At 52.9% G+C, this 69384-nt stretch overlaps 2 protein-coding genes and 1 pseudogene across 8 annotated transcripts in view; 2 read left to right on the forward strand and 1 right to left on the reverse strand.

The window, feature by feature from the left end:
* Window positions 1–878: 878 nt before the first annotated feature.
* On the forward strand, window positions 879–20802 carry LOC308337926 (katanin-interacting protein-like). 4 transcript variants are annotated; one of them, XM_080831472.1, is made up of 7 exons: window positions 900–1132; window positions 1233–1433; window positions 10370–10547; window positions 14968–15133; window positions 17863–18020; window positions 19334–19398; window positions 20663–20802. In XM_080831472.1, the coding sequence occupies exons 1-6, from the start codon at window positions 1114–1116 to the stop codon at window positions 19392–19394; spliced, it is 783 nt and encodes a 260-aa protein (XP_080687598.1). In that variant the 5' UTR covers window positions 900–1113; the 3' UTR covers window positions 19395–19398; window positions 20663–20802. The 4 variants fall into 4 exon arrangements, with proteins under 4 accessions (XP_080687601.1, XP_080687600.1, XP_080687598.1 ...); XM_080831473.1 differs by having other exon boundaries at window positions 19334–19421; window positions 20663–20773; XM_080831475.1 differs by lacking the exon at window positions 1233–1433 and having other exon boundaries at window positions 879–1132; window positions 19334–19421; window positions 20663–20773.
* A 574-nt stretch (window positions 20803–21376) lies between these two features.
* LOC308337924 (katanin-interacting protein-like) lies at window positions 21377–58143 on the forward strand. Of its 3 annotated transcripts, none has more exons than XM_080831469.1 (15): window positions 21377–21467; window positions 24421–25288; window positions 31345–32070; window positions 32869–33074; window positions 35398–35476; window positions 41272–41449; window positions 45770–45935; window positions 48678–48835; window positions 50148–50212; window positions 51489–51599; window positions 53315–53454; window positions 55078–55179; window positions 55644–55804; window positions 55891–55979; window positions 56545–58143. In XM_080831469.1, the coding sequence occupies exons 1-15, from the start codon at window positions 21444–21446 to the stop codon at window positions 56598–56600; spliced, it is 3129 nt and encodes a 1042-aa protein (XP_080687595.1). In that variant the 5' UTR covers window positions 21377–21443; the 3' UTR covers window positions 56601–58143. The 3 variants fall into 3 exon arrangements, with proteins under 3 accessions (XP_080687595.1, XP_080687597.1, XP_080687596.1); XM_080831471.1 differs by lacking the exon at window positions 21377–21467 and adding an exon at window positions 22809–22941; XM_080831470.1 differs by lacking the exon at window positions 21377–21467 and adding an exon at window positions 22930–23262.
* An 11121-nt stretch (window positions 58144–69264) lies between these two features.
* LOC308337927 (homeodomain-interacting protein kinase 3-like) overlaps window positions 69265–69384 on the reverse strand; it is a 3659-nt pseudogene continuing 3539 nt past the window's right edge. The window contains exon 1 of the transcript in view: window positions 69265–69384. This exon is cut by the window's right edge and continues 3539 nt beyond it. The product of the transcript in view is annotated as a homeodomain-interacting protein kinase 3-like (transcript).

The raw sequence follows: 69384 nt of genomic DNA on the forward strand, positions 1-69384 counted from the left end.
CTTGATTGGCCTGACCTCAGGTGCACAATGGGGATCCTGACAATCCGCAGTGGGATGGAACCTACTCAAGAGGGAGAAACCGAACTTCTCCCCCGTCAACACGACACGTACTCCCTTCACGCCGGTCTTCCACCAAGACCTTAGCCCCAAGAAGACTGACACCCCGTCTGCCTGGTTCGGGCCGCGTCCCCAGTCCCGCTATCCCCAGGCCCGGCGCACAGCACAGGCGAGATAATTAGCTGCTCCATAAAAGAAGCCCCGCTCCGGGCTCTTCACAGCTGCGAAAGAAGGGGCGCACGAGGTGACGGCTACCTTTTGGCGAACGAGCGTGTTCCTGACACACAGGCCCGCCTCCCACCCAGGCCCCGGCTCCCAGAGGACGCCGGCCCCTGACCCCGAGCCCCGCAGGTACCTCTGAGCAAAGAAGCATCTTCACAAGCGCCGCGCACTCCCTCGTCGTCTGTATCGAGGAGAAAAGCAGGAAGCGAAAGAGGGCGTCCTCAGGCCACTGTCCTTGCACGCGGCGGTTCCGGGATGCTGTGCTCCGCGGAGAGACGGAAGCGGGGTCCACAGATACCGAGCGGAGCCGCCAGCTTCGGAGACGCATGTGAGAAGGGCTGGCTCCGCCGGCTCAGGGACGCCGCTCCCGTCAGCTACGCTAACAACCTTCCCGCTCATTGGCGCGTCTTCCCAGCTGCTGATTGGACAATTCCCCTCCCGCCGGAGCGAGCTTCCGTGTTGTGTGGGTGGGAACAAAAGAATTATCCAGTGACCCGAGAGGCCGGCCGAGCAGGTTAAAAAAAAAAAAAAACCCGGGCCAATAAGCGTCTGGATCGACGCGCCAATGAGGAAGAAGGTTTCTGGTGTCTGACGTGAGTGACGTCATTGAGCCGCGCCAGCTGAGAGCGGTGGAACCCAGCCCATTTCTCCTGTCTTTTCGGCGTTTGGCTGGTTCCCTCCGCTTCTGTGGATCTCCGCTTCCATGTCCCCGGTGGACACAGCATCCCCGAACCTCCACGCCCATGGCCACTAGCGTGAGGACGCCCGCTTTCCCCTCATGTTCTTCCGCTTCGACGGACACAGACGACGAGGGAGTGCGCGGCCGTTGTGAAGATGCTTCTGTGTGCAAGAGGTGCCTTCGGGGCGCGGGGTCAGGGGCCGGTGTCCCCGCGGGGTTGGGGCCTCGGTGGGAGGCGGGCCTGTGTGTCAGGAACACGGTCGTTCGCCAAAAGGTAGCCGTCACCTCGTGCGCCCCTCGTTTCCAACCTGTGAAGAGCCCGGAGCGGGGGCTGCATTTATGGAGCTGTTAATCATCTACCTGTGCTGTGCGCCGGGCCTGGGGAAAGCGGGACTGGGGATGCGGCCCGAACCAGGCAGACGGGGTGTCGGCCCTCTTGGGGCTAAGGTCTTGGTGGAAGACCGACGTGAATCGAGTAAGTGTCGTGTTGACTGGGGGGGGGGGCGGGGGAGTTCGGGTTCTCCCTCTTGAGTAGATTACATCCCACTGTGGGTTGTCAGGATCCCCATTGTGCACCTGACATCAGGCCAATCATGGCCGGGGGGGTCGGAGGGAGGGCGGGCCCAGGACCGGGTAATATTGGTGCACAGAGCCAGTACTTTCCAGAGCTCTTGGATGAAAGTCCCCGGAGTCTACATTCTCAGGGGTGTAGTGGGGGCAGCGTTGTGAGCACAGATGTGTGTCACATATTGGCAAGCACGAGGCTGGAGTGTAGTTCGTTCAGCGGAAATTGTTGAGAGTGTACTTTGTGGTGGGCCCTTCCTTTTGGGTGGGTGGTGAGTATTCAGTGATTGGGAACACATGGTAATTAGGACTGAGGTGTCTGAGGTACTCACCCCCTGTTCGGACAAGACAGGAAGCAAATAATTATCCGTGAAATTCGTCGTTACCTTTTTGCCTTGAGTGCTGAGGACAGCCGTGCATTAGAGTTTGTAATTTAGGGAATGATGTTTAACCGGAGAACAGAGGGCTAAGAACAAAACACAGAGGGGCGGGGGAGGGGGGGCGGTGCTGGTTTCAGTTAGAGCAGGGAAGGAGTGTGCACTGTTAAAGGAATTGAGGGAATGTTCTTGGAATTGGGACCAGGTGGGGATTGTAGGGTTGGGAAAAGCAAGGTTTGGTGTTAAGACTTGCAGGTTTTGTAGGTGCTTGGAGACTAAGGATAGTGATTTAAACCGTGGAGTCCAAGCTGATCCTAGCGCTGCCACTTAGGAGCTGTGTTACTAAAGCACTCTTCATCTCAGTTTCCTGATCTGAGAAATGGGGATGATAATAATCCCACTTCCTAGATGACTGTAAAGATGAAATGACATTTAACGTTAATAAAACACTCGGAGCCATGTCTGTCATGTAATAGGTGTTAGTGGTGTTTGATTCAATAAATAGGTAAATACAGAAGTTTTGAAGACTTGGGGACAGTCTGTGGTGATATATGTGAATTGGTGCTGTTAGAAACTAAGTTCATGTTTGTTCAAGTTTGTATATGATAGGCCAGGCTTGAGAAGAGGGCTCAGAGCAGTCTGGCTAGAGTTTGGTCAAGGAAAGAGTCTTTGTCAGTGTAAAGTAATTTCCTCCTTTGTATGTAGTGTGCATATACCATGATTTGTTCATCTGTTCATCTGATGATTAGACATTAAGTTCTATCCAAGTTTTTGGTCATTGTGAATAGGCTACAGTAAACATTCTTACAGAAGTTTTAAATTTCTCTTGAAATTGTTAGTGGGGCAGGGTGCCTGGGTGGCTCAGTGAGTTAAGTCTCTGCCTTCGGCTCGGGTCATGATCTCAGGGTCCTGGGATCAAGCCCCGCATGGGGAAATCTGTCCTCAGCAGGGAGTTCCCCCCCCCCCCCGCCGCCTTCCTCTCTGCCTACTTGTGATCTCTCTCTCTCTCTCTCTCAAATAAATAAATAAAAATCTTTTAAAAAGAAACAGAAATTGTTAGTGGGATTGCTTAGTCACGGGGTGGGGATATATCGAAGTACTAGCCTAGTTTCCAAAGTGGTTGATCAGTTTACACTTCCCACCAGCAATATAGTGACACTGCAGTTGCTCAGCGTCCTCGTTACCATTCTGTGTTGTCAGTGAGGGTGAAATAGTGTGGTCATGAATGATCTTAGGTGCCTTTTCATGTGTTTATTGGGCATTCCCACACCTCTTGTGAACTGTTCATGTCTTTTGTCCATTTTTGTTGTTAATGTTTTTGGTTTTGACTTATTAGAGTTTGTTATATATTCTGGATAGGAATTCTTTGTCAGGTAGATGCATTGTAAATATATATGGATAGGAAAATGAAAATTTGAAATATTTTACGGTAGCATCTAAGACATCAACTGGTTGGGGTGACTGGGTGGCTCAGTTGTTGAAGCATCTGAGTTTTGATTTCATCTCGGGCATGGAACTCAAGGTCATAAGTTCAAGCCCTTTTTTGGGCTCCATGCTGGGTGTGGAGTCTACATACGAAACAAACAACAAAAAATAAGGAAACTAGCTAGGAATGAATCTCATGGAAGACAAGAAACACCTTTATACAGAAAAGTAGGAAACATTGTTGAGAGGAATTCACGAAGACTGAAATAATTGGGAGATATGCTTTGTTCATGCATCAGAAGATTTGATGTTGTCGAGATTTCTGTTTTTCACAGCTTGATTCTTGCAAACAGTGCAATCCCAGTCAAAATCCTGGCCTTTTGTTTTTTTCCTTAGAAGAAATGAAGAAGTTGATTCTGAAATGTGTATGGAAAGGCAAAGGGTCTGGAATAGCCAAAAAATTCTTCAAAAAAGAACATAGTTGAAGAACTTACACTGCTTATTCTTGCTGAATTTTAAGACTGATAGTAAAGTCACAGTAGTCAATGTCTTTGGCATAAAGTTAGGTCAGTTTAACAGAATAGAGTCCAAAAAGAGAGCAAGCACAAGTATTGTCAATTGACTTTTGCCCAGAGTGTTAAGTCAGTTAAGTGGGGGAAAGGGAAGTCTTTTTAATGAATAATTCTGCATGATATTCAGGCGGAAACAATACGGACCTTGACCCCTACTTGATTCTGAGCACACATCTTAATTTGGGATGGATTATAAACCTAACTATAAAAAGTAAAACCAGGGCAGCTGGGTGACCCAGACTCCTAAGAGTCCAACTCTTGATTTTGGGCTCAGGTCGTGATATCAGGGTCATGAGATCAAGGCCAGTGTCATGCCCTGTGTCGGGCTCCATGCTCAGCAGGGTGTCTGCTTGAGATTCTTTCCCTGTACCCCTCCCCCTGTGTGCGCTCTCTCCCCCTCTCAAATAAATATTTAATAAGAAAAAAAGCTAGAACCAGAAGGCATTTGTATGAAAACATGGGAGAATATCTTGACAACCTTGAGGTAGGTCAATCTTTCATATACAGAACACCAGCAGCACTAATTACAACAGAAAAATAGATACACTAAGAAAATTAACAGGCAAGACGGACTGGGAGAATATATTCAGAATACATGTTCTTAAATGTTTAATTTTTTCTGAAATATGTTAGCATTATTCATATCCATGGCACCCCATTATTCTATCCTATGCCAACTTTTTTTTTTTTTTTATTGTTTGTTTAAGTCAGATAGGCACACTGTACCACGGGAAGTCTCTGATTGGCTTCTCCTTATTCACTCTGTCGTAAATGTTGATTCTTTTTCAGTTAAGGTCTTGCCCAGACTATTCAGGGACTCCTTGCAACAGAGAAAGTCGATCTTAGATCCTTTCAATCCTTCTGAAGTCGTTGGCTGTTAGATGAAGCTGGAAGACAATACCAGTAGCTTCCTTTGAGAGGAGATGATAGCTTATGGGTCTTAGTTAATTGAGGCCCACTGTTGTTTTCTGGTTTTTAAAATATTGTATTTATTTATTTATTTAAGAGAGTGAGAGCGAGGGGAGGGGAGGGCAGAGGGAGAGGAGGAAGCAGACTCTGCGCTGAGTGTGGAGCCTGAATGCGGGGCTCTGTCTCACGACCCTGAGATCATGACCTGAGCTGAATCAAGAGTCACACTTAAATGCCTGAGCCAGCCAGGCGCCCCTGTTTTTCATGGGGTTTGTTTTGTTTTGTTTTGTTTTCCTTATGTGATTAAACACGTAACGCCTTGCAGATGTGCTGAGGAAAGCAACAGAGCTCATAAGGGAAACAGACTCAAAGTCTGCAGGTGCAAGGTCTGCTGCCCTTAAGACTTTGCTTCCTGCCTCCCATTTATAACCAAGAATAAAACCAATGGGAAATAGAAACCAAAAAATGAGACTAGTCCATGCAAAAGAACAAAGATAAAATTAAAAATGAGAGGTAGAGCAATATCTTAAAGGCCAGTATGCAGCATGCAGTTAAAATTCCCAACTCGAAAACTGATGCTGAGACTATTGGATTGATTTTTGTACTTGCAGGTATAAATATTGTAGGTACATGTGTATGTACATACATTGCTTATAAATACACATGTACGCACATGCATACACACAGACATCATTTCATCAACTGAAGTGTTGGGGGGAGGGTCACAGTCCAAGTGGGTAAATAGGTTTGAAAGGCAATAGAATTAAGTTTCATCCAAGGTTGCACAGCTTGAGGAAACGACCTTGACCTCTGTCTGTAAAGCGGTGCCTTCTACATAGGGGGCTTCTGAGGGTGGTACGTGTTCCTATTTGTCCAGCATGTGGAATAATGCCTGCGTTGTAGCCAGCACTCATGAGTGCTGATTAGAAGTGAAATGAAGGAGCCCCCGCCTCGACCCTCACTGGCTGGGAGAGCGAGGAGGGCCCCTTCTCCTTCCCTCAGAGGAAGAAATACCGGTGGAGGGCAGGTCACAGGCTTCCTGGCAAGTTCCCACTGTTGCAGGTGACAGTCCTGCCAATAGGGGAGCGTCAGGCAGCGCTGCTTGAGTGGACAGGTGGCTGGAGCGGATCCGTGCTTCCCACGGGAGGAATGTGAGATGACTTTAGGTGGCACCCAGATAGATGTTGTACGTTTTAGAAGGTATTTATTACAGGGTGTGTTACAAGAAAATAGTACGTAGAGAGTGAGTTGACTTAAAGGAATGTTAAATGGAGCGGGTGGTTTGTGAACGTCATGAACATTTTAAAAGCAATAGTTGATTCAAATAAGACTGAGAAAGGTCTTTAGATCTGAGATTTTTGGCTCTTTGGGAGTTATTTATTTATTTATTTAAACTTCTTGAGAGAGAGAGAGAACCTGTGAGAGGTCATAGGGAGGGGAGGGGGGAGAGAAGGCATGGAGCAGGCTCCATGCCCAGTGTGGAGCCAGATGTGGGACTCAATGTCAAGACTCTGCAATCACAACCAGGAGTTGGTGGGCCAACGGTCTGTGCCACCCAGGTACCCCTAATTCATTCTTCTTGTGTCCTACAGTCACTGGCACATTGTGTTAGAGTTGTCATTATCTTTGCATGTGCATGTGGTCAGTCTTTCTTGTGGTATGGCTGGACCACTGCACCTGCAGCCCCTGGCTGGTTCAGTCCACGTACCACTTATGGGCCATTTGAAGAAGGAGCACAAATCCTGATTGCTATTCGAGAACCATCCATTGATACCTTCTGATGAGATCCAGAAAGACTCAGGAGCACAGCCTACATCTGGTGGCTCCGGATCGAGGAAAGAAATCTCAGAGGCGATGATAGCCATGTCTTGAGAAAGGCAGCCTTGCCAGTGCCCTTGGCAGCATGAAGGTCGATGTTGTGTGGAAAGGGAAGGCTTAACCAACTCTTACCAATCATGTTGAAAGGGAAAGACTTAAACCAACTGAAAGGGAGGATTTAACCAGCTCTTACCAATCATCTGAAGCCTTTCATTCTTTCCAAATAAGTCTAAAACAGCTTGTTCATAAGCAGAAAGCTAAAATTCTAAGCAATAAGAAAAACATTAACAAACTAGTAGGGTTTCTTTTTTCAGTCTTACAACTGATGTCTTAGAATGAAATGTGTCTTAGAATGAAATGTAGCACATGGGTAGTGTAGAAAAATTTTTAAACAAATTAAAACACACACACACACACACACACACACACACACGAGATATCTCTGAGGCTTCTCCTGTTCCTCTGCTGTTCTTCAGCCTCCCTGCCTACCTTCTGCTACTGGAACATTCCAAGGCACTTCCTGCCCAGAGCATTTCTATCTGCTACTCGTCCCGTCCAGAGTGCCTTCTGCACAGCTTTCTCCAATTCTGTGGGACTCCACGCAGCCCCCCCCTTTTCAGAGAGGCCTGCCCTTTGACCTTGTCTGATGCAGGTCCTTCATCCCCCATGCTGTTGTCCTTCATCCGGCAGAAGCTCTTACTTTGTCTCTGTCTCTTCCCAGGTTCCCTGCTGTATCCCCAATGCCTGGTACTTTGCAGACACTCAAGAAGTATTGTTTGTCTGGATCAGTAGTGTTAGCTGAGGGCGAATACAGAAGCTGCTCCGTGTCATCCAGGAGAGGGCAGTAGGAAGTCCAGGGAGGAGCTCCTAGAGGAAGGCAGCTTGGTCAGCTTTTCAGCAGGTAGAGCTGCTCAGCGGTGGAGCGAGTGCTTTCTTTGTAGGGCGTGCTCAGGCGGCGGCTTGGTGTTGTTGAAGGGTTCTTGCCCTGGATGTCAGGGTTTGACCAGGTCATTGGAAGGCCCCTTCCTTCCTAACATCCATGTTTGAGGACTATTCTCACTGGTCTGTGGGTCTTTCTCAACTGCAGATATGGCTCTTACCACTAGAGGGCACTAGGTGATGCCTTTGAGGACAGTGCTCTTGAAACCACCAACAGAGAGAAAACAATTTTTTCTCTTTTAATTATTGAAGTATGGTTGACCTGTACAACATTATGTCAGTTTCAGGTGTGCAGCATAGTGATTTGACACATCTCTATGTTACTCAGCACTCACTACGATTACAAATAGTCACCGTCTGTCACAGTACAGTGTTAATACAATATTACTGATGATATTCCTAACATACTTTTCATCTTTGTGAGTTATTTATATAAGCGGAAATATGTACCTCTTATTCCCCATCACCAGTTTCGCTCCCCCCACTTTCCCTCTAGCAATCTCCAGTTTTCTTTGGGTGTTGAAGAGTCTATTTTGTTTGGTTTGGTTGGAGAACAGACTTTTCATGGCACTTATGCCGCGAACACACATTTCAACGACAGCTTCACAAAACAGTCTTTAACTCTTAATGCGTACTGATACTTTCTGTTTACCTCTTGTCGTCTGCGTTTTCTAAGCCGGGGATTCGCAGACTATTTCATTGATTTTATGACCAACCCACACCTGAGCAGCTTCCGCACACCGCTATTTAATCCACGATGGGCTCATAATTCCCTGGCTTGACGTGGCCTCTCCCGGGCCTGCGCACGGGCCTGGTCTGCTGGCAGATGGGCTGGCGACCGAATGACCTCAGGTGTCTTCTCTCCCACACCCAGTGTTCGGGAGGCTGTCTGCCGGGGTGGTGGGGAGACCAGGCGCGCCTGGCTCCTTCATGCGGTGGGACCCCCAAGTGTGGTGATGTGCACCCGCGTGCTTTCCATCCTCTGCCCTCGCCACCTCTGCTGCTCTCCCATTCGCCAAAGCATGTCACGTGGTCCAGACTGAGGGCGTCTTCTCAGTGGCCTCAGTGAGGGCGTGGACATATGGACTCCGCTTCTGGATGGGAGAAGTGACAGAGTCACGTTGCAAAGAATTTGTGGTCGTTTTGCATGCCGTTGTTGTGGTGAGAAGCTAGGATGTGGCCCAGTACCATGCTGGTCCCACATCTTTCCCTCCTGCCCCCGGGATGCGCTCCATGCCGCCTCAGCACCATGGAGAGCAGAAGGATCAGAGGCTGAGTTACAAAACCCCTATGTTGGAAATGACAGGCATATAGCAGAGGAAGCCGAGCTCCAGGAAGACTGGGTGGCTTGGCCTCCTTGGGCTTTTGCCTCCGCTCCTGAGCTCAAGGAGGTGGGGCCACGTGACTTCCAGGTGGCCTTCTGTGAAAGTTGCCAAGGATGCGAATCTTCTGAACACAACCCCCCAGGAGGGTGCTGAAAGAGGCTCCAGATTCTCCCAGGGTGGAGAGTTCAGTGGGCTTGGTCCTGCTCTGATGGGACACCAGTAAGGAAAGGCAAGTTCTAGCCAAGTATTGGACAGGCCCTGACCAAGGGCTTCATTTGTTTTCAGCTCTCTTGGCAAATAGATGACTCGCCTGGACCGTATTGCCTCAGGACCACAGAGGGTCACTCTAGATGGACTCGGATGGAACAGGGGTGAGGCAAGGGCAAAAAGATGGGGTTATCATCGTAAAACACTTCCTTACTCTGAATCCCGGGAAGTCTCGCAGTAGTGCCCAGTGTATAAAATGTCCATTTCTGACGTCCTGTATCGACGTAGCTGCCTGCGTGCAGTTACTTATTTAAACATTCCGTCTGGACTGAGCTCCTGCTGTGCGTCAGGCACTGTGCCAGGCTTTGGGGACACAGAGGTCTAGCAGATCAGATGGAGTTTCTGCCCTCAGGGAGTTCACCTCTGGCGGTGCAAACGGATATTTACCAAATGGTCACAAGATCACGCTGGTGACCAGGGCATGGAAGTTGATGGCAGGCTGTGGACGGAGGTTTGCTGTGGTCAGAGAAGTCAGAAGGGCTTTCCTAAGGAGGTGAGTTGGGATCTGAAGGGTGAGCACAACAAGGCCATGTGAGTTCCGGAGGGAATAACATGGGCAAAGGCCCTGTGACAGGAGAGAGGGATGGAAATAGGAATGACTGAAAGACTGTCTGGGTGGAGCCGTGTCCCCTGGTGTAAGAGGAGGTTAGACAAGTAGGTAGAAGCCGGATGGACAAGGCCTGCTGGCCAAGCAGCACGGGGAGCCACGCTAGGGTGTTAAGCAGCGGCTTGGGGCAATGTGATAGATGCGGGAGAAAGGATCCAGTGCCATGTGCAGGTTCATTTTTTTTTTTTTAAAGGCTGTATTTATCTGAGATAAACAGAGGGAAAAAGAATGAGCAGGGAGAGTGGCAGAGGGAGAAGGAGAAGCTGACTCCCCACTGAGCAGGGAGCCCAATGCAGGGCTCGATCCCAGGACCCTGAGATCATGACCTGAGATGAAAACTGGCGCTTCATGGACTAAGACACCCAGGCAACCCCCACACCCATGGGCAGGTTTAAACAACATTGGCCCATTCGTCCTGCAGACATTTCCAGAACATCAGCAGTGTCCAGAGCCCAGGGGTCACTAAGAGAAAAGGTAGAGAGCCCGCCCCAAAGGCACTTTCATCTGAGTCGGGGTTTTCAAGTTGGTAGAACGCAGAGGCCGAAGGTAACTCCTTTCCCGTCTCCACAACCTCTGGTGTTCAGGGGCCACTCTTCTTCCTGTTACAGGTCTCCAGCTGAATTTCACTGCCTCCTGGGGAGACCCGCACTACCTGGGGCTCACGGGCCTGGAAGTGGTGGGCAAGGATGGCCAGCCACTGCCCATCAGCCTGCACCAGATCTCTGCCTCTCCCAGAGACCTAAATGACCTCCCTGAGTACACCGATGACTCCCGGACCCTGGACAAGTAAGTGTCTGTAAGAAGCCACCTGCAGAGAGCCTCAGAGCCATCCCCTCCCAGCGTGAGCAGCAGGACGCTTCAGCCCCTGAAACGCGGGGTCGCTCAGGCTCTGTGACTCCAGATTCAAACCTCAAATAGTGATCCCCATCCCGCCCTCCCCAGCCACCCCGTGAGGTCTGTGGTCTTCCCATTTTATTCACTGATATGTTTTTAAGTAAGCTCCACCCACAGCGTGAAGCCCAACTCGGGACTTGAACTCACAACCCTGAGACCAACCCCTGAGCTGAGCTCAAGAGTCAGACGTTTTAGTGACTGTGCCCCCTGAGGTGTCCCTTGTGGCTTCTCATTTTAGAGTCAAGGGAAACCAAGGCTTGGGAAAGGGAGGTGACCCCCCACCCCCAAGGGCCCCACGGCCAGAGGTGGGCAGCGTTCTCCTGCTCCCAGACACAGCCGTGCTTTGTGTGTTCTCCACCATGCTCAGTGTAGGGCCTGGAACGCCAGCTCTGCACCGGACCATGAGCAGCCCCGCTCTCGCTCTCGGGGGCTGAAAGCGTGCCATTGCTCGAGGTCGGAGGGGATGGCTCTGGAAGTGTCCATGGGTGCTGCGGGCGCTTTCCTCCGCTTCTGTCTGATTGCATCAGCCCAGACTGGGGCCAGTCAATAAGAAGACAAACCTGGGACAGGCACCGGCCCCCTGCTCAGGACAGCGGCCGGGCCTGCGCTCTGCCTGGAGTTGTAAACAGGAGGAGCCTGGAGGGGTCAGAAGGATGAGAGTTCCAATCCTGGCTCTGCCCCTTGCCAGCTAGTAAGTTTCTTAACCTCTCCAGTTACGATAGTAATGATAATAAAATTATAGAGGCTATTCCTGAAGCCCCGAATAAATGCCAGACACTGGGGCTACACTAAGCAGGTTACAGATCCTCATCCGTTTATGCCTTAAACAGCCCTAAGAGGCCACCCCCTTTACAACTGAAACTGAGCTACAGAAAGATTAACAACTGGCCAGAAGTCACCCAGACTAGTTTTGAGGGTCAGAGTCATCTGAATGGATGTCTGTGGGAGACCTGTGCACGTAACCACTGACTTCCACTGTCTTCCCCTGCCTCACTTGCCTTATCAGGAGGAGGGGATAGTAAGTCCCCTGGCGGGAGGGCAGGGAGGGAATTGCCACACCACAGCTGCACCCCCAGCCTGGCCCAGAGCGCCTGCCATCAATGGTAGACTCCTTCCTGCTTTCCCATCACGGGCCCCTTCACCGTGGCCCTCACGCCTGCTGTCCATGTCTGCTCATGAACCACTTGACACCCCAGAAGCAGATCACCCATATACTTAGGCGTGGAGCCCGCTGGGTCAGCTCCCGCTACAAAAGTGATCAGCACACAGCCGGCCCAACTTGTTCAACCACACCCACCCACTTCCCAAACCCCTCCACCCAGATGATGTGAGCACAGCAACTCCCAAGCCTGATAGCCCTTCACCTCTACACAGTTCGGTGTGTAGCTCTAAACAATAAGGACTTTAAAGAGAACATGTCAGTACTGTTGTTACACTCAAAAAAATTAATGGTGATTCCCTAAATTAGTAGACACCCAGCATGTTCCTATTTCCCTGAAAGCCTTCTTCTCATCTGCCTTTTTTATGGTTTTTTTTGGTGAAGATTTTATTTATTTATTTGGCAGAGACAGAGGGAGACCCCAAGTAGTGAGGAGCAGCAGCAGGAGAAGCAGGCTTCCTGAGGATCAGGGAGCCTGATGCGGGGCTCGATCCCAGGACTCCGGGATCATGACCTGAGCTGAAGGCAGAGGCTTAACCAACTGAACCACCCAGGCGCCCCTACGTTTGTTTCTTATATTGAGATCCAGAAAAGGCCATATGTTGTGATTGGTTGGTTTGAGGTCCAGGTAAGGTCCGTATGTTGTGATTGGTTGGTTTGAGGTCCAGATAAGGTCCATACGTTGTGACTGGTTGGCTTGAGATCTAGATAAGGTCCATATGCCATGATTCTTTGATAGATCTCTTAAGCTTTTTATAACCTCCAGGTTCCCTTCCATCTTTTTTCATTTTTTTCTTTCGAATTATCTCTTAAAGAAATATTTGTTTGCCCTATAGAGTCTGGATTTTCCTGCTTGCATCTCCATGGTATTATTTAACTTGTTCCTCAGGCCCCTGTATGTCTTGTAAATTGTTCATTAGATCTAGGCATCTGATCAGATTGAGGTTTGACCATTGGGGCAAGACATGACATGGTGTGGGTGTCACTGCAACTTCCCTTCAGAACATATAGAGTGTCTGGTGGTGAAGTTTTTCTGACATTGGTGGTCAGTGCTCAGTGGCTAGATCCACTTGGTTGCAAGACAGTGGGGCGCTGAGCCTGTCATTCTTTTTTTCACCAATAAAGAGAAATTTTTGTTCAGTTATTTGGTTACTCTGCAGTACAATGCAAATAGGAAAGGCAGTCTACATGCTTGGTTCTTTCCCTTTATTGTTCACTTTGCAAAAATCAAAAAATTGCTTCCCTAGCATACTTTAAAACGTTTGTGTTTGGTTACCATAAATCATGGATTTAAACAGACTGTGAAGGGTCTCAATTTATTGCAATTGTTATCTTATAGTTGCTTTTAGATACTGAGAGCGCTCGGATCCGTTTTTAAAAACAGTAGTCTGGGACAGCTCTCCTGCTTTCTGATGTCACAAGACATTCCAGGCTCCCTTTGTATATTTCTTGTCCCAGATGTGGAATCAGCCATTTTCCCCAAGAAGGTTTGGTTCCTTTTAGTGTGAAATGGTATTTAGAGACCATAATCTAGCCCCTAGAGATGCTCATTGTTACTGGATTGGTCACAGTTTCTAGGCTTTTCTGTGGACAGACCTGGGAAGTATTATGTAGATATTCTTAGCGGTGTCTGTAGGCACTTCCTTTCACTATCGATTATAAACACTTCGACAACTCTCTGTACTTTCAGAATTGGGTAGCATTTTTGATATGGAGACAGCCCCATGTTTAGGACACAGGGGTAATTGCTTTTAGAAGGAAATGGAAGGTTCTCCAATGGACCTAATTCCACAAACACCTCCGTTTTAAATTGCTGAATTTCCTCAGTTTTAAGATGCCAGCAATTGTAAGACACACCATCCATCAATTTAATAACGGCCTTTTAGAGAAAAAAAAGAAACATTACCTCCAAGAATGAACATTTAGATTGTAAGATTTATTCCAAATCCTGAACTTTAAGATGTAAAAGGAAAAAATAAAGTTTATTTTTAAATCTAGGAATTCCTCCTGGCACGGCAGCCTTAAAGTCACCAGGAAATTAGGAGGGAGTCGGGGGAAGGGTTACCCAAGAGGCTGAGACCTGGGTCCCTCTGTTCCTGGGGTCTGGGCTGCGGTGTGCTGAGCAGTTCAGGGCAGTCCGTGGCGGGACAGTCTTTGGGACAGACACAGGCCAAGTTGAGAAGGATGAGGCAGGCTGTTCAAAACAGGAGAACCAGAAACTGGCCAGGATAGGAGTGCAATGCGGGCGAGGTGATGAGTTCATTCAGAACAGTGGCTAAGAACACAAGGGTGCTCGGGGCTCCCTCCTAAGGACAGGGAGGGTGCTTCCCTGGGCTGTCGAGGCTGCATGATTACGGCCAGACCAGCTCCCCACAGACACACCTCCCCCTTCTCGTGCTTTTCTCACACCAAGAGCTGCCAAGTTCGCTCTAGTGCCTTAGCATCTCTCTCACAGGGCACCAGAAGGAATGAATCGAATTCTTCCACAATGTACCATAGAGCCAATAGAACACTTTACAGAAAGTTTGGAAAGTAGAGAAAAGCATCCACCTCCCATCCCCTCTGACACAAATGTGTTGTTCACTTCTTCATCGTCTCTCCTGACCCCCGTCCTCATCTTCCAGCAGTAAAATCGTTTTCCACTTCACTGCATCGTCCTTATGGTTATCATATTAACAACTGTGCAGATTTACTTAACTCTTTTACTTATCCGCTTAGGGGTTTTTTTGGTTGTTGGGTTTTTTTTTTCCTTTTACGCTAATATAAATAAACAACACTGTAATGAATATTTTTGTGCAGAGAGCCTTTCCCACAGGTTGAACAAATACTCCTTAAAGGAAAACAATTCCAGAAATGAGATCGCCAGGTTAGAAGGTCCTGAAAGATGACACAGGTCCCCCCTTTATTTTAAACCTGATGATCGCTTTGCCGCACTTTTAACAGCACCGACTGTCTTTTGTCTGATTTTACAGATGTGACATGGTCCCTCAGGGTGACTGTAATGAGTCCCACCTCCGCTTAACAAGCCAATGTGTCCAGGCTCGTGCCAGGCAGGGTGCAGGGGGCCATAAGCGGGTGTAGACCCCTCGCTCTGGTTTCTCCCACAGGTCGTGGCTGAGCCCCACCTCACTGCTCCCTCCCCGCTATTTGCAGGTTAATCGATGGAGCCAGCATCACCATGGAGGATGAGCATATGTGGCTGATCCCTTTCTCGCCTGGCCTGGACCACGTGGTCACGATCTGCTTCGACAGAGCCGAAAGCATCGCTGGCCTGCGCTTCTGGAACTACAATAAATCTCCAGAGGACACCTATCGCGGGGTAAGCCGGGGAATAGCAGCCGCGCTCAGTCCACTGTCAGGGAAACGGCGCCTTGATGAATGGCTGGCGTGGCTGCTGGAGAGGTGCATAAATCTTCCAGAACTTTCCAAATGGAGCTGGGGGGTTATAGCCAGGGAGAGAGCGCCTTGCTCTTTGCTCCTACTGCAAACAGCAAATGTGGGCTCAAGAGCCCAAGGCAGACTTGGGACATGGAAGCACTTTGTCTCTTCTGGGGGTTGGTGGGTCCTCCGCAGGCCCAGCCCCCGAACTGTAGTGGTCGGTTGGGGCCCTGTTGTTCATTGAGCACTTTGGGGGCCAGGCCCTGAGCTGTGGGCTCTGCACCCATTCATTTCAGGGGACCCTCACCCCAGCCTCCGGGAAGCAGATGTATACTCTCTTTCAGAGGATTAAAAACTGGGGTTCAGAACAGTACGTTCACCCATCCCAAGGTCACACAGCAAGAGCCCCAGTGCCCATCTGCTGGGCTGGGAGCCCAGACTCCAGTTCCATACCATGTTCTCCCACTCCTGGGTGTGTCAAAGCAGGGGTCTTGCCACACTGTGGAAAGAGAACACCAGAAGTGCCCTTTGCAAGGGACCTTCTGTCCTTGTGTGACTGTGGACTATGATATGTTCGTCCCCTCCCCACTACAACCCAGAAGTGATGGTGACAATGTCTGCTAAGATAGAGCCATGCTGTTGGGGCCCTAAAGTCATAAGGCCCTGGTCTGAATCCCCGCTCTGACCCCAGCCAGCCATGTGATCTTTGGCGAGTGGCCTGCTTTCCCTGCATCTCCGTTTCCCCATCTGTAAAGTGAGGAGGAAGAGGATGATAACCTGGCTTGGGAAGGTGGTCGTCATCCTCTGCCACACAGACGTTAACAGAGCCAGGCCTCCATCCCGGGAGCCCCGGTGTGGCTCCCCACCATGCCTATGCCACGACATTTCTCCCATGGGCCCCGTAGAACCATGGGGGTTTGCCAGCGTGGAGTCGGTGGCCCCAGGCATTCACCTTCTGGGGCGACAGCCCCTCCAACAGTACAGATCCTCCTGGGCCGCACTGGCATCTCCCGGAGTGTGCTGTCAGATCAGCACGTTTAGAAAGGCAGACAGATTGGCATCAAGAAAACATTCTCCGGGCTCAGCTCGTGCCTCTGGGCCCATATCTTCCCTTGAGCAAATCGGTCCTTCCAGATAAGGCTCCGTGACCTGGATTTGCTGCCTGGCAATCTTGGGCCCAGAGCCCTGCTTCCAAGGCCTGGCTGCCATCCGTGTGGGCGAGCAGGTGACACGTGGCCACAGTGGGAAGAAGGAGGCAGGGAGATGGGCAGAGTCTGGGGCGGGGGGGTGAGGAGGATCCCAGAGTACAGGGGATGGAAACTCTGCGTCTCCCCAGGAAAATGCCTCGGGCACCTGTGTCCCCCAAGGCCCTGTGGGTGCCCTGGGGACGGGTCCCTGGCGTGTGGTTAGAGCCGGGCCCTGCACGTTGGAGATGGGCTTCAGATCCCCGCAGCAGGTCCTTGGGCAAATTGCTTAGCGTCTTTGGACTCCTGGTTTCCATGGCTGCAAGATGGAGGCGGTAGTAGAAACTCTGTCCAAGGGAATAAACAGGCGTGGGGAAGTCGGGCCCTTCCTAGAGGTGGGGGTCGTCCTGGAGGGGGCCCTTCCCGGGCCTCCGCCGTGATGCCCAGCTTCCGGCTAGCTCCACACCCAGCTGCAGAAGGACCTCCTCTTTCGAGGCGAGCCCATGAAACCGCAGGAGTCGCGCTCATTGGTCTGGTCCGGTTCCATGTCCTGGTCCAATCATATGACCAGCGGGTGACAGTTCTGTTTGTCCGGGTCCAGCCCTCGGGCCGGGGTCTGAACCCACCTGAGCAAAGCCTAGTGGAGAGATGTAGGAACAGCCTTTCGGTCCCCATATCCAGCCGTGCCCGAAGCCGCTTACCCTACACTTTTCAGGCTTATGTGCCCTATGACCAGCTGCCATGAGGGGGGTCCCCGAAATGCTGAAGGAATGAAGTGGGACCCAGGGCGGGGCTCTTCTCTACACAGAGGAGCCCTTCTGTGTCTCCCAAAGGTGAAAATCGACCAGTTTGGTCAGCAGTCGGGCCCACGTTGCTCACCATGAAGATGTGGGGAGTCCTGATTCCAAAATGCGTTGTCAGAGGGAGAGTGCTGACCTCCTGCCCCCTCTGCTCACCCACCACCACCCCCACTCCCCCGCCCCAGGGAAGCCACTCCAGACCCTGCTTTGAGATTGACTGGTAGATCCTGGCCTCTGGTTGGTGATATCCGTCCCAGGCCAGTGGAACACCTTGGCCCAGATTGAACCCATTCGGCAGGCTTTTGGTAAGCGCCTGTGACTCACCAGGCCCTGAGGCAGATCTAGATGGCCCGGCCAGGGTCTCTGCAGAGGGAGGCCCGAAACGTTGTACCACCTCAGGCCGCTGAGCCAGGCCACCATGGCAGGGGCCACACCTGCCTGTTCCCCTGCTATCCCTCCAGCACACAGCTCAGTGCATGGCATGGAGCGTGGCCAGCACGAGAAAGGGGCCCAGCCAGGTGGTCCTGGTCTGAGAAGGCCAGACCAAGGGCTGTCCCAGGCCTGGGGCCTCCGTGAGGGCTCCCCATCACACTCAGACGTCCACGACAGCCCCGTCGGCCCACGCCACTGGCCTGCATGCTGGCTGGCTGCCTTTCTTCAAGCGTGTTTCTCCTTTTGTTTGCCAGGCCAAAATCGTCCACATCTCCCTGGATGGCCTGTGTGTCTCCCCTCCAGAGGGCTTCCTCATCCGGAAGGGGCCGGGCAACTGCCACTTTGATTTCGCTCGAGACATTCTCTTTGTGGACTACCTGCATGTTTGCCAGCTGTCCCCGCCGGCCCGGAGGTGAGGGCTAGCAGCATCAGGAATGTCCCCTCCCCGTCCTCCGGCTGCTGGCTTCACACGTAGCTCTGAAGTCGCTACCTAAAGGTTTTGAAATGATGATCAAATGCGTCGCTTTTCAACCTGGTGTTTTCTAATGCACTGCCAGGCAGGCGTCCGCGGAAGCCCGTGGGATGAGCCCACCTTGTCTGGGGATGTTTGGGTTCCCCACGGTCTGGAGGGCTTCAGCTCTTTTAATACTTCGTTGCACCTCCTGCTGGGAAAAGAGGCTCCAGCCTGCGTCCTGTTCCAGAAATGCCCACTGGCCAATTCGGGGAAGGGCCTTCTCTCTCATTCCCGAGTTCCTGGTTTAGAAAGATTCAAAGAGGAAATGAGAGCCTAACATTTCGTGGGTGCGCTGATATTTCTTGGCCCCGTCTCAGCTGCATTAAGGTTATAACGATTTGTAAATGCCACATTCAGTTTACTCCTTTAAACCCCTCCCGCCCCCCATGTCCAAACGCCAGAGGCCAAGCTCACAAAACAAAATGAGTTTCCCTCCACCATGGCTGGGATCGCTTCTTGGACCGGTCACTGGGAACAGCCACTTAATTATAACAGCGCCCTTGAAATAGAAGAAAACTCAGCAAGGCCTGGAAGGTACTGGCCCACGGACCAGGGAGAGAGGTGCCAAGGGAGGAGTGTGCAGAGGTTGAGAACTCTTCCTCGCAAGTGCTAGATCCGTTCAGATGCTTTGCGTTCATCCTTCAGGGAATCCTTCCTGAAGGGGTTATTATGCCCATTTTACAGATGTGGGCATTGAGGTCCCCGCTACTGAAGGCCCTTGCTCAGGCTCCCAAAGTAAAGACTGCAGGGTACGTCCCACCTTCCTGCCTCCTCTTCCTGCCAGCCTCCCATCCTGCCCCACGATCGAGCCCCTCTGGTGCTTTCCTACCACAGGGCCTTTGCTCTGGCCGCTCCTCTGCTTGGAAGGTTCAGCTCTGATGCTTTGTGTGGCTGCCTCCTTCTTAGCTCAGGTGCTGGCTCCCTGACCACCCCCTGGGGTAGTCTGCCCCAGCCCCGCACTCCCTCCCATCCGTCACCCCTGCACGGGTCTCGCTCAGCCGTGGGCACAGCGTGCGCTTGCCCTGTTCATGAAAGGGCCAGAGGGCTGGGTGGTAAAGAGCAGACTCCAGAACAGACAAGGTCAGTCCCCGCTGCCAGGGAACCTCCCCACCCGCCGTGTCCTCATATAGTGTGCGGCTGGGAGAATGACTGACCAGCCATCAAGGCCATTGAGATCTTCTGCTTCCTGGTGATGTTTTGTGTCTTTTTAGGCTTGACCCGCAAAGCCTGGAGCGGGCGACCATGGACTACGAGGCGCCCCTGATGCCCTGAGGCTGTATCCTCCTCCCACCTGTCTGTGTATCCTGGGCCCTCGGGGTCCGTGCCCGGAACCCCAGGAGAGGGCTCAGCCCTTGTGGTGGTGTTGGGGTTTGGGCAGGCCACAGCCGAGGTGCTGGGGCGCCGTGCCGGGAAACCCAGGGGAGGATGGGAGGCTCCCCGGGGCCTCGGGCTCACTGAGCACTGCTGGGGCGGGGGGCGGTGACATGGTTCCAGACCCCGCCCCCTGGTCAGCCAGCTGGCTGAGGTTTGGACTGAGGTTTCCAGAGGCAGCACCTAGGACTCCAGCTGGGAGAGGCCAGAGAAGCTGGAGCTCTCCCCAGGGACTGAACTGGGGGCTGTCCTTGGAAGCAGGCCAGGGAGGAGATGAACACAGAAGTAAGGATAGCCCCAGTTTGCTGGATCCTTTCCTGGGCCTGGCACTGTCACAGTGCATTTGTAACTCAGTCCTCCCCCCAGCCCAGTGCGGTGGTGCTGTGAGCATCCCCATTTCACAGCTGAGAACACAGGCCCAGAGAGGTTAAGGAACTTGTCCAAGGCCACAGAGCTGGGAAGGGGCCAGGCAGGTGAGTGAACACGAGCATCCTGATTCTCCTAGCAACCTGTTCTCCTGGACAGAGTGCCCATGGCTGTAATAGGGCCTAGAAGCCACCTTTCCTACCCTGCCTGCCCCTGGAATGCTGGGAGCTGGCGGGGGGACAGGGCTGAGGACTGTGGGAAGCAGTCAGCCATGGTGGCTCATGCAGCCACGGCCCATCCCTCCTGGTGCTCCAGAGCTCCTGTATTTTCCCCCCTTCGCCCACCCACCCCAACCCTGCACACTTGAAACGGACGGAGAAGGCAATGGGCGCTCTGTTCTTGTCATTTTACAACCAGGGAAACTGAGGCAGGAGACAATTTGAGTCCTGGTCACTTTGTTCAGTGCCACCACACAATGAGTTTGTGACAGAATGGTTCACTTCCTGCCAGCTCCCTGGAGAGCATCACCACCCCCCCCCCGCCCTCCTGTATCCCGGCTTGGAGGACAGCTTTTAATTCTTAAAACACGCACATACGTAGTATAAATTCAAGACAGTTTGATGCCACGTATATTCTGTTGGGCTTCAGGCTCCATGAGAGTAAAAAATTAAAAAAAAAAAAAAGATGTTTTCCTTTTATTCATCTGTAGAAGCCCCCGAAAGTACAGCCCTATATTATCTTTGTCGCTGTTTTGCTTTGTTCTTGGAAAATTAAGCCTGTTTTTCCTTAATAACGTCCCTTAGTCATTTTCCAGTTGCAACTCCTGACCAGCTGCGGCGATCCCTATTATATTGGTCTCACGGGCCTGGAGCTGTATGATGAGCGGGGGGAAAAGATCTCTCTGTCGGAAAATAGTATCCTTTTGAGGCAAAGGGGACACTACCCCAACAGGAGGGTGCATGGGAGGGTGCAGAGAAGGACAGGAAATGTCCCTGTAGGAGTCAGACCCCGGGATAAAAACACCAGTGGGCTCTGCTACAGGTCAGATGCTGACCCCTGGGAGGGTGGGCAGAGCCATGGGCAGCTCCCAGCCCCTGCTGAGGTGTCCGTGGCAGGAGTCCCATGCGACAGAGAGTCCTGTGGCCCGGGGATTTGGGAGAGGATAACCAGATGCACCCCGTCCCGGAGAACTACAAGTAGTACTTTGGAGTTCTAAAGGCTCTGGCAAGGCCTGCAGGGAGCCTCCTGTGGCACTGGATTCAACCCAGAGTGTCCTGCATTTCTTGACTATGGACCCATTTGTTCATGGAACACCCCCACCAGATTTTGCAAACTGCTAGCTCACTGAGTTTTTCAATATTTTAGCTTAGTTGCTAATATTTTTTTAAAAATCAGGGAGTTTCACGGGAAAACCTTCAGTCTTCGGCTACTCTTGAGAAATTAGCAGTAGCCATGTACAGTGATCATGGCTAGACCTGAGTATCCACCGCCCTTCTGCCCCAACATGTCCTTACTGTCTTCTACCAGGCCCCCAAAACAAATTGCTAATATTTACTGAGGGCTCACTCTGTGAGGGCTTGTCCCATGGTGCCTCATTTGCTTGTGAAGGTGAGTGCTGTTATCCCCATTTTACACGTGAGGAACTAAGAGATGTTAAGTAACCTGCCCAAGGTCACACAGCATGTGAGCATAGAGCTGGGAGTTTAGCTCTACAGACCATTGTCTGACCACTGAACTGCCAGGCTGCTTCTTTTGATGTCACCTGCCTGAGCCCTCTGGGCCCTTGCCCTGGGATCCCCAACCCACCAGGATCACAGGGTCCCACCAGAGCAGGTCTAACCCCAAAGCCTGTCTTGTACCTATTGGGGTCCCTGGGTTCCCTCTGGATCCTTTTCTGCCTTCCCCTGGTGACACCATCCTCCTGGCCTGGGATGAATGATTCCTGGTGGTTTTGATGGTTATTAGTGACTCCTCAGATGTACAAGGCTTGTTCAATTTCACCGAGCCTGCTCACATCCATTCTGGGACGTGGGGGTTTTTATACCCATTTTCCAGATGAGGAAGCAGGCCCTGAGTTGTTCTGTGACTTGCCCCAGACCTCACAGGTGGGAAGGCAGAGCCAGAGCTGGAAGTGGTCGGTCCAGATCCACGATGATGTCCAGCCCTCCAGTAGCCATCACTGGGGTCAGGCTCCCCCAGTGTGTTCAGTCCCCGTCTGGTCCCCCCATGCCAAGGCCGGATCCAGCCATCCCTCAGCCCCTTCGCCAAAGAAAAAAACCTTCAAAGTTTGCCCTCCACTCCCCAGAGTGTCAGCCACAAATTTGTTCCTGCCTCGAGACTGTTCTCTTTCCAGCCGACTGTCTGCCTGGCCGCCCCCCAACCCCTCCCCTCACCGTCACGGCTTGGTGGAGAGTTCGGTTGGAGATAAAAATAACCAAGAGTCATCAACAGGAAGATGGTATTTAGGGCCTTGGACCTGGATGAGAACCTCCCCCCTCCCCCAGTGAAGGGTGCGGGGAGATCTGGAGGCCTGGGGTTGAGCCCTGGGGCAGCCTGAAGCAGCGGAACAGGAAGGCCCCTGGCATTGCAGCCATGAGAGCCGGAGGCAGGAGGGAAACCAGGCGAGCACAGGGCCCAGAAGCCTGGAAGGAAATCTGTAGAAGGCGGGTAACCCGCTGCACAGACACTACTGAGCCCCAGCTGAGGACTTGCGCGTCTCCCAGCAGATCTCCAAACCAGGACACTCTAGGGGGTGGAAAGTGGGCTTTATGAGTGATTACAGCAGGACTACAGGAGTAAACCCAAACTGTCCCGGACTGACAAGGAAGCTTCTCCACGCCGGCAATTGGTGCCCTTGCCAAGGAGGGATCCACATAGAAGTGGGGGCAAAAGCCTCACAGGGACGAGGCCAAGAGACAAGGGCGGAGGAGCAGCCGTGACAGTGACTTTCAGAGTTGAACAGACAAATCTGGGGGCCCCCCCACAACAGGCCCCTCCTCAGCAATGAGAAGGAATAAAACTCTTAATCACACAGCACGGCGAACCTCACTTCTGCCAAGTGAAAGAATTCAGGCCAAGAAGCGTACGCAGTGCAGGATTCCTTTTATATAAAAATTCTAGAAAATACAGAGTAATCTGTAGTGACAGAAAGTGGACGCGCCCGGGAGCAGCAGAAGCAGGGAGGGTGGGATTCCCAAGGGGTGCCAGGAACCTCTGGGGGCGACGGATGTGCTCATTAGCTTGATTGTGGAGATGATACACCGTAGTGTATATGCACGTGTTAAAACTTACCACGCCGTGCACTTGAAACACGCACGGTTTACTGTATGCAGTACGGACTCTATTTCTCCATCAAGCTGTTTTCAAAGAAAGAATTTTGCTCTAAAGGGGAATGGACAAACAGGTTAGTGGCGGGAGGAGGCTTGATGATATTTTAAGCATGAACAAGGAAACATTCAATGCCTGGACACAAGGGTTGTGGGGAGGAGGGGATGGGAAGCCTAAACCAGGGATCCTATCGTGAAGGTTACGGTAAGTATGTCATGGCGGGGACATGGGAGTGCATCCCATTGGCCTGAGGTTCTCCGCCTTCCATGTGCCCAAGAACCATCCGGAGACCCTGTTACAAGTATAGGGCCACACCACGTCCCTTCAGCCCCGCTCCCACCACAGCTGAGGCGGGACAGTCCCTGGGTGTGCTCACAGGGCACACTTCCAGGGCTTCCAGCTCTCTGCCCTTCGAAAGCCAGTAGCGCCCTCAGCTTGTGGGGTAGGGAGTCCATGCATCCAGGGTAACCTTCAACAGTGTGGAAGGGGTCCGTGGATAAACACCCCAGCCTCTTGCTTTGGGAGGGACACTTCTGAGGTGCGTTCTGTGGGTCCCTGCAAGCACCCCAGAGGGATGGAGCCCCATTTGTGTACCGCAGAGACCAGCTCAAAAACTGCTGGGGGGTTTTCTCCTGCCCTATCTTACTCTCCCTACTCCCTCTTGAGAACAGCTTCCAAATAAGCAACCTATACTCAACCCTTGCCTGAGGCTCTGCTTTCAGGGCACCCAAAATAGGACACCCACGGAATCAGGGGCTCTGCATTTCACGTGCACATCAGGCTCTCCCAACGGCAGAGGTCCCAGGAACCATGTATTAAAGAACAGGCAGTGAAGAACAAGAAGCCTTTCGCAAAGGGGAGGGGCCGGGCCAGCTCTGTTCTTGCAGAGAGTGAACTCTGGCAATGTGAAGTTGAGGTTGAAGGCAGCAAGAGACAGGAAGCAGGCAGACCAATTAGCAGGCTGTTACCAGTGTCCCAGCAGGGAGTAACGGTGCGAAGGCAGCAATCAGGCCGTGTGTGAGCATCCTTTGATTTATAGAGCACAGAAGGGTTCACACAGAAATGACACTAGCTTTATTTAACGTCCCGGGCGCTACAGTTGTTTTGTTGTTTTTTTTTTTTAAAGCTCGCGTTTCTAGCATCCCACATGTTTCTTTTTGATCCCCTTCTTCCAGACGTTGATACGTCAGCCCGATGCCATGCCGCTTCATTTTGTTCAATCTTGTGTTTTCAGGATCTTGACATTGGTGCCAAGAATGTGAAGCTTTACGTCAATAAAAATCTCATCTTTGATGGCACGTTAGACAAAGGAGGTGGAGAGGCCCCGGCTGACCAGAGCTTCCCAGTTGGTGTGAAACAAGAGCAGGACGAGAGCAGGGAAAGGGCCCTGGGTGCCCCCTTGGGAGAAAGCGGAGAGGCCCGCAAGATGGCTGGCACAGATGGGGAGCTCTCGCCTCCAGCTGGAGCAGTAGCTGATGTGAAGCTTCCTTCCCAGGGAACATTACTTGGTGGAAAAATGAATCCTCCCGACCGCGCGAAGGACAGCTTGTCCAAGTTAGACGAAGGCGTGAGCTGCTCGGTAGCCCCAGCTTCCATAAGTGGTGCGCTGGGGGCTCCCCCACTCTGCCTGCCTGTGGAGTGCCCTCCCCTTGACCCAGAGCTCTCTCTGGCCCAACAGCTGGAAAACCTCATGGGCAGAAAAGTCTCCGAGCCGCCAGCGAAAACCCCATCGTGGTTGCAACCTTCTGCCACAGGGAAGAGCAGGAAGCAGGGAGGCAGGAAGTCAAAACCACTGTGGCTGAGTCCTGAGAAGCCGCTGGACTGGGAAGGCAGACTTGGATCAGACACCACCACCAACCCTGTGGGGGAGGCTCCCAGAGAGGCCAAGGTCGGGGAGAAAGGCCCCAGGCGTGAGCCAGGGCGGCCAAACAGCTGGAATGTCCTCACTGGGGAGAGAGCCCAGAAGGTGACCCCCAAAGCCTGTGATGACTTTGACATCTTTAACCAGCCCGCCAGCAGGGAGCACCCTGCTAGTGGGAGGCGGGGCCCGAGGAAGGACACCCTCATCAGCAGTCACAGTGATGGCCCGCCGACCGGTAGAGGTAAGTTCGAGAAGCCTTCAGACCCGGGTGCCATCGTCCCTGAGTGCGGGCCACTGATTGGCACGATACCATTTGGCTCCACAAACCTTTGTTTCGTCTATGAAGCTAGGGGGTTCTTCTCAACCAGTGGTCACAAATTCATGGTCTCAGGGGCCATGGAGGTGGCAGCGATGAGCAGAATAGACAAGACATTCTGCATCTTAAATTTCTTGATTTGTCATTGTCACCAAGTTATTTCCCTTTTGCCCATTTTTGTCACCACGTGGCTTTTCCACTCTAGGCTTTGTTATTCCACCTCTGATAGAGCCATCGGTCTCTGGTGACCTCACTGTATTCTTCACTGTACCGTCAGAATGTAACACGAGTGTGACCATAAACAGCCCTTGGCACTTGCCTGGGTATGGTAGGTACTATAGGGAGTGGTGAGGACTGCAGCGCTGGGGAGGGCCAGCCCATCTAAAGCGGGCAGCTGCTACTCCACTCAAAATGCCTTCTGGCATTCAGCAATGCCAGGCCGATGTGCCAGGTCTCCCTTCTCCTTTTGTAAAGAGAAATCGGAAGTGTGCAATATTATTCTTCAGTGTTGGCAACGGATGGTGATTATTTTTAAACCACTATGTAGGTCAAAAAAAAAAAAAATCTGCTGGGAGGACTCACCTGGTGTGTGAACTTTGTGGTAGATTCTATCTGAGGAATCGGAGAGGCTGGGTTTCTAAATATTTGCACTTGGATTTGGCTCCCGGGGAGTGTCAGACCGTTTGAATCCAGCCTCTGCTACTTCTAGGCTGGGACTTGCAGAGCTGGGCACATCCACTTTCTGAGTCTCGGTGCACTCATCGGTAAAATGGGAATGAACCGCCTCCCCGCCCCTCAGTGTTGCGAGGAATGAATGAGGGGATGGCGTCACATAGCAACTGGAGGCTGGCGTGTGGGAAGTGCCCCGCGAGCCCCAGATCCCAGGTCCTCTGAATGGAGCTCCGCCCCACCCCGCACCGCGCAAGCGCAAACCACCTAGGCCTGTGTCCTGGTTCCCCATCACCCACCCACAAAACGGCGAATTCTGAAATCCCTCCGAGGCTCAGTTCCCTGATCTATGACATGGTGCCAACCACACCCATCTCCTGGGAGGGCAGAATGAGAGTCTACATGGGCAGCGTTTGGCACAGTGCCAGCCGCAGGTGTTAACTGCCCTTGATCGTTGTCCCTCCCCCCACTCTCTGATTCTGCCTCCTGGTGTATCTGTGAAGCCATTGTATCTGTTTCCTAGTGAATCCGGTCAGCATCTAGTCTGTTACCATCCAGAAGACAGACCTCTAAGGTATGCACTCAGCCAGAGTCTACGCTTAGACATGCAGAGACCCCCAAAGTCCCGTAGGGCACGTCCCTCAGACTCAGGGCACCTTTCCACGTAAACAATGGGCTCCTTTCCAGGCAGAGCTTTATGCGCACACACACACACACCCCCACCCGCCCCTCCACCTCCAGGCTCCCCGGTCTTACACATTTCTGCTGCCCACCCCCACTCACAGTGAGACCGGTGTCAGAGAAGAGAGCAGAGCAGAAGAACTGAGAAGCCCTTTGAGGGCAGAGACTGTGTCTCATCTGTTTCGGGGTCCCCCGGACCCAGGTACCCGGCAGGTGGTGGGTCCTCTGCAGCGTGGGAGGGGTGGTGTAAAGAAGAACTTTGGTGGCTGGATGCGTGGCATGTTTGCGTTAAGCTAGGCTCTCACCCAGGCACGTTACTAAAATGATTTCATCCTCACGCCAGCCCCATTTGGCGATAAAGAAAATGTGAGGCTTAAGTAACTTTCCTCACGTCCCATAGCCAGAAAGGGTTAGAGCAGGATCTGAACCCAGGCCATCCTGCCCTAGCATCCACGCCTTGAACCCAGTGACACCCCATTTCCGCAGCCACCCCACAAGGGAGAGCCAGGCAAGCCGGAGCCTTCCTGGTAAACAGACCCACAGAACCTCTGGGACCTTCGAGGTGATGGGTGTTATTCTAACTTGTCCACATTCAGAAGATTTGGTCTCATTTTAATTTCTTTCCAGGCATTTCGCTGCTTGGCTTAATGACACATTGAGAACCGAGCCCTGGAGATTTAATGCTTGTTAAGCCAGTCATGCTAAAAAGGAAAGTTGCTTAGAAATTTTAAATTACCCATTACATAGAGTCAAATCCCACAGCCCTGCCCTTCAGGAAAGGCGCCGGCCGAGCCCTCCCACGATGCTTGTAGAATGAGTGACTGCCTGAGTTCTTCCCTGGGGCCAGAGTCCTGTTGTCACCAAAGGATAGAGCCCAGAAATCCTTTTGTCCAACAAAGCATCTCATTGTAATGTCATCTGCATTTTGGAAGTGTCTGCATCAGGGGTCCATTGGCTAGAGGTGAATAAAATTGCACCTGCCCCATTTGAGCGCAGGACCTCCAGAGACCGGAGGTGTGGCTGCCCATCGCCCAAAATTGGAAGGGAGAAGCAGAAAGCCAGTGGGCTCCCGGGAGACTTCTCCCAGCCCACTCCCCAGGGCCACTGGGCTCTGCCTCTGCCACCTTCCCACACTCTTCTTCATGAGATCAGCTTTCTTTGCTCTGTGCACAGGGCAGGAGATGCCCCATAGCCCAAGAGTGACCTTCCCCCCCATGGCTCTCGCTCCCAAAGTCTCAGGGAAAACACTGATTGGCCAAGGTGGTTTAGGTGTCTGCCCCCTGTCCAATTGGCCGCCACCGGAGGCCTGTTCACGTTGAACACGCATAGCTCTGTTATGTCTCCATACCTCCATTCTCGTTTCCTGTTTCAGGAGCGATTAGCATATACCTCTCAGTGGTGCCGTTGATTTTTACAAGTTCAAGTTTTGAACTTTGTAGTTCCTGTTTACCTCCACCAAGGGGTAGTTTTAAGGCTTCAATCCTGTCATCTTATACTGGCGACTCCTCTCCCCCAGACTGTGTTGACTGCAGATTAAAGGAGTGGCTTTCTGATGTCCATTCCAAGTGGGCAGGAATGTTGACACAGACAAGACGAAGCTTGGATCGCTGCAGCCCCCCGACTCCTGGGGACCGGCGAGTGGTGTGTTCTGCTGCAGACAGAGGGAAACATGGACCCCTAGCCTGCTCTCACATCCAAGAGGTCCAAGAGAAAGCCTGCACCTCTCTGCTTTCAAAACCCCACATATACATCTCAGGGAGAATAAATCAGAAAGCAGGCACAGAATGAGAACAGAGTCCCGCCTCTCTCGCCCACCCAGACCGAGACACACAGGCTGAGTCCCTGACAGACAACGTCTGTTCACTCTCCTCGGCTCACTTACAGACCAACCCAGGCCGTTCATTTCAGTCAATGTGAATCAGATACCAATAAACTGATGTCATGACGATCCATATGGAAGTTCCTTCTGCCAGATGTTAAGCCTCACACCTGGAGGAAAGGAAGGAACTCCTGGGGTCTTTTTTAATGGCAGATGAGAAGGAGGGGAGGTGGGGGGAGAAGACAGGTGCACCAGAGCTGACAGGTGGAGAGGGGGAGTCCTTCGGCTCCCGGGCCTCAGCCCAGGCGCTGCGTAATGGTGATGCCAGCCGCCCATCACTGGGCTGGCAAACTTGGACTAAGCACGTCTGTGCCACAGGTTCTATGCCAGGCGCTGGGACACAGCAGGGAATGGCACAAAGAAGTCCTCCCCGAGGAGGGTGGGGCCAAGAAGGGCCAGCACTCAGAGATCCAGGAGAAGAGCATAACTGGCAGAGGGCACAGCAAGGCTAGACAGGAAGAGACTCGTGTCCATGGAACAGGCCCACACGGTGGAGCTGATCATTAGGGAGAAGGTGTGAGGGGAGGTTAGAGAAGCCAGAAGGACCACACTGAGGGCCAGCTCGGGGGAGGTCGTGGTGAGGAACTAGATGTTCTATATTACCAGCTAATGGAGACAGTAAGCCAGTTGGAGGAGCTGGTGACCAATTCCCTTTCAGGCACACAGTGGATATGTCTGCACCTTCGGAGGGTCTTTGGAACTGGAAGGTGGTGGCTAGGAGAGAGAAGCCAGGACTTGACCTAGAAATTGGGGCAGTGCCTGCCTGGCAACCAGGAGCTGGCAGGGTGAGGTCGAAGAGGGAGGGTAGTACTGAGAGAGGACCAGACGGGGTCGGGCAGAAGCTCAGGATAGGGCTCCGGCATAGGGAGGCAGACAGCAGCAGCCATGGAGAGAGCCCAGAAGTGCAGACACTCCTGAGCCGGCAGACAAGAGACTGTCTAGTGGAAGAGCTTTGCCTGAGATGTCAAGCATGAGGACTGAGAGAAGCTTGAGTACTCAGAGTCATCGTGTACTTGCAGAAAGTCAGCTCAGTAAAGGGCTGTGGGAATTACAGGACTCTTAGGAAGGCAAGGGATGGAAAGCCGCCAGGGATTTGACTTCAGGCATGGCTGCAACCAGGGGCTCAAATGACATCATCAGGACTCTCTCTCCATCTCTTGGCCCACATTCCCTGTGTTGGCTTCATTATCAGGCAGGCTCCCCCAAAAGTGTAGCAAATTGACCACCTGCACTGCACATCCACGTCCAATGTCCTGCCACCTGGAGGCGGCAATCTAAACAGAGCCCCTCTGTAATTCCTTTCCCAGCCTGGAAGGATGCTGTCAGCACTTGCTTAATCTGGATGGAGGTGGGGGGTGATCCCCAAAAGAAGATCAGGAGAAGGGCAGGTGGGGCTTGGGTGATCCAAACCAGTGACTCCACAACAGGGAGGGAGGGAGGAAGCGAGGAGGGCACAGGGGCTGCAGCCAAGGGAGGGAGGAAATCGGGTGCAGTTAGAGGAAGCCACGAGATCAGGCCCGGCTTCCTTTTTTCTTTCCGGTAGGAGAGATTTATGCGTGTCTGTAGGTGGAGAGAGGGCAAGGTGCCAGTGGGGAAGGGATGATGGAGGGTTCTGGAGAGAGAGGGTAATTGATGGAGCCAGGTCCCCCAGGAGACAGGTGGAAAATGGAGTGTGGGGCACAGTCCAATATGAAAGGAGGAAAAACAGCACGTCAGTGTCATCCGCTGCTGTTTTTCCAGAATGACACCCTCACGTGGCAGTTAGCCATGGCATGGGTATGAGGACAGGCCACTGTGGGGGCGCCCGCTGGGGCTTTACTCTTGTACAAGGAGGAGACTGTGGCCTTTAGAGCCACCCTCTGAGGGCCAGGCCTGCACTCTCCACGTGCTAGGGACGCAGGCTTCTGTTCTCGAAGCCAGCCTAGCCACACGTAGGGGTACACTCTTACCTGTGTTGTCAGTGTCCCCTATAGCACTTTCGCCTGATTATAAAATAATACATCTGGAGAGCTTAGAAGATCAGGGGACCAAGAGGAAGCTAGAAGTCTTTTCTCTCCACTACCCAGAGAGGAGCGTATTAACATGTTGGCGCGCACAGCCCGGGCCAGGGTCTGCCACAGCCCAGAGAGCACGTAGCGGGCTTTTTTCCCATCCAGCGTTTTCACGAGCATTCCACCTGCCGTTAGACAGCCTTTGAAAACCCTGTCCGAGTCACATGATGCGACAGCCTCCGAGCCGCTGGTTGCTGACTCAGGCATCGCCCCCTCCACCCCTCCTCCACCCCACCCGTCCTGTGAGTCTCTGACATGCAGAATGGCTTCCTGCAAAGGTCCTCACACAACAAAAAGATCTGCCCTTGGCTTGCATGGGGGTGGGGGTGGGGGGTCTCCCTCTCAGAAAATCCAAGGTATATTGAAAACTGCTTTGCTTTTGGCAAAACAACCAGATTCTAGACTTGGGTAGCCGTAATCAATTTTTTTTTACCAACCTGAATGTTGGCGTGTGACAGGTGGCCCCAATGGTCCCCAGGCAGGGCAGACGATTAACATCCTGGTCCCACCTGTCCAAGGCCCATGGGATCTCCGGGCATTGTGAGAGAGCCAAGAGCAACCACCTTGATTTCTGGAATGTCTCGCTTAGGGCGACCCTCACCTAGCCGAGAACCCCCCCCCCCCAGTTGGGACCATCCAGAAAGGTTCCCTGCTTGCACACAGGCCACTAATGGGGCTTCACCTGTCCTGTGTTCTTCCAGAAGATACCCGGTCCACCAGGACGCTGCCGCGGTCCCAGTGGTGCAGTGAGCAGGAGCATTTGCTGCATGAGTCCTGGGACTCCCTCAGTGCCTTTGACCGCTCCCACCTCGGACGCATCTCCAACATGGAACTGCAGGGGGACATCCTGGATGAGTTTCTGCGGCAGCAGAAGGACAGCCGCCACGGTGACCAGCTGCCCCCCGGGAAGGAGGAGAAGCTGGAGCCAAGGAGAGGGCCAGACGACAGCTCCGCAGAGGCGGACGATGGCAGCGACTTCGAAATCCCCGTCTTGCCTTACGGGCGGCACCTGGTCATTGAAATCAAGTCGACGTGGGGGGACAGGCATTATGTCGGCCTTAACGGAATAGAAATATTCAGTTCCGAGGGGGAGCCAGTGCAGATCGCGAACATTCGTGCGGACCCCCCCGACATCAATGTTTTACCAGCCTACGGGAAAGACCCCCGCGTGGTCACCAACCTCATCGACAGGGTGAACAGGACCCAGGACGACATGCACGTCTGGCTGGCCCCTTTCACCCTGGGCAAGCCCCACTCCATCTCCATAGACTTCGTGCATCCTTGCCAAGTCGCCCTGATCCGGATTTGGAACTACAATAAATCTCGGATACATTCCTTCCGTGGCGTGAAGGACATCACCATGCTGTTAGACGCACAGTGCATCTTTAAAGGAGAAATCGCCAAGGCCTCGGGGACCCTGACGGGAGGTAGAGTATGTCCATAAGAATGTTCTGGAAGCCCCTACCTGCTACCCACTGAGGCTCTGAGGAAAAACTAGCCAGTGACAGATGGGTCTCTCCTCTTCCTGGGCCTGGCTCACTCTCCGCTTTTTGCAGCATGGGGGGTGCACGAGCTGACCTCATTTACACCCCTCCCCTGGGCACCAGCCTTACTCAGCTTCCCTAGCGCCTGAGTCGGAGAAGGGGGAATTCTTCTGCAGCGAGTTCTTGAGGGGGTGCTCCCAGGAGAGCCTGTGGTGCAAGGAGGGAGACGGGATAGAAACGGGGAGACGCCAGGCAAGGATAGTGGTTGGGGGAGGCTGAGTCTCACCCCGATCCCAAAGGGAGCTCTGGAGCATAAGTTGCAGGATCTGTCCTGCCTTAAGGCAGAGCAGCCGGGCTCCCTGGGTTGGGGGTGTAACTCCCACGCCCTTCCAGGCAAGCCTCCAGCCCCCAAAAAGGGATCAGCAGGCACCTGGGTGGGGCCCCAACAGCATCTGCTCAGTCGCCTCCCCCACACCTAAGAAGCATCTCTCATTTCCCAATGGATCACAATGACGCTCGTTACGTTAGATCCGTTCATCAGGTCTAAGTGGTTCCTCCGGCATGTGAATTTCACTTGCAAGTGCGTGAATAATAACAAGGAAGGCTTCCTAACACAAATCAGGAGCTGTCCGGTGGGTGGGGATTTACAGCACAGAGACTGTTGGGTCTGGGTTCCCGCTCTCCAGACCACTGGGATTTGGGGCCGGGTGACTCTTCTTGTCTCCGTGGTATCCCATCCAGCCCCAGAGCACTTTGGAGACACCATCTTATTCACAACCGATGAGGACATTCTGGAGGCCATATTCTGCTCAGATGAGACATTTGACGTGGACCCGGAGAGCCCCTACAGCCTGCAGAGCGAGGAGACGCCCAGGAGACCGAGCACTGCCGGCAGCGAGGGAGAAGACAGGCCCTACACCCAGGCCGGCCCGTGGGCTGAGGACCGGGTAGGACTGGTGGGGAGGGGAGCCCCCCCGGAGAGATTTCTCCCCCTGACTCCGCGTGCAGCAGGAGGAATGAAGATGGATAGCCTTTAAGCTGTTGGTGCTACTGTTTTGACATTTCCCATTTTTCTACTTCATTTTTTGGTCCTCTATGTCATATTTCATTCTCTAATTATGTTTTATTTTTTTATTTTTTTTAAAGCAAAGTGAAGAAAGTATTCAAATTTTAATCAAAGCTAGGAGAAATCAGTTCTGCGTCGTCTCTGTAATTTAGAGGTTGGTAGTCTCTGGGGAATTTTTGCTTTGGGTTGTGTTTTGATCACTCACTGTTGTTTTTGATGGAGAGGACTAGAAACGCTTTGAATAGGCAGGCTTAGAATTAAAATAATGATCATCTCAGCCCTGGTTTTCCGTACACATGTGGTGATCCAGGGGTGGAGCTCCATGTTGTCTCGTGTGAACTACCCTTGCAGGTAGAGACCATCAATATCCCCATTTAGGAAACCAAGGCTCAGACAGGTTAAGTGACTTGCCCAAGGACACACAGCGGGAGAGTAACCAGGCTAGAACTTGCATGCATGACTCCAAAGTGTGTGTTTTTAACTTGATAAAGCAATTTTTAAAAAAATATTTATTTATTCGGGAGAGAGAGTGAGAGAGAACATGAGGTGGGAGAAGGTCAGAGGGAGAAGCAGACTCCCCGGAGCTGGGAGCCTGATGCGGGACCCTGGGATCATGACCTGAACTGAAAGCAGTTGCTTAACCAGCTGAGCCACCCAGGCGCCCAATAAAGCAATTTTTAAGAAATAAAAGATGACCCTCAGGGAAAGGACCCGTCCAAGTGAAGGATCAGGAATCTGGAGACCCAGGGCCCCCACGGATGGCCTCCAGGCCCTAAGGAGAAAGAGGAGATGGTTACAGAGGGTGGGGGAGGGGAGTGGGGACAGCTGGAAACCGCAAGACGGAAGGCAGGGCCTGGCAAGGTCATGAGGCTGTTGGGGTGCAGGTCCCCCGGTGTTCACTGGGGGGTGAGAGCCCACAGGGGCCAGGCAGGGTATTGTGCAAGACTGAGGGGTTACTGAGCTCCCTGCTTCTCAGGACAGATAGGAGTTGCTAGTTCATGTTGATAGTTGTCCTGGTTTTTCTCGAGAGAAGCCAGAAATCTAGGTTTTTGTGGGAAATGTCCCAATTAAAAACTGTTGGCAACTAAGCGGGAAAGCTCTCAAACCTTCTGTGAGCCCCAGCACGTCTGTGGTCTGGATTGGATCCATGGGTGTCCAGTTGGGAGCTGACCTTGAAGCCTTTCACGTGCCCAGCCCTTTCCAAATGCTTCTGATGGTCTCCGACCGCGTCCAGCCTGTGAGGGACGGGGAGGAATCCTTCATTCTGTCTCTGAGACAGAGAGCCCAAGTTCTCTGGGAGGCCAGTGGCTCACCCCTAGAAAGTGACAGGGCTGGACCTGCATCCTACCTGTCTGAGTATGCAGCTCAGCGCACCCACCAGGGAGTGATCCCAAAGGCTCTGGGAAGGCGGGGAGGCAGGGAAGGCAAGAGAAGGCACGGGGTGCCAGGCAGTGGCCTCTCCCTGGTGACCCGAGGTTGCTCGGCATCGTGGATCCTCCTGGAAGGCCACCTTCCTCACTCTTCTCCCCACAGCCAGGCAAGGAAGGGCCTCAGGGGCCGGGCCAAGGGCACTGTTGTTCCTGGGACCGAAACACCATCCCCACCAAAACTCTTATATCCGGGCAACCGGCTTCCCTTTGTTTCGCTTCTTAGCTTCCTCATCTGCGATGTAGTAAAGGCCCTTTTGTCCCAGCTTACAGTGTAGAGGTCTAATGAGCCAAATGTATACAGTGCAGTGTGGCTGCCCACGCTGCCTGCCTCTGGATCGGGGCTGCGTCATCCTGGCTTCCCACACCAGTTGGGTTGAGAGCCACTCTCTGCAGTTGAATTTTTCCCCTTTGCTTCCTTCCCTCCATCCCTCCCTCCTGACCCTTCTCCCTCCCTCCTTCCTCCAGCTCCCTAGGTACGCATCTTTTGGGTCCTTCCCTGTTCCAGAAAATCTGATCACCTTAGCTGGTGGTGTCAGACTCCTCCCCTAACCGTAAGAGCGGGTGGTGGGGACTCAGACGAGAAAGGGGGGTTTCTGGGTCTGCCCATGTTACCCATCCTGGAGTTTCCACAGTGGCAGACAATGCAAGAAAAGACACAAGAGGTTACCTGGGGCTCAGGGTGCATAACAGCATTGGGGAGAATGGCCAACCAGCTATTCAGATATCACTAAAATCACCTCCTTTCCCTCTGCTCCTCCCTCAACCCGCACACAGGTCCTGGAGCTCGAGCTGCCATCCCTTCCGCCTGCCCCTGAAGTAACCACGCCAGAGCCAGGCATCTACCACGGGATCTGTGAGTATCCTCTCTGGGGACAGCGTCCAGGGGCAGGAGGACCATCAGGGGCCAGGGGGAGTCATGGCCCACTTGGGGCAGGGATTCCCTTGGACAGTTGGGCAGGTTGTACATTGTACAGAGATTCCAAGCCGCGGGAGGAGTGGGGGCTGACACAGCCCTGACTGGGTTCACTGGCCCTGCCAGGTCCGTATCGCTTCGGAGGAGGGCTGCCTCTCTGCAGTAGGCCTTTCCAGAAGGGCACTCAAACTCAGGCACGTGCGCAAGGAAAACAGGCCTCTTCCCTGTTCCAGGTGGGGCGGGGGTGGCGGGAAGCCTCGCCCAGGGTGCTGGGTCTTCTGAGAAGACAGAAATCTGGATATTTATGTGAAACCTCCAAATTTTTAAGTGTTGGTGACTAATTTTGTAATATTTTAAAACACCCTATGAGCCAAACAAAACACGTATGTTCAGCCAGCCCGCTGCCAGTTTGTGGCCTCTGAGCAGATCCCATCTGGGCTTCACTGATTCCATTCCCTCTTCTTTTCCCTGCTGACCTTTCCAGCCAGGTCCTCCCTCCCTCCCTGCGCCGGCCCACCAGCACCTGCACTGTGTCCTGGGGCATCTTCGGGCCCGAGGTCCTGGCTCACTGATCTCCTTCCCCTTCCTTGTTAAGGAGACTCTGTCAGCCCTCTGTTTGCAGTCACGCCAGCTGGAGTCCCCTGGGGCGTGCTCTTGAGGGAGGGTGGCAGGTGGGCTGGGCAGAGGGAGGGATTGGGTCTCGTGCAGTCCCCTCAAGGCCTCTGCCAGCTCTGGAGCTGCAAAGACCCCTTGGAGAGGTCTTGAGTGAGGGGCCCAGGCCTTTCTACACCTGTATCTACATGTCTCCAGATGTGGGCTGTGCCTAGGAGGGGCTAGGCCAAGCGCAGTGCACCCTGTGAGCCCTCAGCCCTCAGCACTCTGCTCCACTGGAGGAATGAGCCCTTCGGTCCCAGGGGTGGGCATGGGACCTGGGCAGCGCCCACAGCATCCTTCACACCCCATCTGGAGGCCTCGCTGTCACCCACCTCCTCCTCAGGAAGCCCACCCATGTAGGAAGGACCTCTCTCCCTCTAGCAAGGACCATCTCTCCCTCCCTCACTGCACGAAGACAGTTTCCCTCTTAGAAGAAGGAAGATGCCTTACTTTGAAGCCTCCCAGCTCCTTACATTCCAGAACACTCACATTTTCTCAATGACTCCGAGACTGTCGCAGAATTGCTAGAACTAGCCTCGAGCAGGCAAGAGTCTGGCTTGGGGCTTGGTTTCATCTCCCGCGCATGCACTGTACTGAGGCTTCCCCTGCCTTATCTCCCCGACCACTCAGTTCTTATTCCGTCCAGCGGTGCGAATGACGTCATCAGGCCTTGGTGTCTCCCTCCCGCCCTCTGCCCTGTCTCACTCTCTCTCTCACCTTTCCTTCCATTGGGACCCCATCCGCGCAAGAACTTCTGTTCCCGCTGAGGCCAACGGTGGGCCGGGAATCAGGTCTCCCAGGCCTGGCTTGGATCACGTGGCCATCCATAAACCAATCACCGTGGCTCCCCACGGCGCGGGGGCAGAGGTGAGCTGCTGAACACGGATTGGCCAGGCCTGGGTCAGAGACCATCCCCAGAGCCCCAGGCGAGGGGTCAGCGCACCCCCTACCCCCGTCATGCTCTTGCTGGGGGTGTGAGTGCCACAGCCAGGGAGGAAAGGGAGGAAGGAAGGTTGGCCCCGAAGCAGCCACTGTCCCCTTCATCTGATGATTTCCCCAAAGATGCTGTCTATAAATGTCCTTCCTGCTGAACTGGCTTCTGACCTTTCTCAGCAATGTATTCCAATCCCTTCGGGAGTGATGGCCAGGAGCAGAGCTTATAGCCCTTTTGGCTGTAAGGAACCCGCGGTGTCTCTGCTTCTGTACCCACTATTAAGAAGAACCTCCTGACCGAGCATCTCTCCACTTTTGGAGGCGTGTGATTTCCGAATCGCTCTTCTCTGAACCTTTTTGTTCCCCCGCCCCCCCCCCCCCACTGTCTCTAAATTCCTAAACCCACTTCACCAGCCTGTGCAAATGGAGAGCACTTTGATAACGTGACCCGGGGGGAATGCGCCGGGGTTGGTAAATATGGCCAATCCTATTAATGTTTTGAAAGGGGATATATGACTTGCTAATTTGCAGATGACACTAATTTTGGGCGTTTTGCAAATATCAGCAGTGATGAATAGGAAAGTAGCTGAGAGAGTTGAAACGTGGGAGAGAAATAACAAAATTAATTTCCATTTATATAAATACTAATTGATACACCAGAGGAAAATGAATATGGAACGTGAATATTAGCTCAAACAGGAGAGCGGGTGCTTTTGGAGCAACCCCAAATTAGATGTCCTTGCAGCTCGGTGTGCCAGGCCGGCAAAGGGGCGGCTGGGGAGAGGCTGGCGGTGGAGGGGGGGGTGCTCCTGTTTTCCCCCCGGAGGAGGTGACATTTCTCCCTCCCAGCGATCCCCTCATCCAAATCCACTCCCTCCTCCACCTCCGTGCACTCTGCCTCTTGGGATCGGTACCCACAGCCACTCTGTCGCCTGGGTCAAAGACGTCGTCTCTTTCTCTCACTTCTGTACAAGCCACTGAGCATCCTGGCGGTACCGTCTTCAAAACAGGTCCTGTATCTGGCCACTTCCCTCTGTTTTCAGGTATCTTGTCCAGCGTACATTGTATCACAACAGCCTCCTCCCTGGTCTTCCTGGAGAGCCCAACCCCCAATCCAAGTGAGGGGATTGAGTCAGCCCTCTCCTTCAAAGTCTAACCCTCCAGAGGCTCCCCACCGCGGAGAGAAGAAAATCCAGACTTCATGGCATGATCTAGGCTGTACCCAGCCCTTCTGACCTCATTTTCCTCCTCTGCCATCCCTTGGTCACTCAGTTATTTGTTCCCATTCCAGAGTCTGTGCCCTTGTTGTCCTCACAGCCTGGAATGTTCTCCCAGGAATACTGAGGAATGGCAGCCTCCTACTCATCACCCGGGTCTCAGCTCCCATGCCACCACCTCAGAGAGGCCCTCCCTGACCACCCCCTGCTACTCCCCTCCCTACCCTACCCTACCTTACACTCCCTACCCATGCCTTCTTGTCTTCATGGCATTCGTTACTCTCTGGAACTATCCTTTGTCTATTATGGGCTGATTGTCTTCTCAGTGGTATCTCCCAGAGATATTCTGCTCTGTGTTGACCCCGGGATCTCCAGGTCCAAGGACAGGGCTTTGTACATAATAGGTGATCAATAAATATTTCCTTACCATTAACTATGAATTTGGTGAAACTCCATGATCTTACTTTGATTCATTTACCCGTGCTCATCTACTGAATACCTACTGTTTGATCCATCATTGATTTAAAAAGAAAAAAAAAAAAACTTTTATTGACCATCTATTTTCCCGATACTGTTCTCGGCTCTGAGGGCTACAGCAGTGCACAGAGGCAACAGAGCTCCTTCCCTCAGGGAGCTTCCATCTTAGTGGAAAAGACAAGAAAACACGGAGGCAAAGGAATGGAGAATGCATTGTGGGGTAGTGACAAGTGTGGTGATGAAAAATAAAGCAGGGGGGATGCCATTTGAGCGGAGCAGTCAGGGAAGGCCTCTCTGAGGAGGTGACATTTGAACGCAGGCTCGGGATGGAAAGGAATGTATCGATTAGCTTCTGCCGCAGACCAAACGAACCCAAACCTGAGCAGCTTCCGCACACCGCTATTTAATCCACGATGGGCTCATAATTCACTGGCTTGACATGGCCTCTCCCGGGCCTGCGCACGGGTCTGGTCTGCTGGCAGATGGGCTGGAGACCAAATGAGCTCAGGTGTCTTCTCTCCCACGCCCAGTGGTCGGGAGGCTGTCGGCCGGGGTGGTGGGGAGACGAGGCGCGCCTCGCTCCTTCATGCGGTGGGACCCCCATGTGTGGTGAGGTGCACGCGCGTGCTTTCCATCCTCTGCCCTCGCCACCTCTGCTGCTCTCCCATTGGCCAAAGCATGTCACGTGGTCCAGACTGAGGACATCTTCTCAGTGGCCTCAGTGAGGGTGTGGACATATGGACTCCGCTTCTGGATGGGAGAAGTGGCAGAGTCACGTTGCAAAGAATCTGTGGTCGTTTTGCATGCCGTTGTTGTGGTGAGAAGCTAGGATGTGGCCCAGTACCGTGCTGGTCCCACGTCTTTTCCACCTGCCCCCAGGATGCGCTCCATGCCGCCTCAGCACCATGGAGAGCAGAAGGATCAGAGGCTGAGTTACAAAACGTATGTTGGAAATGACAGGCATATAGCAGAGGAAGCCGAGCTCCAGGAAGACTGGGTGGCTTGGCCTCCCTGGGCTTTTGCCTCCGCTCCTGAGCTCAAGGAGGTGGGGCCACGTGACTTCCAGGTGGCCTTCTGTGAAAGTTGCCAAGGATGTGAATCTTCTGAACACAACCCCCCAGGAGGGTGCTGAAAGAGGCTCCAAATTCTCCCAGGGTGGAGAGTTCAGTGGGCTTGGTCCTGCTCTAATGGGACACCAGTAAGGAAAGACAAGTTCTAGCCAAGTATTGGACAGGCCCTGACCAAGGGCTTCACTTGGTTTGAGCTCTCTGGGCAAATGGATGACTCGCCTGGACCGTATTGCCTCAGGACCACAGAGGGTCACTTCTAGATGGACTCGGATGGAACAGGGGTGAGGCAAGGGCAAAAAGATGGGGTTATCATCGTAAAACACTTCCTTACTCTGAATCCCGGGAAGTCTCGCAGTAGTGCCCAGTGTATAAAATGTCCATTTCTGACGTCCTGTATCGACGTAGCTGCCTGCATGCAGTTACTTATTTAAACATTCCATCTGGACTGAGCTCCTGCTGTGCGTCAGGCACTGTGCCAGGCTTTGGGGACACAAAGGTCTAGCAGATCAGATGGAGTTTCTGCCCTCAGGGAGTTCACCTCTGGTGGGGCAAACAGATATTTACCAAATGGTCACGAGATCACGCTGGTGACCAGGGCATGGAAGTTGATGGCAGGCTGTGGACAGAGGTATGATGTGGTCAGAGAAGTCAGAAAGGCTTCCCTAAGGAAGTGAGTTGGGATCTGAAGGGTGAGCATAATGAGGCCATGTGAGTTCCAGAGCGAATAGCATGGGCAAAGGCCCTGTGACAGGAGAGAGGGATGGAAATAGGAATGACTGAAAGACTGTCTGGGTGGAGCCGTGCCCCCTGGTGTAAGAGGAGGTTAGACAAGTAGGTAGAAGCCGGATGGACAAAGCCTGCTGGCCAAGCAGCACGGGGAGCCACGCTAGGGTGTTAAGCAGCGGCTTGGGGCAATGTGATAGATGCGGGAGAAAGGATCCAGTGCCATGTGCAGGTTTTTAAAGGTTTTATTTATCTGAGAGAAACAGAGGGAAAAAGAATGAGCAGGGAGAGGAACAGAGGGAGAGGGAGAAGCTGACTCCCCGCTGAGCAGGGAGCCCAATGCAGGGCTTGATCCCAGGACCCTGAGATCATGACCTGAGATGAAAACCAGCGCTTCACGGACTAAGACACCCAGGCAACCCCCCCCCCCACCCATGTGCAAGTTTAAAGAACACTGGCCCATTCGCCCTGCAGACATTTCCAGAACATCAGCAGTGTCCAGAGCCCAGGGGTCACTAAGAGAAAAGGTAGAGAGCCCGCCCCAAAGGCACTTTGATCTGAGTCAGGGTTTTCAAGTTGGTAGAACGCAGAGGCCGAAGGTAACTCCTTTCCCGTCTCCACAATCTCTGGTGTTCAGGGGCCACTCTTCTTCCTGTTACAGGCCTCCAGCTGAATTTCACTGCCTCCTGGGGAGACCCGCACTACCTGGGGCTCACGGGCCTGGAAGTGGTGGGCAAGGATGGCCAGGCACTGCCCATCAGCCTGCACCAGATCTCTGCCTCTCCCAGAGACCTAAATGACCTCCCTGAGTACACCGATGACTCCCGGACCCTGGACAAGTAAGTGTCTCTAAGAAGCCACCTGCAGAGACCCTCAGAGCCATCACCTCCCAGCGTGAGCAGCAGGACGCTTCAGCCCCTGAAACGCGGGGTCGCTCAGGCTCTGTGACTCCAGATTCAAACCTCAAATAGTGATCCCCATTCCGCCCTCCCCAGCCACCCCGTGAGGTCTGTGGTCTTCCCATTTTATTCACTGATATGTTTTGAAGTAGGCTCCACCCACAGCGTGAAGCCCAACTCGGGGCTTGAACTCACAACCCTGAGACCAACCCCTGAGCTGAGCTCAAGAGTCAGACGCTTTAGTGACTATGCCCCCTGAGGTGTCCCCTGTGGCTTTTCATTTTAGAGTCAAGGGAAACCAAGGCTTGGGAAAGGGAGGTGACCCCCCACCCCCAAGGGCCCCATGGCCAGAGGTGGGCAGCGTTCTCCTGCTCCCAGACACAGCCGTGCTTTGTGTGTTCTCCACCATGCTCAGTGTAGGGCCTGGAACGCCAGCTCTGCACCGGAACATGAGCAGTCCCGCTCTCGGGGTCTGAAAGCTTGCCATTGCTCGAGGTCGGAGGGGATGGCTCTGGAAGTGTCCGTGGGTGCTGCGGGCGCTTTCCTCCGCTTCTGTCTGATTGCATCAGCCCAGACTGGGGCCAGTCAATAAGAAGACAAACCTGGGACAGGCACCGGCCCCCTGCTCAGGACAGCTGCCGGGCCTGCGCTCTGCCTGGAGTTGTAAACAGGAGGAGCCTGGAGGGGTCAGAAGGATGAGAGTTCCAATCCTGGCTCTGCCCCTTGCCAGCTAGTAAGTTTCTTAACCTCTCCAGTTACGATAGTAATGATAATAAAATTATAGCGGCTATTCCTGGAGCCCCGAATAAATGCCAGACACTGGGGCTACACTAAGCAGGTTACAGATCCTCATCCGTTTATGCCTTAAACAGCCCTAAGAGGCCACCCCTTTTACAACTGAAAGTGAGCTACAGAAAGATTAACAACTGGCCAGAAGTCACCCAGACTAGTTTTGAGGGTCAGAGTCATCTGAATGGATGTCTGTGGGAGACCTGTGCATGTAACCACTGACTTCCACTGTCCTGCCCTGCCTCACTTGCCTTACCAGTAGGAGGGGACAGTAAGTCCCCTGGTGGGAGGGCAGGGAGGGAATTGCCACACCACAGCTGCACCCCCAGCCTGGCCCAGAGCGCCTGCCATCAATGGTAGACTCCTTCCTGCTTTCCCATCACGGGCCCCTTCACCGTGGCCCTCACGCCTGCTGTCCATGTCTGCTCATGAACCATTCGACACCCCAAAAGCAGATCACCCATATACTTAGGCATGGAGCCCGCTGGGTCAGCTCCCACTACAAAAGTGATCAGCACACAGCCGTCCCAACTTGTTCAACCACACCCACCCACTTCCCAAACCCCTCCACCCAGATGATGTGAGCACAGCAACTCCCAAGCCTGATAGTCCTTCACCTCTACACAGTTCAGTGTGTAGCTCTACACAATAAGGACTTTAAAGAGAACATGTCAGTACTGTTGTTACACTCAAAAAAATTAATGGTGATTCCCTAAATTAGTAGACACCCAGCATGTTCCTATTTCCCTGAAAGCCGCCTTCTCATCTTCCTTTTTCAAGTTTGTTTCTTATATTGAGATCCAGAAAAGGCCATATGTTGTGATTGGTTGGCTTGAGGTCCAGAAAATGTCCATATGATGTGATTGGTTAGTTTGAGGTCCAGAAAAGGTACAGACATTGTGATTGGTTGGCTTGAGGTCCAGATAAGGTCCAAACGTTGTGATTGGTTGGTTTGAGGTCTAGATAAGGTCCATACGTTGTGACTGGTTGGCTTGAGATCTAGATAAGGTCCATATGCCATGATTCTTTGATAGATCTGTTAAGCTTTTTATAACCTCCAGGTTCCCTTCCATCTTTTTTCATTTTTTTCTTACGAATTATCTCTTAAAGAAATATTTGTTTGCCCTATAGAGTCTGGATTTTCCTGGTTGCATCTCCATGGTATTATTTAACCTGTTCCTCAGGCCCCTGTATGTCTTGTAAATTGTTCATTAGATCTAGGCATCTGATCAGATTGAGGTTTGACCATTGGGGCAAGACATGACATGGTGTGGGTGTCACTGCAACTTCCCTTCAGAACATATAGAGCGTCTGGTGGTGAAGTTTTTGTGACATTGGTGGTCAGTGCTCAGTGGCTAGATCCACTTGGTTGCAAGATGGTGGGGCACTGAGCCTGTCATTCTTTTTTTCACCAATAAAGAGAAATTTATCTTCAATTATTTGGTTACTCTGCAGTACAATGCAAATAGGAAAGGCAGTCTACATGCTTGGTTCTTTCCCTTTATTTTTCAGTTTGCAAAAATCAAAAAATTGCTTCCCTAGCATACTTTAAAACGTTTATGTTTGGTTACCATAAATCATGGATTTAAACAGACTGTGAAGGGTCTCAATTTATTGCAATTTTTATTTTATAGTTGCTTTTAGATACCGAGAGTGCTCGGATCCTTTTTTAAAACAGTAGTCTGGGACAGCTCTCCTGCTTTCTGATGTCACAAGACATTCCAGGCTCCCTTTGTATATTTCTTGTCCCAGATGTGGAATCAGCCATTTTCCCCAAGAAGCCTTGGTTCCTTCTAGTGTGAAATGGTATTTAGAAACCATAATCTAGCCCCTAGAGATGCTCATTGTTACTGGGTTGGTCACAGTTTCTAGGCTTTTCTGTGGACAGACCTGGGAAGTATCATGTAGCTATTCTTAGTGGTGTCTGTAGGCACTTCCCTTCACTATCGACTATAAACGCTTCGACAACTCTCTCTACTTTCAGAATTGGGTAGCATTTTTGGTATGGAGACAGCCCCATGTCTAGGACACAGGGGTAATTGCTTTTAGAAGGAAATGGAAGGTTCTCCAGTGGACCTAATTCCACAAACACCTCCGTTTTAAATTGCTGAATTTCCTCAGTTTTAAGATGCCAGCAATTGTAAGACACACCATCCATCAATTTAATAACGGCCTTTTAGAGAAAAAAAAGAAACATTACCTCCATGGATGAACACTTAGATTGTAAGATTTATTCCAAATCCTGAACTTTAAGATGTAAAAGGAAAAAATAAAGTTTATTTTTAAATCTAGGAATTCCTCCTGGCACGGCAGCCTCAAAGTCACCAGGAAATTAGGAGGGAGTTGGGGGAAGGGTTACCCAAGAGGCTGAGACCTGGGCCCCTCTCTTCCTGGGGTCTGGGCTGTGGTGTGCTGAGCAGTTCAGGGCAGTCCGTGGCGGGACAGTCTTTGGGACAGACACAGGCCAAGTTGAGAAGGATGAGGCAGGTTGTTCAGAACAGGAGAAGCAGAAACTGGCCAGGATAGGAGTGCAATGCGGGCGAGGTGATGAGTTCATTCAGAACAGTGGCTAAGAACACAAGGGTGCTAGGGGCTCCCTCCTAAGGACAGGGAGGGTGCTTCCCTGGGCTGTCGAGGCTGCATGATTACGGCCAGACCAGCTCCCCACAGACACACCTCCCCCTTCTCGTGCTTTACCCACACCAAGAGCTGCCAAATTCACTCTAGTGCCTTAGCATCTCTCTCACAGGGCACCAGAAGGAAGGAATCGAATTCTTCCACAATGTACCATAGAGCCATTAGAACATTTTACAGAAAGTTTGGAAAGTAGAGAAAAGCATCCACCTCCCATCCCCTCTGACACAAATGTGTTGTTCACTTCTTCATCGTCTCTCCTGGCCCCCGTCCTCATCTTCCAGCAGTAAAATCGTTTTCCACTTCACTGCATCGTCCTTACGATTGTCATATTAACAACTGTGCAGATTTACTTAACCCTTTGTTTTACTTAACCGCTTGGGGTTTTTTTTGGTTGTTGAGGTTTTGTTTTTTTTTTTCCCTTTTATGCTAATATAAATAAACAACACTGTAATGAATATTTTTGTGCAGAGAGCCTTTCCCACAGGTTGAACAAATATTCCTTAAAGGAAAACAATTCCAGAAATGAGATCGCCAGGTTAGAAGGTCCTGAAAGATGATACAGGTCCCCCCTTTATTTTAAACCTGATGATCGCTTTGCTGCACTTTTAACAGCACCAACTGTTAAAAGACTTTATTTTGTCTGATTTTACAGATGTGACATGGCCCCTCAGGGTGACTGTAATGAGTCCCACCTCTGCTTAACAAGCCCAATGTGTCCAGGCTCGTGCCAGGCAGGGTGCAGGGGGCTGTAAGCGGGTGTAGACCCCTCGCTCTGGCTTCTCCCACAGGTCGTGGCTGAGCCCCACCTCACCGCTCCCTCCCCGCTATTTGCAGGTTAATCGACGGAGCCAACATCACCATGGAGGATGAGCATATGTGGCTGATCCCTTTCTCGCCTGGCCTGGACCACGTGGTCACGATCCGCTTCGACAGAGCCGAAAGCATCGCTGGCCTGCGCTTCTGGAACTACAATAAATCTCCCGAGGACACCTATCGCGGGGTAAGCCGGGGAATAGCAGCCGCGCTCAGTCCACTGTCAGGGAAACGGTGCCGTGATGAATGGCTGGCGTGGCTGCCGGAGAGGCGCATAAATCTTCCAGAACTTTCCAAATGGAGCTGGGGGGTTACAGCCAGGGAGAGATCGCCTTGCTCTTTGCTCCTACTGCAAACAGCAAATGTGGGCTCAAGAGCCCGGGGCAGACTTGGGACATGGAAGCACTTTGTCTCTTCTGGGGGTTGGGGGGTCCTCAGCAGGCCCAGCCCCCGAACTGTAGTGGTGGGTTGGGGCCCTGTTGTTCACTGAGCGCTTTGGGGGCCAAGCCCTGAGCTGCAGCTCTGCACCCATTCATTTCAGGGGACCCTCACCCCAGCTTCCAGGAAGCAGATGTAAACTCTCTTTCCGAGTATTGAAAACTGGGGTTCAGAACAGTACGTTCACCCATCCCAAGGTCACACAGCAAGAGCCCCACTGGACATCTGCTGGGCTGGGAGCCCACACTCCAGTTCCATACCATGTTCTCCCACTCCGGGGTATGACAAAGCAGGGGTCTTGCCACACTGTGGAAAGAGAACACCAGAAGTGCCCTTTGCACGGGACCTTCTGTCCTTGTGTGACTATGGACTATGATATGTTCGTCCCCTCCCCACTACAACCCAGAAGTGATGGTGACAATGTCTGCTAAGATAGAGCCATGCCATTGGGCCCTAAAGTAATAAGGCCCTGGTCTGAGTCCCCGCTCTGACCCCAGCCAGCCATGTGATCTTTGGCGAGTGGCCTGCTTTCCCTGCATCTCCGTTTCCCCATCTGTAAAGTGAGGAGGAAGAGGATGATAACCTGGCTTGGGAAGGTGGTCGTCATCCTCTGCCACACAGACGTTAACAGAGCCAGGCCTCCATCCTGGGAGCCCCGGTGCGGCTCCCCACCATGCCTATGCCACGACATTTCTCCCATGGGCCCCGTAGAACCATGGGGGGTTGCCAGCGTGGAGTCGGTGGCCCCAGGCACTCAGCTTCTGGGGCGACAGCTCCTCGGACTGTACAGATCCTCCTGGGCTGCACTGGCATCTCCTGGAGTGTGCTGTCAGATCAGCACGTTTAGAAAGGCAGACAGATTGGCATCAAGAAGACATTCTCCGGGCTCAGCTCGTGCCTCTGGGCCCATATCTTCCCTTGAGCAAATCGGTCCTTCCAGATAAGGCTCCGTGACCTGGATTTGCTGCCTGGCAATCTTGGGCCCAGAGCCCTGCTTCCAAGGCGTGGCTGCCATCCATGTGGGCGAGCAGGTGACATGGGGCCACAGTAGGAAGAAGGAGGCAGGGAGATGGGCAGAGTCTGGCGGGGGAGTGGGGAGGATCCCAGAGTACAGGGGATGGAAACTCTGCATCTCCCCAGCAAAATGCCTCGGGCACCTGTGTCCCCCAAGGCCCTGTGGGTGCCCTGGGGACGGGTCCCTGGCGTGTGGTTAGAGCCGGGCCCTGCACGTTGGAGATGGGCTTCAGATCCCCGCAGCAGGTCCTTGGGCAAATTGCTTAGCGTCTTTGGACTCCTAGTTTCCATGGCTGCAAGATGGAGGCGGTAGTAGAAACTCTGTCCAAGGGAATAAACAGGCGTGGGGAAGTCGGGCCCTTCCTAGAGGTGGGGGTCGTCCTGGAGGGGGCCCTTCCCGGGCCTCCGCCGTGATGTCCAGCTTCCGGCTAGCTCCACACCCAGCTGCAGAAGGACCTCCTCTTTGGAGGCGAGCCCATGAAACCGCAGGAGTCGCGCTCATTGGTCTGGTCCGGTTCCATGTTCCTGGTCCAATCATATGACCAGCGGGTGGCAGTTCTGTTTGTCCGGGTCCAGCCCTCGGGCCGGGGTCTGAACCCACCTGAGCAAAGCCTAGTGGAGAGATGTAGGAACAGCCTTTCGGTCCCCATATCCAGCCGTGCCCGAAGCCGCTTACCCTACACTTTTCAGGCTTACGTGCCCTGTGACCAGCTGCCATGAGGGGGGTCCCCGAAATGCTGAAGGAATGAAGTGGGACCCAGGGCGGGGCTCTTCTCTACACAGAGGAGCCCTTCTGTGTCTCCCAAAGGTGAAAATCGACCAGTTTGGTCAGCACGTTGCTCGACCACGTTGCTCACCGTAAAGATGTGGGGAGTCCTGATTCCAAAATGCGTTGTCAGAGGGAGAGTGCTGGCCTCCTGCCCCCCTCTGCTCACCCACCACCACCACCACCACCCCCGCCTCAGGGAAGCCACTCCAGACCCTGCCATTCAAGCTTTGAGATTTACTGGTAGATCCTGGCCTCTGGTTGGTGATATCCGTCCCAGGCCAGCAGAAAACCTTGGCCCAGATCGAACCCATTCGGCAGGCTCTTGGTAAGTGCCTGTCACTCACCAGGCCCTGAGGCAGATCTAGATGGCCCGGCCAGGGTCTCTGCAGAGGGAGGTCCAAAACGTTGTACCACCTCAGGCCGCTGAGCCGGGCCACGATGGCAGGGGCCACACCTGCCTGTCCCCCTGCTATCCCTCCAGCACACAGCTCAGTGCATGGCACAGAGCGTGGCTGGCACCAGAAAGGGGCCAGCCAGGTGGTCCTGGTCTGAGAGGAAGGCCAGACCAAGGGATGTCCCAGGCCTAGGGGCTCTGTGAGGGCTCCCCATCACATTCAGACATCCGCGACAGCCCCGTCAGCCCACGCCACTGGCCCGCATGCTGGCTGGCTGCCTTTCTTCAAGCGTGTTTCTCCTTTTGTTTGCCAGGCCAAAATCGTCCACATCTCCCTGGATGGCCTGTGTGTCTCCCCTCCAGAGGGCTTCCTCATCCGGAAGGGGCCGGGCAACTGCCACTTTGATTTCGCTCAAGAAATTCTCTTTGTGGACTACCTGCATGTTCGCCAGCTGCCCCCGCCGGCCCGGAGGTGAGGGCTAGCAGCATCAGGAATGTCCCCTCCCCGTCCTCCGGCTGCTGGCTTCACACGTAGCTCTGAAGTCGCTACCTAAAGGTTTTGAAATGATGATCAAACGGGTCGCTTTTCAACCTGGCGGTTTTCTAATGCTCTGCCAGGCGTCCACGGAAGCCCGTGGGATGAGCCCACCTTGTCTGGGGATGTTTGGGTTCCCCACGGCCTGGAGGGCTTCAGCTCTTTTAATGCTTTGTTGCACCTCCTGCTGGGAAAAGAGTCTCCAGCCTGCGTCCTGTTCCAGAAATGCCCACTGGCCAATTCGGGGAAGGGCCTTCTCTCTTGTTCCCGAGTTCCTGGTTTAGAAAGATTCAAAGAGGAAATGAGAGCCTAACATTTCGTGGGTGCGCTGATATTTCTTGGCCCTGTCTCAGCTGCATTAAGGTTATAACAATTTGTAAATGCCACATTCAGTTTACTCATTTAAACCCCTCCCCCGCCCCCCATGTCCAAACACCAGAGGCCAAGCTCACAAAACAAAATGAGTTTCCCTCCACCATGGCTGGGATCGCTTCTTGGACTGGTCACTGGGAACAGCCACTTAATTATAACAGCGCCCTTGAAATTGAAGAAAAACCAGCAAGGCCTGGAAGGTACTGGCCCACGGACCAGGGAGAGAGGTGCCAAGGGAGGAGTGTGCAGAGGGTGAGAACTCTTCCTCGCAAGTGCTAGATCCGTTCAGATGCTTTGCATTCATCCTTCAGGGAATCCTTCCTGAAGGGGTTATTATGCCCATTTTACAGATGTGGGCATTGAGGTCCCCGCTACTGAAGGCCCTTGCTCAGGCTCCCAAAGCAAAGACTGCAGGGTACGCCCCACCTTCCTGCCTCCTCTTCCTGCCAGCCTCCCATCCTGCCCCACGATCGAGCCCCTCTGGTGCTTTCCTACCACAGGGCCTTTGCTCTGGCTGCTCCTCTGCTTGGAAGGTTCAGCTCTGATGCTTTGTGTGGCTGCCTCCTTCTTAGCTCAGGTGCTGGCTCCCTGACCACCCCCTGGGGTAGTCTGCCCCAGCCCCGCACTCCCTCCCATCCGTCACCCCTGCACGGGTCTCGCTCAGCCATGGGCACAGCGTGCACTTGCCCTGTTCATGAAAGGGCCAGAGGGCTGGGTGGTAAAGAGCAGACTCCAGAACAGACAAGGTCAGTCCCCGCTGCCAGGGAACCTCCCCATCCGCCGTGTCCTCATATAGTGTGCGGCTGGGAGAGTGACTGACCAGCCATCAAGGCCATTGAGATCTTCTGCTTCCTGGTGATGTTTTGTGTCTTTTTAGGCTTGACTCGCAAAGCTTGGAGCGGGCGACCATGGACTACGAGGCGCCCCTGATGCCCTGCGGCTGTATCCTCCTCCCACCTATCTGTGCATCCTGGGTCCTCGGGGTCTGCGCCCGGAACCCCAGGAGAGGGCTCAGCCCTTGTGGTGGTGTTGGGGTTCCGGGCAGGCCATGGCCGAGGCACTGGGGCGCTGCACCAGGAAAGCCAGGGGAGAATGGGAGGCTCCCCGGGGCCTCGGGCTCACTGAGCACTGCTGGGGCGGGGGGCCGTGACATGGTTCCAGACCCCGCCCCCTGGTCAGCCAGCTGGCTGAGGTTTGGACTGAGGTTTCCAGAGGCAGCACCTAGGACTCCAGCTGGGAGAGGCCAGAGAAGCTGGAGCTCTCCCCAGGGACTGAACTGGGGGCTGTCCTTGGAAGCAGGCCAGGGAGGAGATGAACACAGAAGTAAGGATAGCCCCAGTTTGCTGGATCCTTTCCTGGGCCTGGCACTGTCACAGTGCATTTGTAACTCAGCCCTCCCCCCAGCCCAGTGCGGTGGTGCTGTGAGCATCCCCATTTCACAGCTGAGAACACAGAGGCCCAGAGAGGTTAAGGAACTTGTCCAAGGCCACAGAGCCGGGAAGGGGCCAGGCAGGGGCCAGGCAGGGGCCAGGCAGGTGAGTGAACACGAGCATCCTGATTCTCCTAGCAGCCTGTTCTCCTGGACAGAGTGCCCATGGCTGTGATAGGACCTAGAAGCCACCTTTCCTACCCTGCCCGCCCCTGGAATGCTGGGAGCTGGCGGGGGGACAGGGCTGAGGACTGTGGGAAGCAGTCAGCCATGGTGGCTCATGCAGCCACGGCCCATCCCTCCTGGTGCTCCAGAGCTCCTGTATTTTCCCCCCTTCGCCCCCCCACCCCAACCCTGCACACTTGAAATGGACGGAGAAGGCAATGGGCGCTCTGTTCTTGTCATTTTACAACCAGGGAAACTGAGGCAGGAGACAATTTGAGTCCTGGTCACTTTGTTCAGTGCCACCACACAACGAGTTTGTGACACAAATGGTTCACTTCCTGCCAGCTCCCTGGAGAGCATCACCCTCCCCCCCGCCCTCCTGTCTCCCGGCTTGGAGGACAGCTTTTAATTCTTAAAACACGCACATACATAGTTTAAATTCAAGACAGTTTGATGCCATGTGTATCCTGTTGGGCTTCAGTCTCCATGAGAGTAAAAAAAAAAGATGTTTTCCTTTTATTCATCTGTAGAAGCCCCCGAAAGTACAGCCCTATATTATCTTTGTCGCTGTTTTGCTTTGTTCTTGGAAAATTAAGCCTGTTTTTCCTTAATAACGTCCCTTAGTCATTTTCCAGTTGCAACTCCTGACCAGCTGGGGTGATCCCTATTATATTGGTCTCACGGGCCTGGAGCTGTATGATGAGCGGGGGGAAAAGATCCCTCTGTCAGAAAATAGTATCCTTTTGAGGCAAAGGGGACTCTACCCCAACAGGAGGGTGCATGGGAGGGTGCAGAGAAGGACAGGAAATGTCCCTGTAGGAGCCAGACCCCAGGATAAAAACACCAGTGGGCTCTGCTACAGGTCAGATGCTGACCCCTGGGAGGGTGGTTAGAGCCATGGGCAGCTCCCAGCCCCTGCCGAGGTGTCCGTGGCAGGAGTCCCATGCGACAGAGAGTCCTGCGGCCCAGGGATTTGGGAGAGGATAACCAGATGCACCCCGTCCCGGAGAACTACAAGTACTTTGGAGTTCTAAAGGCTCTGGCAAGGCCTGCAGGGAGCCTCCTGTGGCACTGTATTCAACCCAGAGTGTCCTGAATTTCTTGACTATGGGCCCATTTGTTCATGGAACACCCCCACCAGATTTTGCAAACTGCTAGCTCACTGACTTTCTCAATATTTTAGCTTAGTTGCTAATATTTTTTTAAAAATCAGGGAGTTTCACGGGAAAACCTTCAGTCTTCGGCTACTCTTGAGAAATTAGCAATAGCCATGTACAGTGATCACGGCTAGACCTGAGTATCCACCGCCCTTCTGCCCCAACATGTCCTTACTGTCTTCTACCAGGCCCCCAAAACAAATTGCTAATATTTACTGAGGGCTCACTCTGTGAGGGCTTGTCCCATGGTGCCTCATTTGCTTGTGAAGGTGAGTGCTGTTATCCCCATTTTACATGTGAGGAACTAAGACAGAGATGTTAAGTAACCTGCCCAAGGTCACACAGCATGTGAGCATAGAGCTGGGAGTTTAGCTCTACAGACCATTGTCTGACCACTGAACTGCCAGTCTTCTTCTTTTGATGTCACCTGCCTGAGCCCTCTGGGCCCTTGCCCTGTGATCCCTAACCCACCACAGGGGCCCACCAGAGCAGGTCTAACCCCAAAGCCTGTCTTGTACCTATCTGGGGTCCCTGGGTTCCTTCTGGATCCTTTTCTGCCTTCCCCTGGTGACACCACCCTCCTGGCCTGGGATAAATGATTCCTGGTGGTTTTGATGGTTATTAATGACTCCTCAGAGGTATAAGGCTTGTTCAATTTCACCGAGCCTGCTCACATCCATTCTGGGACATGGAGGTTTTTATACCCATTTTACAGATGAGGAAGCAGGCCCTGAGTTGTTCTGTGACTTGCCCCAGACCTCACAGGTCGGAAGGCAGAGCCAGAGCTGGAATTGGAGGGTCCAGATCCGCGATGATGTCCAGCCCTCGAGTAGCCATCACTGGGGTCAGGCTCCCCCGGTGGGGTCTGGCTCCCCCAGTGTGTTCAGTCGCCATCTGGTCCCCGCATGCCAAGGCCGTATCCAGCCATCCCTCAGCCCCTTCGCCAAAGAAAAAAACCTTTGAAGTTTGCCCTCCACTCCCCAGAGTGCCAGCCACAAATTTGTTCCTGCCTCGAGACTGCTCTCTTTCCAGCCGACTGTCTGCCTGGCCGCCCCCCAACCCCTCCCTGACGTTGGCCACCCGCCCCCCCACCAGCCTCGGTGCTCATTTTCCCCAGAATGGCTCATGTGGCTGTCACTCTTCCGGCGGCCCCGAGCAGCAGACGGCCATTCTGCCCACCAGCCCCCGAGTCCTTTGAGCCACGCCATCAGCGTGAGGAGGCTGGTGGCCGGGAGAGTGACATGCGGCGCCCAACACACTGCTTTGGGTTATGACAGCTTAGAGGCTCCCCAGATATTGCCACCTTCCCCGACAGCGTGAACTCCCTGGAGGGCGTGTGCGGGGACGTCCGGACCCCCGACAAGCTCGTCGACCAAGTGAATGACACCAGCGATGTCAGGCACATGTGGCTGGCCCCCATCCTGCCTGGCCTGGTGAGTTCATGGGGAGCCTTTGTGTCCACGGTCTCGGGGACATGTCTGTCTTCCAGGGCAGGTTAATCTCCAACGAATCAGAATGCCTGCGGGCTATCAGGAAGACGCAGGTCTTCGCTGACACGTCTGACGGGCACGCTCTGGGCCCCAGAGAGAGAAGGGCCTGCATGGGACCCCGGAGACCCCGAGCGGCAGGCGTCTGTAGGTCATCACGGGCAGCCCCGTCCCCTGGCCGCATCCCATGTCCCTGCCCCTCCTTGAGGTCACCAGTCACTGGACCCCGTCCTGGCCCTGTCTCTGGCCTGTCAGCTCTTCAGGTGACCCAGTTTCCCAGATCTCAGACCCTCCAGCTGCTCCTTGTCACTTGGGGGCCTGCGGGGCGCTTCGTCCCCCCGGGCCTGGCGATGTTGGTCAAGAGAGAGGAGACAGGCCAGGTGGAGATGGGGTTCTAGCCCCGCGCCAGCCAGATGCTGGGTAGAGGAGTGCAGCAGGCCCTAGGGCATGTGTGTGACCGGCAGAGTGTCCCCTTTCCCTCCGTGTGACTGCACAGGAGGACAGGGAGGATATTTTCCTCTCAAAACATGGAAAGGAGCAGCATTAGCAGCTCTGTGTGGGAGGTTTTCCAGTGTCTCTGTCCCTGAGCCCCGAGGGTCCAACAGCTCCCCAGAGACCGGGGCCCCGCCTGTCTATGGCCATCTTGAGCTCGGCCAGCAGGTGGTTACCGGCATCTGTCACGTGACTCAGTGAGAGGCAGTTTCTGTAGATGTCACTCTCCCAGCTGGACTCGGACATTTGTACCTGCTTGAGCCCCGTGGGCAGCTATTCTCGAGGGCCTTTACTATTTCCACAGTACAGCTGGAAGGCTGACCCCAACTGCAGCACCCCACCCCTGCGATCCCCGACATCCTCCGGGGCCTGGGGCAGAACTGAGCCCACAGCCTGTGGCCAACACTGAAAGCTCATTGCTTGCTTCCGTCTTGCCAGGAGCCCCCTAATATGGGGGAGTCTGTTGGGGCGGCGGTGGGGACAGGGTGGGGGGACGGAGAAGCCGCCAGTCTCACCTTACCAGCTGATTCTGCCACTGATCTGGACAAGCCCCTCCCCGCTCCCCCTGCAGAGGTTCAAAGACACAGGCTGGAAATTACCCAGCAGCGCTTTTGGGGCCTATCTGCTGTGTTTCTCATTTACAACCCAAGAAAGGACAGATCGGGGTCAAGGCGGTGCTGACCGCTGGGAGGACAGCGCTCCTTGACTCTGCAGGGGGGGGCCTGCCCCCTCGGCCCAGGGAAGCCCCACACTGGGTGTCTGGCTGGACCCCGGGGAGAGGGAGGGGGGCACCAATGCTCTGCGGGGATTTAAATCAGGGCCATGCCAGGCCCAAGGAAACAGGCCTCCCAGAGCCAGTTGGCGATTTGTTGCGAATGCAGCCACACGTGACCGGGCTCAAGATGGGCTTCCAGGAGAGGGAAGGCAGCGGGAACCCCACGCGCTGTGGCCCCCCCCCAGCCACCCGGGTACCGCCTCCGGCGCCCATCAGGCTCACCTCTGCCTGCACCCTGCGCCCCCCTCCCGGCGCCTCTGTTTCCAAACATGCCTGTTCTCATGAGTTCTCGTCTCCGACAGGTGAACCGGGTTTATGGGATTTTCGATCTGCCCAACACCGTGTCCACGATCAAACTGTGGAATTATGCGAAAACGCCCCATCGAGGGGTGAAAGAGTTTGGCGTGAGTACTTATCAGCTGGGTTTTTCGAGATAATTGTGCTCGTTGGTAATTAGGCTGCTGGCAATTATCATTTGTCGCAGTTGGATTTGCTTCTCTCTGTTGCCACCTTAGACACAGATGCCTGGGGCTCCGAGGCAGGGAAATTCGCCACCCCACCGTGAATCCCAAACCTGCCCCCAGTGATTTGAATCATCCTCCTGAAAACCAGAAAGTGGCCTTTCTTTCATCTTTTCTTTTCCAAGCATCTTGGTCTAGGGCGGTCCTTCCCCCCCGGGAGGCGACTCTAGGGTGGGGTGCAGAAGGCCCCCGGGGGCCAATCCCAGGCTCCGAGGGCCTGAGATCCCCGCACACGCCAGGCTAGCTGGTGAGGCTCCCAGTGGTAACTCGCTTTGCCCGAGGCCTCAGGAGGGAAGGAGGGGGAAACTCTTGGCCCCATGGTGCAGCCCCGACCCTGTGTCCGCCAGCTCCTGGTGGACGACTTGCTCGTGTACAACGGGATCCTGGCCATGGTGGGCCATTTGGTGGGGGGCATCCTGCCCACGTGTGAGCCCACGGTGCCCTGCCACACCATCCTCTTCACCGAGGACATGGACATCTGCCGCCAGGAGCGACACACCGCCATCAGGTAAGCCGGGCCCCTGGCCTCGCCTCACTGTCCCTAACGAGGACGGACAGCACGGGTCGAGCCCTCCGCCTTCTCCCTCCCCGCAGCAATCAGGTGGAGGATCAGGACGTCCAGATGATGAATGAAAACCAGATCATCACCAACTCGAAAAGGAAGCAGAGCCTGGTTGACCCAGGTCAGTTTCGCTGCCCCGCCCAGGGTGTCTCCTGCGGGACTCCAGGCTGTGTAGACAAGGAGCTGGCAGCGTCCCACACCCAGCCCTGCCTGCCCCTTGGACCCCTCTTCTCTCCCCGGGGGGCTGCGGGGGCAGAACAGGTGCCCTTCCTGAAGGCACCTGGAGCTCGGTGTGGCTTCTTGGGAGCCAGGCTTCGGAGTGCGGACGGAAAAGGCCGCTAAGGGCAGCCGTGCCATATGGAAGGGGTTGTCCTGTGCCGTGGGGAAGCCGTGGAGGATGCCCGGGGTGAGGGCTTCCCAGAGGAGGTGCTGTTCGAGCTGCACCCTAAGACGTACGGGGACTTGGCCGGGCAGAGGGAACAGCGTGGCAGAGCCTGCTCCGGGGGTGCAGGGTGGGGGGACGGCGGCGACGGGTCAGCATGCCCGGGTGCCACGCTCGGGGGCGGTGGCCTGGGCCGGCGATTCAGGCAGTTTGGACATCCCCGCCCCCCCCGAAGCCCAGGTGTGGGGCTGCCCTCGGGGACTGAGGCTGGGTAATGGCCTCCTCTCTGTCCTCTCCCTGACAGCCTTACGCCCCAAAACGTGCATAAGTGAGGAGATAGCGCGACGGTGGCGGTGCTGACCGGCGGAGGAGGGAGCGCTGGTCCTCCCAGCCAGCGGCCTCTGTCACCTGTGTCTTCTGCCCCTGTCCTCAGCCTTGGCAGCCTGGACTCCAGGGGCTGGGAGAGGAGAGTAAGAGGGGACTCGTGTGACACAGCCTCCCTCTGTCCCTCGGCTCCGGGGTGCGCTCCCAGGAGCCCCAGCTTGGTGCCTCCTGCAGGCTCCAGCAGAGCAGAGCCCCAGGCACCAGCGCCTGCGCCCACAACCCCACTGGGCCACCTCAGGCTGGGACGGTGAGGTGGCCTGGCGGGGGGCCTCCCCTCCCTGCAGAGCGTGGCCACCCAGGGCCGAGCGGGACGGTGGGGAGGGGGCCTCAGCCACCAACCCCAACATGGTGGGGGGCACCTGGGAAGGCCCCGAGTGCAGGTGCAAACAGCTCCCCTCCCCGCCACATCCCTGCCTCATCTGGGGGCTGGTGGAGCCAGCTTAGAGGGTGGGGTTCCCTGGTACCCCGAAAGTCTAGCCAGGACTACTCGGCCCCTTCCCTCATCCCAGGCGAGAAGGACGGACCCCCCCCCCCAGGATGTGTGTGTCGCGGAGGGAAGGAAGGGAGCCATGCGCACCTGCCGTGCTGCCAGGCCCATATAGGACGGGTGGTGGGCAGCTTCACACCCCAGATGGCCAGCAGGGCCGCAGGCCAAGGACCAGGCCCCCAACCTCCCCCTCGAGCCCCAGGGTCCACCTCTCCTTCCATTGGAACTTTGTCTGGAGGCGGGTGGCCCCCCCCTCTGGTCTGAGCTCGGGCTCCTCCGGTTCCTCGTTCCTCAGTCGGAGCAGGTGCCCTTGCAGTCACCCCGAGAGGTGCCTGTTGCCCAGGGCCCCTGCCCCCGCAACAGCTTCCCCTCGAGTTGGAAATGTGCCCCTCACCCCCAGCCGAGTGAAGCTCAGAACGTATCTATTTCCATCGATGTAACAAGCTCGGATCAGGGCTCTAATTGGTTTCCCAGCGGTGGGTAATTCCTCGTTGCAAATATTCATCCGCTGTCTTCCTGGCGTCCGCCCGGCCCCACCGCAGCGCTGTACTCCAAGTAGGTTCCTATGCAACCGAGAGCCCGGCAAATACTTTGATGAGCTTTGCAGCTTCGGCGGAGCAGCTCTGCAAATGCGCTTTTCATTTGGAGCGTGGGGCCGATGGGAAGATAAGGCACCGTTTCTCCCGCAGAAGATCCATCATCTCTGTAGCTTCCAGGGCCCCCGGCTTCCGTGCTCACCTCCCAGACCTCTGGGCTCCCAGAAGAGCTGAGGCCCGGGGGAACAGGGGGCTGATCAAGCTCTCTGGGACCGAAGCCGGTGCCGCGGCTTAAAGGCAGCCTGGCTGTCTGTCCCCACACAAGGCTGGGGCACAGGTCAGACCCCCACTCGCTCCCAGAACCCCCACTGCTCTTGTTAATGACTGTGGCGCCATGCAATTGAGGAGGGGAAGGAAGCTGTACAGGCATTAACTGTAAAATAAACTCTATTTTTTTTCTCCTGCAAAATCAATAAAAGATGTTATTAAGACTGGGCCGATGTGCTGGATTTGGGGTCAGGCAGAGGGGGCCCGTGCTGCCTCCCAGAACGGAAGCAGAGATTGCTGGAGGCTGGTGGGATGACTCGGGGCCGAGTCCCCTCTCTGAGCTTCCTTTTCCCCACCTGCAGAGGGGGTTATGATCGGGGGCGATGCAGTAGTTAGTTTGTGTCTGGCGCCATCTCACTGAACCCATGTCACAACCCTTCTAGGCACTATTATGATCCTCCCTTCACAGATGAGAGAATTGAGGCCCAGAGAGGTTGAGTAACTTGCCCAAGTCACACAGTTTTGGAAGCCATTAGTGCACAAATCCCGGGGTGACCCCAGGAGAGCTGAGACAGGGTGAAATCCCTGGGTCTTTGGCCCTGGGGTTTCCCTTAGGCTTACATGGATCCTAGCAGCCAAGCCCCCAGATGCCCAATTCCTGGGCCACTCCCCAGCTTCCTTCAGAGGTGAGCATGGGCGTCTGGGTGCATCAGCCCCGGGGAGGGAAGAAGGTTCCCTTGGCAGGGGTGGGGGCGCCAGTTCTGGGGTACGGCTCACTGGGGGTGAGCAAGCGGGCCCCTCAGAAACCCCATCTCTCTCCTCTGTCCCAGGCAAAGGGGAGAGTCTCTCTGGCCCCCTGGTGTTGGCGAACCTCCCCAACTTCCCTCCGCGGTGGCATCTCTGAGCCGGCCCCGGAGATGCTGGAGGGCAGGCAAGGCCATTCAGTATTCCTTGCGTGGGGTGGGAGGCCCGGCGGGGCAGCCCAGCTTCGGGGCCGTGATCCGCCTCCCAGCCCCCAGCCAGAGCCCCGGTCCGCAGTCCAGGAGCAAAGCCGGCCCAGGAGGACCTGGTCAGCAGCACAGAGCATGTCCCTTCTGGGGGACAGCTGGAATTCAGCGACAATGTCCCAGGGTTACCAGACCTTCAAGGATTTTAAGAAAAGCCCGAAATCCAGGTGTTTTATCTATGTTTAATGTGAAATCTCACTTGGAAATGTTGGCTCAACTAGACCAAGCAAACACCAAGTGAGCCAAACCAGTTACCAATCCCATGTAACCCCAGCATCCCCTCCCTTCCTGGTCCCCCCCACCAGCCTGTGGCTCCCCGAACTCCCCAGACCTGGTTCCTCCCTGGGAAGTCAGAGGAGGGAGGGGATCATTCCTGGGCCCTCGGACCCCCTAGGGCACAAAGGCAGGGCTCGGTGCGGTGACCTTGGCATGCTCAGCCACCGTGGGAGAACAGAGGCCTTGCCCTGGGCGTCATGCTTCCCACCCCACGCGTTGGCACTGGGCAGGAACTATCCGAAGCTGTAACTGTCCTGTCCTGCTGGTGGGATGGGGTGGGTGGGGACAGGCTGGCACCCGGCTTGGGGTTCTGCTCCAGGCCACAGCTGACGAGGGGGCTAGGGAAGAGCGGCCTCTGGCCTCTGTCCCTGGGGAGACCCGCTTCCTCTGTCCAGCAGTGGCAAGGACCTGCTTTGTGTGTGTGTGTCCGTTGGTCTCCAGACAGTTCTGCACGGGCGCCACGACCGCAGAAGGCCCCCGATGGTCCCCCCGGAGGCTGCCGAGGCTGTCTCTGCACTCTGACAGGTGGCGGCTGCCCCAGCCATCTGCCTGTTTGCCGCCACATCCTCAGCTCCCAACCCGCCTAAAACCCCCTTCAAAGGAGTGTCTGGTGACTCAGCCCACTTAGATCTGGCTGGCTGTACGGGTCTGGACAACCCCCCGTTTCTCTCCAAGAACGGGCAGCTTCTGTCCCGGTCACTCATGGCTCCTGTCTCGGGCCCTGCCTGTATCTCTCACCCATGTCACCTGCACAGCCCAGGCGGCCTTGGAGTGTGCCCAGGTGTGTGCGTCTGGCAGGGGTGGGGCTGTGCTCCTGGCCATAGGGCCCCAGCTGTGCACACTGAGGCTTTCATAACAAAACAGTGTCCTTGGGGCTGAGCTGGGGCTCCCAGCTCCGTACCCGGGCTCCCCGCCAGAGAAACCCGCCCCACCTTCTACTGGCCCCTCCTGACCTTCAGGGCGACCTCCCAGCCTCCGCTGGCTCCTTGGGCCACAAGGGGCAGTGGCCTTAGGAGCACAAGTGGAGGTCTCAGCCTCTGCTCTTTCATTCTCCCCACCGCTCGCCTCTCTCCCCAGCCCACCCTGTACCCTGAGGCCGCCCACACTCACTCTGGCCATTTCCAGGGTTGGGGGGGATCAGGAGGGCACGAGGACGGGTGGGGGGAGGCGGGCTTGGTGCAGGGACTTGCGAGCTCAGCCTCATGTGGTGGAAGTGCTCCCACACAGAAGCCCCTTCCCCCTCCCCCTGGCATCCCAGGGCACCCCCAGCCCCCCTCGGTCCAGCCCCCTCCTGGCAGAGGCCCACTCCCCTGCCAGGGCTTCCCCGTAGGTGGAGGCTTCGCTGGTGTCAGCCCAGGATGAAATGTGGCCCCAGAAGCTATTACCGGGGTGTCGCAGGCTGGGCAGTGCCGGGGACAGGGCAGAGGTCCCAGGCAGAGCGCCGGGACTTCCTGTCTGTCCAGGCAGTAAATCCCTACACGGAGGAGATTGGTTTTTCCTCATGACTGATGGTCCCTGGCTGGGCTGAGTTTGTCCTCAGTCTCGCAGGGGGGCCGTCCACCCGTGTGGCGGTGCGATCTGTTCACTGGCCACAGCCCCAGAGTGAGGGGTCAGTGGCGCTAAACTCCAGGCCCCCCCCCAAGCCATGTGCCCCGGGGCCGCAGCGCCTGTGGTTGGAGGTCAAGCAGGAGATGCACGTGTGGCGGGAGGTCTTCTACCGGCTGGAGAAGTGGGCCGACCGCCTGGAGTCCGTGTTTTTTTTTTTCTTGTGAACGAAATTTTTATTTACATACTGTATCTAGAAGCAGATACATAAATTCTTATACAATTAATTTCCAAAAATGTGCAAGAAATTACTATAATTTGTTTACAAACCAAAACACATATTAAAATCAATGGACTTTGGATAATTCATTCTGTGGTGTTCTCAGTACAAATGGTACACACCTGATTTGAAGGTGTGTACCACCTTCAAGGTGTGTACACACCTTGAAGGTGTGTACCATTTGAGGTCAGGCGCTTTTCTAACTCATCCGCTCAGATGACATTTCCCCCGATTCCTGCCATGGCCCCAAGTGGCCCTCCTTGTCCCCGTCTGTGCAGCATCAAAGCCCAGACAGGAGCCTCAGAGAACAGCCAGCCGAGCCCTGGTGTGCCTCGTGCCTTCACCCATCCCCAGGCTGCGTGGGGGTGGGTTAGCTCATCCCTGGTACCCCCCACAGCCTGAGCCCCCCACCGTCTCCCACCAGGACCTGCCGCAGCCCCCTCTCTGTTCACTCTGCCTCTGCCTTGAACCCCATCTCCCAGGCCTTGGGCCCACACAGCCAGGAGGAACTTGCCATGTCCTCCTCTGAAAATCCTCCTGCCCGTGGTTCCCTGTGGCCTTCCAGGTGAAGGCCACACTCCTGGCCATCACCCCCAGACCCCACAGGCTCCGACCCCTGAAGACCAATGGCTCAGCAGCAGACGTCACGCCCTCGCCTCGAGCTCCAAGTGCTGTGTCCTGTCACAGCCCACACCCAACAGTCCTCTCAACCCCAGGGCCTTTGAACATGCTGTGGCTTCTACCCATACTCCCTTGCTGCTTCCTTCGGTCCCTGCTGGCCCTTCCTGAGAGCCCCACCCTCTCCATTCCAGCATGAATCAGGCCTTCTCTGGGTTGGCTTACATAGCACTCCTCCTGCTTGGAAGTGATAGTTTTGTTGTTGGAGTGATTTGAGTCGTCTCTGTCTCCTCGCTGGAATACAAACTCCGTGAGGGTGAGGACTGTGTCCATGGCACAGCCATGGCAGTGCCCCGGCACTGTCGTGCCTGGCCCATGGGAGCCCTCCCCTCTGTGAGCGGTTCATGGACGAACGGGACCCACAGCAGGTCTGTGGCAGTCTCGGGATTTGAACTAACTCCACAGCCTCTGACACTTTCCTTGGTCCTCACCTCCTCCCAGGGGACAAGCCTCCCCAGTGCGACAAGTTAGGCCTGGCTGCACGAAGGGAGCCCGTGAATCAAGCTGATGCTTCCGTTACCTGTGGAGACAAGCGTGTGGCCAGGAGAGGCTGGCTTTGGTGAGGGTGTCAGGGACGACATCACAGCCACCAGCCCAAGAGGCAGGTCAGCTCTACGACTTCCTGAGGCCTGGGACTGCCCATTAGCCCTGGGCTGGGGCCCCCACGGCTCCCCTGGGAAGAGGGGGTGATGTGAGCCAACGAGAAGGCAGAGCCCCACGGCGGGCCCCCAAGCAGGCGCAGGCCCGTCCATCATCTCTTGGAGTCTCAGGTCCTTGTTGTTGTTGTTGTTTTAAAGATTTTATTTATTTATTTACTTGTCAGAGAGAGTGAGAGAGACAGAGAGACAGAGAGAGAGAGCACAAGCAGGCATTGTGGCAGGCAGAGGCAGAGAAAGAAGCAGGCTCCCTGCTGAGCAAGGAGCCCAATGTGGGACTCGATCCCAGGACCCTGGGCTCATGACCTGAGCTGAAGACAGCAGCTTAACCGACTTGGCCACCCAGGCATCCCCCAGGTCCTTGTTTTGAAAGGGATAACTTCTCTGGATTATTAAGGGAACTCATGAGATGATGTGTAGCAGTGGGCATATGTGTAGCAGTGGGCATAGCACTGAATACACGGTAGCTCTTTTTTTTTTAAGATTTTATTTATTTATTTGACAGACAGATCACAAGTAGGCAGAGAGGCAGGCAGAGAGAGAGAGGAGGAAGCAGGCTCCCCACTCAGCAGAGAACCTGATTCGGGGCTCGATCCCAGGACCCTGGGATCATGACCTGAGCCGAAGGCAGAGGCTTTAACCCACTGAGCCACCCAGGTGCCCCCACGCACGGTAGCTATTTTTATTGCTTCTTTTATTTTGCTTTTACTGATTTTACCTTTTTAGTCTCATTTTATTTTTAAATTTTATTACAGACTAGAGCAGTAACGGCCTTGCCCACTACAACATACCTATGGACAGATCTAAGGCTAGACCTGGTTGACTTTTTTGCCACCCTGTGCCAGGTTCTTATATACGCCAGGTTCTTATATAGGCCAGGTTCTTATCTAGGTATTTCTTGATTGAGTTTTCTTCCTTCCCTCTTTTTAATTGGGGGCACTCCTCAGACTCAGTCTGCACTCCTGGTGAATGGGTATAACGGTAGCCAGCCTCATTTGTCTTTTCTGTAGATCCTGGGAATCTGTCTTTGCTTGCAGGGTACTATGCCTGGGGAAAATGAATTCTGCTCTCTGTTGACACACATTGTGAGTGTTCACCTGGGTTTGTCCAACTTGTTTCATTCATGTTTTCTCTCTCTCTCTATTTTTAAAGATTTTATTTATTTATTTGACAGACAGAGATCACAAGTAGGCAGAGAAGCAGGCAGGGAAGAGGAGGAAGCAGGCTCCCCGCTGAGCAGAGAGCCCGATGCGGGGCTCGACCCCAAGACCCTGGGATCGTGACCTGAGCCGAAGGCAGAGGCTTTAATCCACTGAGCCACCCAGGCGCCCCTCACTCGTGTTTTCTCTTATTCAACAGGGTATGAAGGTGAATTTTGACCACAGACCCTGTCACTTTGGGCAGGCCTGGGGAGGTGCCAGGTTCCACTCCATTGTCCAAGACATCCCTAAACTGACTCGGTTCCCACCTGCCATCCTCATTTTGTGAATAATAAACATTTAACTTAATTTTCTAACAAATACAAAAATCATCGGCATACTCACGTGTATTAAACATTCCCATGCTTTCCATGGCTTTCTGATCAGTAGTTTAAAATGACAAAAACCGCGTAAATCGTGAGCATGTCAATACTGATATAAGAAGGATAGCAACTTTGTAGAATTTGCTGACTAGATAGCAGGCACATCCCACAAGTTTTGCATATTTTAACTTACTTGATTATCACAATAGCCCCCCAGGTTTTGTGGGTAAGGGGGCCGAAGCACAGAGAATTAGACAGCTCGCCCACAGCCGCCCAGCCTCACAGCTAGAAAGTGTCAGGCCAGGATTCCAACCCAGGGAGTGAAAGGACGAAGCGTGTGCTCAGACACCCTTCGATCCTGAAAAAATAGTGGGCAGTGTGACCATTAGTGCCCCATAGCCCTCACACATCCACCAAACGAGAGTAATACTGGTTCTTGTCTGGCAACGTTGTCACGGAACTCTGGGAATCATTCTATATATTAAAGCGATGAATTTTAGATACTTTATTTGTGGCAGGGTAATAGCATATACCTTATGGTAATGTACACTGTATTCTGTTTTGTGGCATTTGTGTGTATATACACTTTAATCGTCTTTTAAACTGGTTTAAAATGGTTCTTAAGAAGTAACATTACATGTGAATTTTTTTAAAAAATCAAAAGTACAAAAGGATGGACAGGGAAAGGCAAGCCTCTCTCCTACCCTGGACTTTTGCTCTCTAACGTGGGAAGCGACATGGCCAGATTCCAGAATTATTTTGTGCATATATAAATGTAGACAGAGGTTGTTCTTTTTTTTCTTAAAGGTGGATAGGAGCATATTCTACACATTTCTCTGTGCCTTACCTTTCAAGAGTTTGTTACCTAAGAAATCATTCCATATCTGTGTGTGTGTCTATATCTACATGTACTTCCTCTTTTTTTTCTGTTTTCATGGCAATGTAATATTCCATTAAATGACCGCGCTGGAATTTTTCTGACCCCAGGTGAGGGGCATTTAAACCCTTCCCAGGTCCTTCCTGTTCCACGTAATGCTGCCGTAAACATTCTTGCACCCTTGCGAGCACACACGAGTAAACCCACAGAACAGCAGTGGCGTGGCCGCCTCCCAGGCCGAGCGCCGCCCATCCAGCTGCGCTCCTAGAGGCTGTCACAGTGTACGCCCTTGTCACCTCTGCGTGCTGTGCCTGCACCCAATTCTGTGACCTGCCCTGGGTATCAACAGATGTCGGCCTTGACTGGTTAGAAATAGGGTGCTGATGTCTTGTTTCGCATATTCGAGAAAAAGAGAAACCCTTCTGGCTGTGTCCACCCTCCTCTTTCCCTTCCCAGGTGAACATGGAGGACCAGTTTGGACAGATCATGATCGAGAACCTACGGAGGCGACAGTGTGACCTGGCAGGAGTGCAGACCTGCAAGTCGTTAGAGTCACAGGTCAGAGAGTGGGGACTCTGTTGCCCTGAGCCACCCAGGGAAGGGCATCTTCCCTTTGCACATCTGAGAAGCTGGGGCTGCACGGGGGCCACTAGTTCATCATGCTAGGGAAGGCCAAGCCCTCAATGTGGAAAATATACGTGGACATTTTCTATACCCCAGCATTTAAAACTTTCATCATACAGATTTTCAAACAGCATGAAAGTACAGGGGATGGTAAAAGGAACACCCTTTTTCCCATCAGCCTGCTTCTGTAATTCACATTTTGTCCAAATTGTTTTTTTCTTTTGCTGCAATATATATATTTTAATTCAAAGTGAATTGACAGTAATACACCATAAATTCTTATTTTGACACTCACCAAAATAGTCACCCGGAAAATCCGCTTTTTGTGACAAAGTACAGAAGGCTTGGTCACATTTAAATCACTGAGAACTAGAGAGAAATACTAGCGCAAACCGTAATAGACATTACATCCATAAAAATTTTCCCAGTCCTTATTGTAATATTGCACAGTGCAATTGCTACATGGCAAACTAGTGTAGCATGGAAGTAAAAGCAAAAACAAACCAAAGAAAGAAAGCCACAAGCCTAAAATTGTTAAACAGTTAACAGTTCAAACTGAGCAATCAAATCTGTATCATTGGGTTCATTAAAACAAATCTTCCTACACCTTGCAGTGCATGATTTAACTTTTACATAACATAAACCAAGATTAAAATCAGTAGTAGAGATCTGAAAAAGTGAAAAGGCTTTGCTACTACAGTAACATATTTAAACACCCTGAAGGAAAAGAAAAGTAAATACCAGGGTATTTGGTTAAAAAAAATTGCAAATTAAAATATTATGCAAATATGCAACTTGGAAGTCATGCCGTGTTTTATTTAAGAAAGCGGTAAAACCAAAGAAAACTGGTCAAATGGTTTTAAAGAGTTAAAGGTATAAATCCAAATTCTCTTGTCGGTATGTTGAATTTAGAAGTTAGCAGGATTTTGACATTTTTAACTTTTAAAAAATTAAAAATTTGACATTTTTAACTTTTAAAAAAATGATTAGAATCGGTTAAGAGCAGTGTACTCAACCAGGGTACGCCTCTATCCAACTTCACTGCTTCGAAAACATTTACTGTCCATTTAATGAGACCATCTGAGTCTTGGAAGTGAAATACAGAAAATACGACATTTCAGGGTAGTAAATACGGCCCTGGATGAAAGTAAAACTGCGCCAGTTTTGTACCTGTTGTACAAACAGAAATCGATCCTTTGCACTTGGTGTTTCTGAAACATCCGTGGCCAGCATTGATTCTGTTCCAAGAAGCGAGCAGATACCAGTGATCTGCCGGACCATATAAATTAAATTAATAAGCTGTAGAGGGCAGCAACTTTACTTAAACAGTGACTCCATAAATTTGCCATCTGTAAATAATCTTTTAAATTATTCTTAGGCTACTCCTTTTTTCTGTGTAATATATATGCCTCTCTATATATTTTTATTTATATAAAATGCATAGAATTGATTACTAAAAACACTGAAACTTGTGGGGAAAATTAAGTCCTTCATTTTCAGCATGACTAAAAATGTACTGCTGGGTTTGTTTGTTTTTTTTTTTTAATTTTTGATTTATTTTTTTGACAGACAGATCACAAGCAGGCAGAGAGGCAGGCAGAGAGAGAGGAGGAAAGCAGGCTCCCCACTGAGCAGAGAGCCCGATGCGGGGCTCGATCCCAGGACCCTGGGATCATGACCTGGGCCAAAGGCAGAGGCTTTAACCGACTGAGCCACCCAGGTGCCCCTGTACTGCTGGTTTTAATTTTATGATCTAATACTGTAATTTTTAAAATCAATGTCAGGCACATTTATTTCATTGATGGTTATTAAATAAAACACTGCTGTGTTAATGGAGTAAAGAAAAGTTCATCCACTATTAGCTTATTGTCAACGCTGTATTAGAGCTGTACTAGTGGTATACAATTCATTTATCAAAGAAATGCTGTAAATCCAAAACATTTGAGGAGTTTTACACTCAAATGCTTTGTACTGTTTATTCCAGTAAATGCTGTAAGATTATATTCCAGATTTTAAAGGAAAAAAAGTTAAGTCAAGCCTGCAAGATACAGCTCTCTCGTGTCTACAATGCCAGTATGAAAATAAAAAATTAAGTTACATTGATACATCCAAGTTTTTTATGTGCAGTGATGAGCACAAACATTAATAGAGATAAAATACTGATACAAATAACATACCCCAAAGTAACATATGCCATTATTTTCCATCATTTACAATACAGTAGTTACAATGACACTCCAAACAGAGAAGCAAAGTAAAAAATCAAAACCCCAACTTCTATTTCATGTAATGAGACTTATACAGAAATTAGAAGACTAAATAACAACTAGTTAATCACCCAATTTCACAGCTATCTGAAGTGGCAATCGTTATATAGCAGCTTATCTATGATACATTCAAGATAAATGATACAATTTATTACTTGCCCATAAGCGAAAACACAGCCTGTTTAATACCTTTCCTTAAATTCCACCTCTTCACTACAATATACTTGAGGTCTATGCAAAAAAGTAGCTACCTTTTATATAGGAAATGGAGGATTAAGTCTTTGGTGCTGTAAAAGCAACTTCATTTAAACATAACCACCACCACCAAAAAAGAAAAAAAAGAAAAGAAGAAAGGAAAAATCCAAGACACACTTCCTAGGAAAGAAAAAGCATGTAATTTATGTCCCTGACGGAATGTATTAAATAAGCAAACACCACCAACAAGCAAAACAAGTACTACAATGTAAAAAATACTTAAAAAAAATTCTCTCACATGCATAAATGCAAAATTGCACACAAAGAACTCACATCTTTTCAAGCTTCATAGTAAATGTTCTGCTACTATTTATTAAATACTGCATGGTTTGCCCAAGCTAAGATGAAACCACATCATGAATCAATGAGCATTTTGCATTTTCTTTCATTATCTACTCAAAGTCATGCCTACTACACCTCTAAACATTTTATTAAATCCAATTATATAGCAAACACGCCCAAAATAAACTTAGATTGTATTGCAGTTTCACTTAACAGTATATAAAATGCTGTGTTGTGACAGATATCAACTATCCATTAGATACTGAATCCATTTTTCTTAAGCACTACTAACTGCTTGCTTTTCTTGAAGCTAGATCATTCTGAAAAATCAGACAGCAGAATTCAGCTATGGCAAACATGCTGCCCTCTTAGTTAGGAAAAAACAGCTAACAACCTGAAATCATACCACACAGAACCAAAAATGAACACTACTCTATCAAAAGAAAACTAAAGAGTAGATCTGAATTTTAAGTGCTGCAGTCCTCAACATCTGTATATAGGTAATAACATCAACAACCTCAAATATTTAAGGCACTATGTGTGGGAACGGTTTACAATGCAGCTGAGATTATTAGAACAACATTTAAGAGCAAAGTCTAGGCAACGTTTTGCCCACACAAAGACACGTGCAAATGTAAAGAACAATAGCTCAGTTTCTTAGGTAAGTGACCCAACATTTACACACTAAGACACAGGTAATACAATTCACTTGTATGCTGTAATTCTGACATATGTGCATCTGTTGCTCTAAGTCTGTACACGGAATGGCTTCCCAAATGTGGGTGTGTCTTGCACTAGTTAGAAGGCAATTTTATAAAAAATAGCAGGAGCAGAACTGGACTTCCGCTCCCATAAGTCACCTGCCTAGAGTTACTACATAAGAAGATACATGACCAAAGACAAGTTATACCAAATGTGCAAAACACATTAAAAATGAGGTTTTTTTTAAAGCTCAAAGTTGTTTAAATTGCACCCAAGTCTACATGATTCAAAAATAGGTTTCTTGTGCCATGGCTAATATTTATTTTTTTAATCAAATGTTTATATCATTGAGCTTTCTCAATATACTCTTTTTGAGTTTTCACATATATGGATACTGGCTGAGTTTTGTTGGACTCGATGGAAATCCAGTATATGCAGGTGATGCTGCAATGTAAGAATGTGGTGGGAAGGTTGGTTTGTACGGAGTCTGATGAATGGT

The sequence above is a fragment of the Martes martes genome (genome assembly GCF_963455335.1).
Source record: "Martes martes genome assembly, contig: scaffold_226, whole genome shotgun sequence".
Lineage (NCBI taxonomy): Eukaryota > Metazoa > Chordata > Mammalia > Carnivora > Mustelidae > Martes > Martes martes.

Excerpts from the sequence above, each read along its gene's own strand:
- LOC308337924 (XM_080831469.1), top strand. The coding sequence starts at position 21,444 with ATGGTGCCTCATTTGCTTGTGAAG. Across the intron at positions 53,455-55,077 it reads CCCCCATCCTGCCTGGCCTG|GTGAACCGGGTTTATGGGAT; the intron begins GTGAGTTCATGG and ends CGTCTCCGACAG. Across the intron at positions 55,180-55,643 it reads GAGGGGTGAAAGAGTTTGGC|CTCCTGGTGGACGACTTGCT; the intron begins GTGAGTACTTAT and ends TGTGTCCGCCAG.
- LOC308337926 (XM_080831472.1), top strand. Across the intron at positions 1,434-10,369 it reads GGAAGACCGACGTGAATCGA|GTCTCCAGCTGAATTTCACT; the intron begins GTAAGTGTCGTG and ends TTCCTGTTACAG. Across the intron at positions 18,021-19,333 it reads CTGTCCCCGCCGGCCCGGAG|GCTTGACCCGCAAAGCCTGG; the intron begins GTGAGGGCTAGC and ends GTGTCTTTTTAG.